The sequence below is a fragment of the Vanessa tameamea genome, chromosome 19 (assembly GCF_037043105.1).
Source record: "Vanessa tameamea isolate UH-Manoa-2023 chromosome 19, ilVanTame1 primary haplotype, whole genome shotgun sequence".
Taxonomy (NCBI): domain Eukaryota; kingdom Metazoa; phylum Arthropoda; class Insecta; order Lepidoptera; family Nymphalidae; genus Vanessa; species Vanessa tameamea.
The window spans coordinates 8,872,980-8,944,401 of record NC_087327.1 but is presented as its reverse complement, the minus strand read 5'-3'; the positions used below and the strand labels follow the sequence as shown (position 1 = coordinate 8,944,401).

The 71,422-nt window shown below is 32.5% G+C and overlaps 9 protein-coding genes across 9 annotated transcripts in view; all 9 read right to left on the bottom strand.

Annotated features, from left to right (window-relative positions):
- Positions 1–1,344, bottom strand: part of LOC113399287 (bilin-binding protein-like) — a 3,343-nt gene extending 1,999 nt beyond the window's left edge. The window contains exon 1 of the mRNA XM_026638381.2: positions 1,288–1,344. Within this exon, the coding sequence (XP_026494166.2) occupies positions 1,288–1,344 (57 nt within the window). The remainder of the gene's footprint in view (positions 1–1,287) is intronic.
- Positions 1,345–1,849: 505 nt separating this feature from the next.
- LOC113399288 (bilin-binding protein-like) lies at positions 1,850–4,111 on the bottom strand. The gene is made up of 4 exons (XM_064217914.1): positions 3,980–4,111; positions 2,560–2,779; positions 2,352–2,459; positions 1,850–2,044 (listed from the first exon to the last, which is right to left on the bottom strand). Exons 1-4 carry the CDS (start codon positions 4,082–4,084, stop codon positions 1,896–1,898), a joined length of 582 nt encoding a protein of 193 aa, XP_064073984.1. The 5' UTR covers positions 4,085–4,111; the 3' UTR covers positions 1,850–1,895.
- A 751-nt stretch (positions 4,112–4,862) lies between these two features.
- Positions 4,863–7,920, bottom strand: LOC113399461 (bilin-binding protein-like). The gene is made up of 4 exons (XM_026638605.2): positions 7,753–7,920; positions 6,425–6,641; positions 5,412–5,519; positions 4,863–5,124 (listed from the first exon to the last, which is right to left on the bottom strand). The coding sequence occupies exons 1-4, from the start codon at positions 7,858–7,860 to the stop codon at positions 4,976–4,978; spliced, it is 582 nt and encodes a 193-aa protein (XP_026494390.2). The 5' UTR covers positions 7,861–7,920; the 3' UTR covers positions 4,863–4,975.
- Positions 7,921–14,068: 6,148 nt separating this feature from the next.
- LOC135193822 (bilin-binding protein-like) lies at positions 14,069–18,213 on the bottom strand. Its single transcript, XM_064217889.1, has 4 exons — positions 18,066–18,213; positions 17,076–17,292; positions 16,160–16,267; positions 14,069–14,363 (listed from the first exon to the last, which is right to left on the bottom strand). The coding sequence occupies exons 1-4, from the start codon at positions 18,171–18,173 to the stop codon at positions 14,215–14,217; spliced, it is 582 nt and encodes a 193-aa protein (XP_064073959.1). The 5' UTR covers positions 18,174–18,213; the 3' UTR covers positions 14,069–14,214.
- A 5,007-nt stretch (positions 18,214–23,220) lies between these two features.
- On the bottom strand, positions 23,221–27,302 carry LOC135193823 (bilin-binding protein-like). The gene is made up of 4 exons (XM_064217890.1): positions 27,179–27,302; positions 26,194–26,410; positions 25,278–25,385; positions 23,221–23,484 (listed from the first exon to the last, which is right to left on the bottom strand). The coding sequence occupies exons 1-4, from the start codon at positions 27,284–27,286 to the stop codon at positions 23,336–23,338; spliced, it is 582 nt and encodes a 193-aa protein (XP_064073960.1). The 5' UTR covers positions 27,287–27,302; the 3' UTR covers positions 23,221–23,335.
- Positions 27,303–32,360: 5,058 nt separating this feature from the next.
- On the bottom strand, positions 32,361–36,489 carry LOC135193821 (bilin-binding protein-like). Its single transcript, XM_064217880.1, has 4 exons — positions 36,341–36,489; positions 35,352–35,568; positions 34,430–34,537; positions 32,361–32,624 (listed from the first exon to the last, which is right to left on the bottom strand). The coding sequence occupies exons 1-4, from the start codon at positions 36,446–36,448 to the stop codon at positions 32,476–32,478; spliced, it is 582 nt and encodes a 193-aa protein (XP_064073950.1). The 5' UTR covers positions 36,449–36,489; the 3' UTR covers positions 32,361–32,475.
- Positions 36,490–42,068: 5,579 nt separating this feature from the next.
- On the bottom strand, positions 42,069–46,164 carry LOC135193819 (bilin-binding protein-like). Its single transcript, XM_064217864.1, has 4 exons — positions 46,008–46,164; positions 45,030–45,246; positions 44,112–44,219; positions 42,069–42,340 (listed from the first exon to the last, which is right to left on the bottom strand). The coding sequence occupies exons 1-4, from the start codon at positions 46,113–46,115 to the stop codon at positions 42,192–42,194; spliced, it is 582 nt and encodes a 193-aa protein (XP_064073934.1). The 5' UTR covers positions 46,116–46,164; the 3' UTR covers positions 42,069–42,191.
- Positions 46,165–51,278: 5,114 nt separating this feature from the next.
- On the bottom strand, positions 51,279–55,149 carry LOC135193818 (bilin-binding protein-like). The gene is made up of 4 exons (XM_064217863.1): positions 54,989–55,149; positions 54,010–54,226; positions 53,092–53,199; positions 51,279–51,573 (listed from the first exon to the last, which is right to left on the bottom strand). The coding sequence occupies exons 1-4, from the start codon at positions 55,094–55,096 to the stop codon at positions 51,425–51,427; spliced, it is 582 nt and encodes a 193-aa protein (XP_064073933.1). The 5' UTR covers positions 55,097–55,149; the 3' UTR covers positions 51,279–51,424.
- A 5,095-nt stretch (positions 55,150–60,244) lies between these two features.
- Positions 60,245–64,074, bottom strand: LOC113404540 (bilin-binding protein-like). The gene is made up of 4 exons (XM_026645462.2): positions 63,920–64,074; positions 62,942–63,158; positions 62,024–62,131; positions 60,245–60,508 (listed from the first exon to the last, which is right to left on the bottom strand). The coding sequence occupies exons 1-4, from the start codon at positions 64,025–64,027 to the stop codon at positions 60,360–60,362; spliced, it is 582 nt and encodes a 193-aa protein (XP_026501247.2). The 5' UTR covers positions 64,028–64,074; the 3' UTR covers positions 60,245–60,359.
- Positions 64,075–71,422: the final 7,348 nt, after the last annotated feature.

Below are 71,422 nucleotides of genomic sequence, written 5' to 3'. Positions count from 1 at the left end.
AAAAGTATGGTCGAGTTGAACACGGAACATTTAAAATTTACAAAATTTAAAATGTTCCGTATCTTCAAGTGAAAGTTAATATTTTTTGCTAAGTTTCTGTCTATACACTGCATTTTGCGCAATTGTAACATCAAATTAAATTAAATCAAAATTATCTTTATTGTACACTAAAAAACATATATATAAGTCACATGACGTTATGTTTAAAGGTCATAACCCGAGAATCTAAACCGAAGATTGCGATTTTTATTTTGCGGCAAGCATCGCTGAACCTCATCAATATTCTTAGATTAGAATACTAAACGGTTTAACGGTCGTGAAGCTCACCTCGATTTTTTATTAATAACAATGTCAAAATATATATAGATTCTAAATGATTTCAGCATTGTGTGCAGCCATTAAATGCTAATACATAAACAGATAAACATTACAGGAATTTTATTGTATTACTTTGAGATAAGTCTCTTCACTTCATAAGTATTTTACTACCATTGTGAGGTTTAATTGAATTATAATCGGCATCTTATGATCAGATAAAGCAAGGTAGTGTAACTGTGATTTTGCGTCTTTAATGTTGTTTACACCTTTAAAGACGTATCACTTTGTATGTTACCCAAGTCAGATATTAATTTTAAGTGCTTAGTGATAAGTTGATTGTGTAACTTTTCCAATAAATAAATAAAAAAATTAATATTGCTATTAGATGAATACTGGATAGTTTTCTAGTAAGTTTATTTGTAAGACAATTGTTCCGATACTTTATTTCTAGGAAGAGTTTTATTTTCAATAACGTTAATCTTGAATAGGAGCAATACCAGCTTATCAAAAAATACATATTTAATGAAGGAGTTAAATGTATAAATAAATGAATGAAAGTTAGAGAGTCAACTAATACCCCGCAATATTCAAAATGGTGTTCATTTGTTTCGCCTTTTTTATAAAGTGCTATAAGACGGGGGAAGGAGGGGAGAGTGAAGTCATGAAAATACTTTCAAAAATTAAAACAAATCAACCGAAACGTATCGCTCAAGAACGAAAAAAGGAGACACAGCTGTCAAGATTGAATTAATTGAAGGACCTCTGGAATCAAATCTAGGGTCAAGGACTGGATTCTATTTTGGTACCAATGCACAAGAAAGGCTCGATAAAGACATTCGAAAACTACCGAGCAGTGAAATTGCTGAACTGTTTGGAGAAGTCGAGGGTGCAAGTAAAATAATCCATACAGCTTACCGAAATAAGATCTAGGCTTCTAAATGTGGTAGTTGAGGAGAATATTGCGCATACCGTGTACAGCAAAAAGAACAAAAAACCATTCTCAACCAACTGTAATAACCAGGCCATATGGGTAAACTGGTCGTATTAGGAAAGATCGATTGCAAAACATCACCGATGCTACCACCTACCACGGTCCGACTAGATTCAACATGTAACGGAACTTAATATTCTGACTGCCCCAAGACGAGCAGAGGATAGAGCCAGAGGAAGCCAGTCAAACTCTCATTGAAGGCACTTCAGGACTTTAGTAATGAACTGCACGAAGAAGAAAAATAATACATAGTTTGAATGTGTTTGTTTGAACGCGTTAAACTCATGAGGTTTTTTGCGTCAGATAGCCTATTTATATAATTATTATGATTACGTCACACTACGGCCTGGGCTAGAAACACTTATGCTGGGAGAGTTTGAGAGTTTGGTATAAAAAAAAAAGAATAATAATATTCATCACTAAGAACGTGCGTTCCCATATCTATTCCAAAAACTATTGCTTACTATCACTAAAACAATATTTAATAAATAATATTTTATTAGAAATGTATTGTAATGAAAATTGCAAAGGTAATTGTGCAAGAATATGGAATTATTAATGAATAACAAAAACATTTTGTCATTATTTAAGCTTCGACCCAGCAGTCCTCATCGTTGGCTGGAAGCCACACAAATTTGCTATCATTCAGAAACTTGGAGTCCTTCACATATTTGTCGACGACAGCCTTGGCTTCTTCAGATAAGGTCTTAGATCTCGAGAGAACCCAAGCGGATTCTGTAAATCCAATAATCAAACTTATTATTGGTAAAGCAATTTCATTTAAATCAATTATCTCTAATAATAAAAATACGTAGTTAGTAAGAAACAGCAAATAATATATATCATACTACTGGGCCTTCTCATTTGGAGGCTTTGCCTCCTGTAAACGAGAAGGTTTGGAGTTTGATTGGGGATAGAACACAAGTGACAGAATTTTATACAACTCACGAATATAGAATAGTTTAGCTCGAGATTAATAATATTCATATGACTGAATGGAACAATAATATAATATGGAGTTCAGTGGTGCATCGGTTGTTACCTCGGTAGTTTTTCTGAGCCTCATCGAATTGACAATAATAGCAGATGAAGAAGTTGTCGTAGTCAATTGCCAGAATGTTCAGTTCACTGTCAATAACAGTGCCCTTAACTGAAAGTATATAATATTTAAATTTAATTGAAGGTATGATTTGTCAAACGAAAGACGTTTAATTAATAACACTTAAAATGGCAATGTATTAATAAATAACTATCTCCGTAAGGCAGGCTATGGATCAGTTTTCCGGTGGTTCCAGCGTCGTTTGCAAGCTTGGCATTACCTTCGATAGTCATAAGTTTTTTGTTGCTAACGAAAGTGTATTTAATTTTTTTTACATCACCATCCTGTTTGTATGTAAGGATACCACACTTGCCATCCTTCACAACAGCATCTGGATATCTCGCGACTTCGAACCAAACACCATCACCGTACTGTTAAAAAAAAAATTCGTTTTAAATTTAAGCATCATGAAAATACTGTGACGTCACCAATACTTAACTAATAAATTTAAATTTCCAAACAATTCTATCTAATAATACTTGAAGCAAGCCCTTTTTACGAAAATTATGAGAACGTAGCAGTGTGAAATTTGGCATATGTAAAAACATTATACACACTACCGTGCGTTCGCCACACACACATATTTACATTTTAAATAGGATGCATTCAAACTTTACTTTCATAGTTTCAAAGACAAAACATGCCTTGTCAAAATTAAAAATTAATATCGATAAAGAATAAATGTTTTTCTTAAGATCACTATAATCTTTGTCACTGTTTATATAAAAATATAATGATTTATATATATCAATATTTTATTACATTGTCGAAATGCGTTCAATTATGTCACCTTTAAAAACTAATGAATCATCGTCAGCAAATTACACGATATCATAAATATCTTTAACGTAGAAAGGTCATTAATATAAATCATAAATATAAAAAGGACCTAAAATGAGACCCTGTGAACCGCCCATTCTAAGCACTGAACCAGAAGATTTCTTTCCATTAAAGAAAACTTGTTTTTCTTTTGGTCAATTATGAAACAATAAGATCAAGTGATTTTTCCTAACACCGGAATGTTTAAGCTTATTTAAAAGCGCTTCATGTGCTACATATTCAAATACCCCAATAGTATTATAAATAGATTAGAACAGATCAGATTCCTGGCATCATACAGACATATGTCCAAGCACTGTGGTTCCGATGTCTGCCGTGGAGCGACCTTTAGTAAAACCATATTGTTCACTGTGAAAAATATCAATGTATATTGAGTTGTTTTAAAATCAACCAAAATGAGTATTGAAAAGTTAGAACAAAGAGACCGTTACAATGGATACTAGACCAAATTCCACAGCAGAGCGTGTAACGATGTGGTGAGGGTCTAGTATTAACTATTTCCATTAAATGGAATGACCCTTTTCTTCAAAAGACCTATTGACTCTCATTTCGCTTAGTACTCGTTTGGTTATTAATTGCTTTCTAATTTCGTCCATACCAACCATTCTAAAGGGAGACTAACGAACTGCGATGGATATATTATAATCTATGAGACCATTTACCATTGAAGGAAGTATGTGCTTTGTAACTGAATATTACATTTAAAAGTATATAAGTAATTTGATACTCACAGCGTCAAAATTGAAGTCTTCAACATTAGTGACCTTCGGGCACGAATCGCTGATGATGCGCGCGAAGACTGAAACCACGAGGGAAAGAAGAGCAATACGATACATTGTGGTAGTCTTTTGTATGATTACCTGCGGCTGAATTAGTCATTTCTGATAACTACACGCGTTTATACTCATCCCAATCTGAGGTTAATTAAATTAACACACGAGGTTATCGGTTAGACAAACAATAGTGCATAACTTTGTGATTTTTTTTTTATTTTGCTCTCTATCTTGAAGTGAAATGAGAATGTTTGTAATGGTAGTACTCCGGTGACTGAAAATCCTATAATTGTTATTGAAATTATGTCTAAATCACAGAATGTTTTCAATTTATAATAAACATTACATTATATTTGGTTTTTACTTAAAACCAACTACTAAAGTTTAAGTTTGACAAATCCTCTACAGTACACTATGTACTGTACCTCTATAGTATGGACAGTACCTCTATAGTATTTATATATAACTTGAGGAACTCGCTAAAAAATGTATAGTATCGTGTATGTGATCAACTGCACAATATTTTTCCGAAAGAAAAACGATTTTTTTTTTATAATTTCCAATTTATTATTTAGTTAAATTATATTTAGTTTTGACTATTTTTATTATTTTAAAAAAATAGAACTACAAATCGTTACAAGAAAGAATTTTTTTTTTTCTTTCCAATCGTCAAGAATCAAGAACATAATAACAATCATCATAAAATACTAAATTTATGTTATTTGATCATATTTATTGCTGTATTCCACAAAATAAAATGAATATCTCCTATATAAGACCTATATTATAATTTTTTGCTGTCTAATTAAATTTATAAGGTGTTAGAAATAATTAAAATAAAAATTTAAATAATTTATTTCACAAACATTGTCAGTTCTAATTGTAGAATGCCTATATAAAATAAATATTTAGTCAGAAATTCGTAAGAATTTGATATTTTTGTATAGTCTGCATTTAAGCGTCGACCTTGCAGTCCTCATCACTGAATGACGGCCACACGAATTTGCTGGCATTCAGAAGAGTAGAGTCCTTCATAACCTTCTCGATCTTTGCCTTAGTTTCGTCAGACAGAGTCTTAGACCTCGACAGAACCCAGGCAAACTCTGAAAATTGAAAATTACAATATATATATTTTTTAAGAATACAATATTACTCAACATATTTATAAATTTATATGTGTAGTTCAAAATATACACACATAAATATCGATGACGATAAAGATATCGATGAAGTACGACACCATAAGAAAAACGGAGAATATCATTTCGTTGTGTCTAAATTTCAACGATTTTCAATAAAAAATGTACGAGTTAAGAAAAATGGGGGGGGGGGGCGGTGTACAATAGTTTGAGTTTCGAAGTAAATATGTATCTTTATAATTCAGAATTACCTCTGCGGATCTTCTTGTCCTCGTCGAATTGACAGAAGTAAGCGATGCAGTAGTTGTCGTAGTCAATGGCCAGGATGTTCACAACACTATCAACCATAGCCCCTTTAGCTGAAAGAAGATAAGCGATATATGATTCTTATTTGATAAAATCTCATGCGTTTATAGCCCATTTATTGAGAAGTCTTACAAACTACACAGCACAATGAGGGCAGAATAGTAGCGTTTAAAGCAGACGAACACCGGATCTATTTAGAAATCAGGAGCAGCCGGTTTTATATAAAAAATAGATGTGTCGTTGGTTAGAACGAAGTTGCTTCTGCTATGTAGTTTTAAATAACAGACACGATGAATTAATTAGCAACGCTTGATAATAATTCAAAGACAAGAAATGAAATTTTTAATCAGAGATCCCGTGTGAATTAAACCATTAACTTGAAATAATTGAGAAAGAGAAAGAGAAGAAAAAATCGTCTAGAATCATAACGCTTTTACGTGACGATATCTGCCAATTGCCTCTACTGTAAGCTGCGTAAAAGAATTTTGCTTCATATAACTGGCATGACATGAATTATAATATTATAACATGACTAAACATAGAGATAACCGTAGAATGAATATACATTGCATTGACTTGGTGGTAGGTCTTTGTGCAAGCCCGTCTGGGTAGGTACCACCCACTCATCAGATATTCTACCGCCAAACAGCAGTACTCAGTATTGTTGTGTTCCGGTTTGAAGGGCGAGTGAGCCAGTGTAACTACAGGCACAAGGGACGTAACATCTTGGTTCCCAACGTTGGTGGCGCATTGGTGATGTAATGTATGGTTAATATTTCTTACAACGCCATTGTCTATGAGCGGTGGTGACAACATGAGGTGGCCCATTTGCTCGTCTGCCTTCCGATATCATAAAAAAAATATGACCACAAATTATTTGATGCAGGAACGTGATCATAATAATCAATCGAAGAACAATCTTAGGAGAAATAAACAATGATAATAATTCAATGTCTACCTCCATAAGGAAGGCTGTGGATCAGTTTGCCAGTAGTACCGGCGTCAGTGGCAAGTTTGGCGGAACCCTCGATGACCTTAAGCTTGTTGTTCCTTATGTAAGTGTTCTTCACTTTTATAACATCGCCTTCCAATTTGTATTCAGCGGAACCACATTTTGCCTTCTTATCGGTACCATGGGGGTACCTCGCGACTTCGTACCAAACGCCATTGCCGTACTGTTAAAATAATTCATAAATAAAAATTAATTCCAATTCTCAGTAACATGGAGCACGCGAGAAGTTAGGCTATCCTTATTTCTTATAACGCTTATATAAAGCAAACTCAATAAAACCTTCTTGGTGTAAGGTATTCGTTTAATATATTATTGGTATTAACTTTGTCGACTTGTAAACCTAAAATCATTTGTCAAAAAAAACCTTAATAAATAAGGCATATTATCAACACAAGATTATATAGATGATAAAAAATCGTGGAACTAATACTTGTTGACATTCAGGCAGATTATATTTAACTAACTTTGTATTTTAAATGTTGAAAAAGTGTTACTACTGAGCTTAATCTGAGAATCTATGTATGTTCCGAACCGGTCATAGCTTTGATGGTGATGGCGATTCAAAAGTGCTTGTAATTTTTTTCTTGTATTAAGTATAATTTTATTTAATACATTAATTTAGGAGCCTTACAAAATGGTCATATTTAATTATTACGGACCATTAGTAACAACTACACTGAAAAATAAAACTACATTGACATTATAAATATTACTAGCGACTAGACCCGGCTTCGCATGGGTGCAATTTCATAATTTAAAAAAAAAACATGATATTAATATAATTTATAATCTATAGCTTAGGAATAATGAAGGCTTTCCATAATTATCAATTTTTTTTAATGGATCTTTGGTTCCGAAGATTACCAACAAAAAAGAAAAAAAAAATGACCTCTTTAAAATATGAGTATAAATAGCTCTACTTTATATGATGGCCATAACATTCGCGTTCAGATATTAAAAGAAAGATTAATACCGTTAGATTTACATTGCATGCAATAGATATGGCATTTTACATCAGATGCATGAATATTAATATTCTATTTTTATATTATAAGGTCAAAAACAAAGATAAAGTAGTAGATTTCGTTGAATAGCCGTTTACACTTTAGAACTCATGTGTTTAAGGTCATTGACATAACTAAGTGGAACAATTATTAATGTAAAGCTGAAGCGTAATAGTTAGCTTATATTTATTGGTAAGACAATATTCAATTACTTTAACTTTAATTTTTCTCCGAAATATCGATACTGTATTAAATTTTATGGATACTTACAGAAGCGAAGCTGAAATCGTTGACGGGTTTGACCTCAGGGCATTGAGTGTCAAGGATGACATTCGCGGAGACCGAAGCCACGAGGGCGAGGAGTGCAAAACGATACATTCTGATTTACTTCTAAATCGCTGTTTCGTCTTATTGCAGGTCTTACTTTCGTGTATATAATCTAAACACACACCTTTTATACTCTTCGCAATCAACAGGTCAGGATATTCAACGTAAAAGGTTATCAAATCGAAATGATTGTCTCTCGTAAACAATACGAAACAATTTTAATATTTCGTATCTATAGACGAAAAACAATATTTATGATACGAATTGTGTGACTGGCCGTCTGTCTTCGTGTCTGAACGTATAAATAATTAATTATTGTCTATTCAAATTAAATATCAAAATAATAATGGATATTTATTACGAAATTATTTAAGCTAAAAACGGTTATTTCTGTTACACTTTTGTCTTTATTGACGGTTAGAGTATTATATATATTAAGTATTAAGTATAATATGTTCGTACATGCATATATCTTTTTGCATATCCTGAGAAGAATATGATAATATTGATATCAAAGCACTTTTATACGACACCCAAGATCGTGGTCGTTGTTATGTTATTATTATTGTTATTTATGTTCGACCCGACCCCATTGTCTTATTAATACAGGCTCTACTGTAAAATTTAATCCGTGATTTGAAAGAAAGGCATAAATGTCCAATCCTGTCAAGCATAAAACATAGGTCTTTGTGAGAGAATATTTATACTGCCAACTACCAATACAGTTTAAATATTGTAAAGGCTTTTCCGATGAGATGATCCAGTGGTTAGAACGCGTGCATCTTAACCGATGATTTCGGGTTCAAACCCAGGCAGGCACCACTGAATTTTCATGTGCTTAATTTGTGTTTATAATTCATCTCGTGCTCGGCGGTGAAGGAAAACATCGTGAGGAAACCTGCATGTGTCTAATTTCAACGAAATTCTGCCACATGTGTATTCCACCAACCCGCATTGGAGCAGCGTGGTGGAATATGCTCCATACCTTCTCCTCAACGGGAGAGGAGGCCTTAGCCCAGCAGTGGGAAATTTACAGGCTGATTATGTACGTTATGTTATGTATGTAAAGGCTTTCAGCTCTATATAGCTGTTATCCCAAGGTCCCGGGGGTTCGTTACCTTATAACCCACAAGACCAACGGTAGTAGTAGAATAATAAATGTATCACCAAGCAGTGATCATTGATTTGACACGTGACAGAAAATAAAGGGTAAAAGAAGTGTCATTAATAAAACATTATCTTTTGTAAACAAAATGCTTTGAATGTGTTCTAGAGAGATACGCTTAGACGTTATATTGTGCTGCAGATTCGTGCAATATTGAGTAAATTCGAAAAGAAAAAACACGAATCCATTTTTAAAAATCGATTTTTTTAAATCTTCAGATTTCACTTCTGTGTGTTTGTAAGCTTATGTGTGTGGGTGACGTAACGTAAGTCGAATAGAATCTTCGAGAATATAAATCTTCGGGTTTCTCTTCTGAGTGTGTGTGTGTGTGTTTTTTTTTATGACATCGTAGCGACGAGCAAATGGGCCACCTGATGGTAAGTGGTCACCACCGCTCATAGACAATGGCTTTGTAAGAAATATTAACCATTCCTTAAATCACCATTGCGCCACCAACCCTGGGAACTAAGATGCTACGTCCCTTGTGCCTGAATTACACTGGCTCACTCACCCTTCAAACCGGAACACAACAATACTGAATACTGCTGTTTGGTGGTAGAATATTTAGTTTTCTTGAATATTTGAACATTTATTTTGAAACTTCAAAAGGATATTTTTAATTCGGTTTTATTTTATATAAATCAATAGTTTTTTTAAAGTTCACTTTGACGCATTATCAAAAAATTATGACAGTGAATTTTTATGATGAGATATGAAAACTACGTGATGAAGTTACTCGATAATCCGCCAATTAAGTATCGACCCACTCGAAATAACTTTACAGCTTATCTTATTGTACATACTTTTCATTTAAATTACATGCTGTAAAGGGCCATATTGATCAATATAAAATGCACAATGTATTTAAGGTACTTCATTGGATAAAGATTAATATTGTATTGCTCAAAATCGCTTCGAAAATAAGCCATTATTTATCGTAAAAAGTAAAGGATAAAAAATGGCTTTTGTAGTTTATCATAATTGATGTAATCGCACCCTACCTTGTCACTATATTTAATAATTGTGTCCTTAGTGGCGTGTTTCCTGACCTCATGAAACATAGTAGAGTATTACCAATATTTAAGTCAGGTAGTACATCAGACCCCAACAACTATAGGCCCGTCTCTGTACTACCAACTCTTAGCAAGATCTTTGAAAAGTTATTACTAAATCAAATGCTAGTACATTTTAACAATAACAAGTTGCTACACAAGAAACAATTTGGTTTTACAAGGGGTCGCTTGATAACTGACGCTGGTATTGAGCTCGTTAAAAATATTTACAAGGCCTGGGAGGAGTCACAGGAAGCCTTAAGGATATTTTGTGATTTATCTAAGGCCTTTGATTGTGTGGAATAGGAAACTTTGGTCAGGAAGCTACGTCATTATGGAATTAGGGACACTGTACTCAGTCTTCTGATTTCGTATATGGGCAATCGGATTCAGAGGGTTGATGTAAATGGAAAGAGATCTCCCGGGTCTCCAGTTACTGTGGGGGTCCCTCAAGGATCAATTTTTGGACCATTTCTCTTTCTTGTTTCTATAAATGACCTGACAAATCTCCTAGGTGATAAACTCAAATTTTTAAAATAAAAAGACGTCTTTCAATATATGACGATGTGAACAATGCTCTCTCTGAAATAGTAAATTGGTTTAGTGTTAATAAATTGTTGTGCAATAGTAAAAAGACAAAATGTATTAAATTCACTACCTCCAATGTAAGATGTGTCAAAAGGAGTGTACTTTTAAACGGGGAAGCATTAGATGTTTTAGAATCTACAGAGTTCCTTGGTATGACAATAGTCTTTAAGCTCCAATGGGGCCCCCATATAAATAAATTGGCGAATAGACTCAGCCCTGCAGCCTATGCGGTAAAAAAAATAAACTTCTGACTGATATAGTCGTGGTAAAAAATAAGAAATTACATAATGATATTTATTATTATATTGTAATTATTTTTTTTAATGTACTTAAAACTTAGTTTAATTACGCCGAAGAAATAGAACTACACACGCGTGCGCACATACACGTCTCTTTTTTTCTGTATTTTTTATAAAATAATTATATAAGCTCAGCCCAGAGTCTGTTTTGCTCTGTAGTTGGAAATATGTAAACTCCTGTGATTGGAAACCAAGTAAAGCCTGCGCCTGAACTGTGTGCGGTCGTGTTGCTTTTGTCGTTCCTTTGGTTTATGAGAGTAATGGAATAGACAGTGCACCTTTCGGCACACAATTGTACAGTATTATGTGTCCTGCGTAGTTGGCTGATCTTGAGATTATCGGCCGAAATCGATCAGAATGACGTCATATTGCACACACATATATATAAAAGTAGTTCATTTGATACATTCGCTCACACATTCCTCACAGTAATTAACGATCTATAAATTCGTCAATGATTAATAACTGTGATAAAAAAAAGATAAAACTTTTGACGTATTAACAAAAAGACACGTCATTTTGTTCTACTGGGAATTTGAATTCGATTTTAATTCTGTATTCGCTTTTATTGCTTCACTATAATGTTCAACGCGTTCCATCTGCCTTGTAACCTATAATTTCTCTGTTTAGAGGGTGATCTGGTGACATTTTTTAAACAGGCTAACTTACGCTATATCCCAAATTTTGTAAATCTGTTTTCAGCGATAAGCTTGAGCACTTTTAATGTATGTGTTCAAAGTCTATTTAACCTATATAAAAAACCGTGGCCTTAGTATTTATTGATTTCTAGGCAGGATACATAAAATATAATTTTATATTACTGACACAATCTGTAAATAAAATTGTTGGAAAGGAGTAGCTACCGCGTTTCTTGCCGGTTCTTATCGATAGAATCTACTTTCCCAACCGGTGGGTTTACATTTAATTCAACTACTTGAATAACAAAATATAATTTTGATAATTATTTTGATTAAAAAAAATAGAAATCACTGATGTTTTCTATAAATATATTTGTTCTTTTCGTAAGTAAGTACAGAATTTGTAAAAATTAAATCAAATCAAATCAAGTTTATTCAAATAAACTTCACAACGAAGCGTTTTTGAATCGTCAATATTAAAATACTAACACCGTTTCGGAAAGCAGCCTCCAGCGAGAAGAAACGGCAAAAAACTCGCATAGTTGCTCTTTTCAAATAAACAGATTTACAATGCTGTTTTTTTTACAATAATTAGTGTCCTGTGATGGAACCCGAGCCTAAATAGGCGTTTTTTTTTCTAAAAAGTACTATTTTAATGAATAATAAGACTTATTTATTAATTTAGTCTTAATAAACTTTTTAAATTTCGTAAATGGTAAATTGGTTACATTTCCCGGTATCTTATTATATATGCGTATATCATTGCCCAAAAACGTTCTCTTTACCGTATGCAAACAGAAAGTAGGGGTTACAAGTTTATTCTTATTTCTTGTATTAATAGTATGTATATCAGCTTTTATGGAAAACTTTTGTATATTCTTCTGTATAAACATTATATTATCATAAATATATTGTGAAGCAGCCGTTAATACACCTATTTCTTTAAATTTTTCGCGTAATGATGTCCTAGAGCTAATATTGTAAATAGTTCGGATAGCTCTTTTCAATATCTGCTGCATTACCCCATAACAACATTCCATATGACTAAGACTGTGAAAATTACTAAAATAAACTAGTCTAGCAGTACTTATGTCCGTGAGTTTTCTTATTGTTTTTATTGTATAAATGGCACTACTTAGTTTCCCTGCTAGGGCATACAAATGAGTGCCCCACTGAAGTTTGGAGTCAAGGGTTATCCCTAGAAAGGCCGTCGACTCAACAAACTCAAGCCTTTCATTATTCAAAATGACGGCAGAAGAATTTGATTTGACATTTGGCAGATAAAACAAAATACGCACTAAATATATTTACTAACGTTAAACACTATACTTTAAATTAATATTATTTATAAAGAGGCTACCAGGTGGTAAGTGGTCACCACCGCCCATAGAAATTAGGACTGTAAGAAATATTAACCATCCCTTGCATCGCCAATGCGCCACCAACCTCTGAAACTAAGATGTTATGTCCCTTGTGTCTGAAGTCACACTGGCTTACTCACCCTTCAACCGGAACGCAACAATACTGATTACTACTGTTTGGCGGTAGAATTTCTGATGAGTGGGTGGTACCTACCCAGACCCTACTATCAAGTAATTAATTACTACTTCCAGCTTCCTCACGAATCACTCCATTGATAAAGATCGTATGAAAATCCATTCAAGAGAAAAGGTGCGGTGGGGGATTTACTTTTATAATTTTAACTTATAAATGTGATTAGTAACCTTAGGTGTGATTAATAAACATATAAAAGAAAAAGTAAAAATGTTTTGCTTGTATGTAAGGGATAATCTCTAGAACACTGCTATTTATATATGAGAAAGTATATAAAGTATATATGTATTATAAATGAGAAAGTGGCTTTCACTGAATCGAATTTGATAAAATTTGGTATGAAACAATCTGGAGGTAGTATGATACCTCTGGAAAGACAATATGAGAAATAAATATTTATTATAATTGTGTTCTTGTACGGTTCTATATTTAAAGAAAATAACTCATTGTATTTTAAAGCCAAATAGCCAACAAATTCTAAATAATCTAATATTGATAACTGAAACTATCCGAAGCAATCGGATAAACTGAAATAATTTTACATCCGTAACCGTATTTGTAACCGGAAAAATATTCATAGATATGTAACCATAACATCCCTGGACATCATATAGCCTGTTACAACAACAGAAGTAAATATAAATAAACTACTTTATCATTATAAATCTCGAAATAATCTTTGTTATTTATTACAGATTAGAAAAAAAAATGGCGATTGACTGTCGGCCAAGCTATCATCGGAACTTTGTAATGTATAATTTATGTGGATATAAATAGTTTAGTAGAATCAATTTATATTAATCAATTACTATTTTAGCACATAATATAGCTGATTAATAAACAACATATAATCTTATTTATATGAATCGTTTGATTTTCTTTACGACTTCCTCGATTGGAATAGGGTACAGATGTATAATGCGAGTATGTCTATGGAAAGGAAATAAAATAACCTATTTTGTGGGTATGTATATTTAATAATATTTATTTAATGGGTTAACAATTCACTTCTTATGACGAAAATAATTAAATCCTTGTACACGTATATTTTGGTCACTCGTATTGTAAATCTCGATACTGTTCTTGTTAAAATCTAATTAAATTGATGTTTAGGCATCGACCCTGCAGGCTTCATCAGAGAAGTCTGGCCAGGTGAACTTGCTGAGGTCGAGTATCGCCGATTCCTTAAGGAAGTTCTCGACGGTAGTCTTCACGGTGTCGTCGAGAGTCTTTGTTCTGGATAGAACCCAGGCGAAGTCTGCAAGGACAATAATTTAATTTGACAGTGTGTCTACGAATAAATATCTTTAATGATAAATTTATTAAATCATAGTTTGCTTATTATATATAGTATTATTTATTAAATATAATCGTAAAACACAACACAAACAGCTGATATGAATGCTATGTTCTAGACATAGCCTTATATCTACGTCATTTTCTAGACGTATTAAATTCCACACCTGCCATTAATCTAAGTGGCGTTAGGGTATTAAATGTTATTTTAAATATTTTATCAAAATTTATAAATCCGATCGTAAATAATTTTGAATAATTGATAAAATCACGTTCAAACCAACGTGCTATATTATCATGTGATAAACACTTATAATTGTTTTACAAAACAATTTTAGGTAACAACAAGACTTTGAATTGAATTGACGATGTTTCACAATGAATTCGCCAAAATTACAATAAACAAACATTGCTTATAATCCTAGTACGAATTTACACGAATTAGATGATATCAGTCAAACATAAACCGAAGAGTGTCCAATTGTAACGCACAACTCACACAAAGCAACGCGCGAATGGACCAATCACAGAACGGCATTCAATGCAGTGCGTTCGCACGACGAAGAATAATTCCAATTTTGTTCGTGTAGACACACACATATGAATCATCATTACACAGGCGAGGGTATCGATCGTTATGGATAAGAAATTTAAAAGTAAATTAAGAACTAAAAATATCTAGAAAATTCCTCCAACAGAACCCATCTCTTTGAACATTTCTATGTAAGTACTTTAAAAATAATCTCTTATCTTTGACATTAATTAGATACGTTTTAAAACAATGAATTATTCATAATATTATCAATGCAATAGAACAAGTTTTTTATCTTTTTTTCTTACACATTATTATCAAAACTCATTCAAACGAAGGTGATAAATATTTATACAGTTATATTTATTATTTATATTATTATATTATTTATTTATTTATAGAGTTGTCAATTTACTAAAATCAATTTTGCATAGTCCATAAAGTATCATATTAAATCAGCGAATTGATTCCAAAATTTACGTCAAATAAAATTTCCAAAGAACTTATTTTCTATCAATACGAGCCGACAAGCAGAATGAAATAGTTTGAGTAACCAATCATAATCCTGGACAGTGCACTTTTATTATCATGTGAAGAAAAACTATTGGATAAAATTCATAACTTATAAACAAGCATACACAGTACCGCTGGTACGGAAAGAAATACTTCTTACCTGTGCAGTATTCATTATTGTGTAATACTTGATGATTATCAGCAACGGAATGCTCTTGTATGGCTCCGACATTTAATCTTTTCATTATCGTTTTTTTTTTTTATATGAGTCAATAGTGCTCACCATTTTAATTTGGAATAATGTTCGATTGTACTATCAGTGAACGCCGAAGTACTGGATCAGATTTGGATAATTCCCCTCTATATTACTTGGATTATTTGATTATATCTTTTAAGAATTTTTTATCATATAAATTTACAATTTTTATTTAACTTTGACTAAACGCCGACTTTATATTTTTTATATAGACCTTTATATTTTTTATATAGAATATTCCAGCAGTTTCGACTGCCTCGTTAGTCTAGTCGCCTCAATTAGGGCAAATAAAAAGTTATTAAGTTTTTCGGTTAAGAAACTCTTGCAGCTGAGCTCTTTCTAATCGTATTGTGATTCAATTCAGTCGTTCTCAGATTAATTTTTAGAATGATATAGCCTAGAATATATTAATAGTTCCCTTATTAACTGAATTTAAACCAATTAATAATATTATTACCTTGACGGGTCTTCTTATCTTCGTCGAATTTGCAATGGTAGGCGACGGCGTAGTTTTTGTAGTCAGTGGCAAGAACATTTAAGACATTCTTAGTTTCAGCGCCGGATGCTGAAAGGTGAAATTATTTTCTGTACATAAATAGTAAATAAAAGTACATGCTTGGTGGTACGCATTTACTCGGTGGTACACTCATCAGATATTCTACCGCCAAACAGCAGTACTCAGTATTGTTGTCTTCCAGTTTGAAGGGTCAGTGAGCCAGTGTAACTACAGCCACAAGGGACGTAACACCTTAGTTCCCAAGGTTGGTGGCGCATTGATGATGTAAGGAATGGTTAATATTTCTTACAGCGCCATTGTCTATGGGCGGTGGTGACCACTTACCATCAGGTGGCCTATGCTCGTCCTACCGATATTATTAAAAATAAAAACAAACAAAAAAACATGCTTCATGTACATAATAATGCAGATAATTTCGGTACATCAGTCACGAAACATACCACTGAAACCAATTAATGTCTACTCATGTTGACCGCACCTGTTTAGATAACTCTTTATCGTTCTAGTAATTTAACAATAGAAGTACATTTAAAAAATTAGGCGAGTGCACATTATTTGTTTCATTAATTGTATTTCATTTCGACAAGGGTTTACAACAAAATTTATTTAAGAATGATGCTTAATCTTGATGCGGATATAGAACTTTTTTAATTGAAGGTATGGACTTTCTCGGAGCACATCCTATATGGACCACTCATCTCGTATTCTACCCCAAAATAGGGACTTGGTTTGAAATGACATGACATCTTAGATACAAAGTATGGTGGTGCGTTGATTACGAAAGGGTCGGTTAATATTTTTCTTACAGTACTAATGTTCATAAAAATGTTAAATAACGAATATTATTTAGTCTTACGTCCATAGGGCAGGGTGAAGAGAAGTTTGCCAGTGTTTTCAGCGTCGTCAGCGAGCTTCGCGGTACCTTCGATAATAGCGAGCTTATTGTTGGCAACATGTAGGTGCTTTACTTTGAAGAAATCGCCCTCTAATTCGTACTCAGCACTACTGCACTTGCCCGACTTCTCAGCGTTATTTTGGTACCTGCCCAATTCGTACCATGTTCCCTGGCCATACTGTATAAAATAATAAAAATATATATATATATGTTAATATATTATGTTAACATTCTTGAAATATATTTCGGTGTCTACATTAGACAGGTAACTAAATATTGGGATTACATTTGTACCTAGATTATAGAAAAATCTTCGGTACGTGTGTATGTTACAGATTCCCTCTTAACAAAAGTAAGTATTTTAGGTAAAAGTACGAAATATATGTATAAAATTGCCTATAAGAATAAAAAATACGGGGTTTTTTTTCTTCACAAAATAGTTTCGAAATTACTCATAAATTATATGTAATATAAGAAGCGGTCACCTGGAACTCATTCACTCTACTAGAAGACGCTTGAAAGAACTTTATTCCAAAAAAAAATTAATATACACTAATAAAAAATTACATTAGAAGAATAAGTTATAGTTCGAAAAAAAAAAAAATCCGCGAACAAGAATGGGACCTATCGCTACATCAGTTGATATATTTGCTTAACGAAAAACTTTTAAAGCAAAAAGTATTGTAACGTGACGTCATAGTCTACGACCTACGCCGCGTACAAATTAGTCATAACTCTAAACGTTGTACAATTTTAGTAATTTATTTTATTTTATTACTCCTAATCAATTTTATAGTATTATACAGCACGAAATAAATTATACACACAAATTAAGCAAATAACAAACAAGCGGATTTGAACCCGTAATCTTCAGATCACGTGCTCTAACCACAGAGTCATACATTTAATAATACTATAGTAATTATTAGAAAAAAAGAAAAAAAATCTTACACAGGCAAAATTGAAGTTCTCAACCGGCTTAAGGTCTGGGCACTGAGAGTCGACGTAGACGTTGGCTGTGACCGAAGCCACCAAGGCGAGGATAATGACTGGGAACATCTTGTATCAAAAGCTCGTTACTGCTGCGAATGCTGACACTAATTGACAGTGAAACGAGCAATGCATCCCCTTATATACTGGCAATCTAACTTCCTCGTCAGAGGTCATGATAAAATTCGGGATTCTATTTTTAATTTAAATTTTTTCGTCTCTACGTCACAATATCAATTATAAAGTTTTCCTTATCCCTGATCGTGTAGCATTTTCCGCCGCACTATAGAAATTAATTAATTTCGACTGAACTTGTTTTATCATATTAAATTTAGAACAAAGTTTTATATAGAAAGCATTCATATATTACCGTGAAGGTAGAGCTTCTAAGAAATGCATTCGATCGACCGTTTTTTCTAGTCTCGAAACCCTTTTATTTTGATGGGATAATATATAACCTATACCATTGTAAATATTAGTAATCGATATTTTGGAACCGGATGAGTATTATTAACAGACTTAAAAAAGGAACATGTTTTACAACGTGTCTTACAACGTTCACAGTTTTTCAGTCATTAGACAATACAAACCGCTACATCCTTGCGTTTTAAAACTGTAATATCTTCAAAACTTTTCATTTAAATTACATGCTGTAAAGGGCCATATTGATCTATATTAAATGCACAATGTATTTAAGGTACTTCATTGGATAAAGATTAATACTGTATTGCTCAAAATCGCTTCGAAAATAAGCCATTATTTATCGTAAAAAGTAAAGGATAAAAATGGCTTTTGTAGGTTATCCCCAAGAGATACACATATGCCATCCCAGACTTTTTTGAAGACCTTTTTAACGTGTACAATGCTGTAGTACATTATTTTTATCTATATCGTAGGGTTCAGCCAGCGTTTGCAACGTAAGCGCAAAAAATGTGTTTATTTACGACATCACATTAGAAACCTTTAAAATTATCAGTGATCCCCATCTATACCGTGTATGTATACATATAAATCATTCTCTTGAATCACCATATCTATTAAAAAAACGCATCAAAATCCGCTCTTTTTCATTTATCAGTTATGTTAGTGCCTACTCTAAAATATTCAAACCTGTATGTCATACAGCTAAATCATTGCATATAAAAAAATATATATTGACGCACTTGATAAAATTAAAATAACATGGAAAATTATTAATTGCGAAACTGGAAGAGCCAAAAATAACATCTCCGACTTTAGCTTATCTATTGATAACAATTTATTTTCCTCAGATCGGAATGTTGCTTGCAACTGTTTTATAAAAATTTTTTGCTGACATTCCATTTTCGACTACTAACTCATTAAATTCCTCTCCTACCGTTGCTGAATCATTATTAAAAAACAATGTGGAAGAACGTAAGATTAGTTTTAAATTTAATACAGTAAGTGTAAATGATGTAATAAGTTCCTTCCGGTCACTAGATATTAAGAAAACGGCCGATCTGCGGGGGATCTCCGTTAAGGGAGTCAATTCAATAATTGATGTAATCGCACCCTACCTTGTCACTATATTTAATAATTGTGTCCTTAGTGGCGTGTTTCCTGACCTCATGAATATTTTATTGTAATTATTTTTTTAATGTACTTAAAACTTAGTTTAATTACGCCGAAGAAATAGAACTACACACGCGCGCGCACATACATGTCCCTTTTTTTCTGTATTTTTTATAAAATAATTATATAAGCTCAGCCCAGAGTCTGTTTTGCTCTGTAGTTGGAAATATGTAAACTCCTGTGATTGGAAACCAAGTAAAGCCTGCGCCTGAACTGTGTGCGGTCGTGTTGCTTTTGTCGTTCCTCTGGTTTATGAGAGTAATGGAATAGACGGTGCACCTTTCGGCACACAATTGTACAGTATTATGTGTCCTGCGTAGTTGGCTGATCTTGAGATTATCGGCCGAAATCGATCAGAATGACGTCATATTGCACACACATATATATAAAAGTAGTTCATTTGATACATTCGCTCACACATTCCTTACAGTAATTAACGATCTATAAATTCGTCAATGATTAATAACTGTGATAAAAAAAAAAGATAAAGCTTTTGACGTATTAACAAAAAGACACGTCATTTTGTTCTACTGGGAATTTGAATTCGATTTTAATTTTGTATTCGCTTTTATTGCTTCACTATAATGTTCAACGCGTTCCATCTGCCTTGTAACCTATAATTTCACTGTTTAGAGGGTGATCTGGTGACATTTATTAAACAGGCTAACTTACGCTATATCCCAAATTTTGTAAATCTGTTTTCAGCGATAAGCTTGAGCACTTTTAATGTATGTGTTCAAAGTCTATTTAACCTATATAAAAAACCGTGGCCTTAGTATTTATTGATTTCTAGGCAGGATACATAAATAAAATTGTTGGAAAGGAGTAGCTACCGCGTTTCTTGCCGGTTCTTATCGATAGAATCTACTTTCCCAACCGGTGGGTTTACATTTAATTCAACTACTTGAATAACAAAATATAATTTTGATAATTATTTTGATTAAAAAAAATAGAAATCACTGATGTTTTCTATAAATATATTTGTTCTTTTCGTAAGTAAGTACAGAATTTGTAAAAATTAAATCAAATCAAATCAAGTTTATTCAAATAAACTTCACAACGAAGCGTTTTTGAATCGTCAATATTAAAATACTAACACCGTTTCGGAAAGCAGCCTCCAGCGAGAATAAACGGCAAAAAACTCGCATAGTTGCTCTTTTCAAATAAACAGATTTACAATGCTGTTTTTTTTAAAATATTTAGTGTTTTTTTTTTTCTAAAAAGTACTATTTTAATGAATAATAAGACTTATTTATTAATTTAGTCTTAATAAACTTTTTAAATTTCGTAAATGGTAAATTGGTTACATTTCCCGGTATCTTATTATATATGCGTATACCATTGCCCAAAAACGTTCTCTTTACCGTATGCAAATGGAAAGTAGGGGTTACAAGTTTATTCTTATTTCTTGTATTAATAGTATGTATATCAGCTTTTATGGAAAACTTTTGTATATTCTTCTGTATAAACATTATATTATCATAAATATATTGTGAAGCAGCCGTTAATACACCTATTTCTTTAAATTTTTCGCGTAATGATGTCCTAGAGCTAATATTGTAAATAGTTCGGATAGCTCTTTTCAATATCTGCTGCATTACCCCATAACAACATTCCATATGACTAAGACTGTGAAAATTACTAAAATAAACTAGTCTAGCAGTACTTATGTCCGTGAGTTTTCTTATTGTTTTTATTGTATAAATGGCACTACTTAGTTTCCCTGCTAGGGCATACAAATGAGTGCCCCACTGAAGTTTGGAGTCAAGGGTTATCCCTAGAAAGGCCGTCGACTCAACAAACTCAAGCCTTTCATTATTCAAAATGACGGCAGAAGAATTTGATTTGACATTTGGCAGATAAAACAAAATACATTTAGTCTTTTTTGCATTTAGTACCAAATTATTTATGTCAAACCAACCAAGAACCCGCGACAGAGCACTGCTTACAACGTCATAGTTGTTTATTTTTCTGTCGAGTTTAAAAACAAGGGATGTATCATCTGCAGACAGTACAATGTCGCAAGTCTTATTTACAAAATAAGGTAAATCATTTATATATATTAAGAACAGGAGAGGTCCTAAAATTGAACCCTGTGGAACACCCATTTGCGCCAGAGCGCCGTTTGATTTTACACCGTTAACAACAACCTTTAAAACTCTTTCATTAAGGTAGGAGGAAATGAATTTCAATGCAGGGCCCTTGATTCCATAATATTTAAGTTTTTCTAGAAGAATATCATGCCTAACGCAACTAAATATATTTACTAACGTTAAACACTATACTTTAAATTAATATTATTTATAAAGAGGCTACCAAGTGGTAAGTGGTCACCACCGCCCATAGAAATTAGGACTGTAAGAAATATTAACCATCCCTTGCATCGCCAATGCGCCACCAACCTCTGAAACTAAGATGTTATGTCCCTTGTGTCTGAAGTCACACTGGCTTACTCACCCTTCAAACCGGAACGCAACAATACTGATTACTACTGTTTGGCGGTAGAATTTCTGATGAGTGGGTGGTACCTACCCAGACCCTACTATCAAGTAATTAATTACTACTTCCAGCTTCCTCACGAATCACTCCATTGATAAAGATCGTATGAAAATCCGTTCAAGAGAAAAGATGCGGTGGTGGATTTACTTTTATAATTTTAACTTATAAATGTGATTAGTAACCTTAGGTGTGATTAATAAACATATAAAAGAAAAAGTAAAAATGTTTTGCTTGTATGTAAGGGGTAATCTCTAGAACACTGCTATTTATATATGAGAAAGTATATAAAGTATATATGTATTATAAATGAGAAAGTGGCTTTCACTGAATCGAATTTGATAAAATCTGGTATGAAACAATCTGGAGGTAGTATGATACCTCTGGAAAGACAGAGGCTACCGATAATAAAAATAAATAAATAAATATTTATTATAATTGTGTTCTTGTACGGTTCTATATTTAAAGAAAATAACTCATTGTATTTTAAAGCCAAATAGCCAACAAATTCTAAATAATCTAATATTGATAACTGAAACTATCCGAAGCAATCGGATAAACTGAAATAATTTTACATCCGTAACCGTATTTGTAACCGGAAAAATATTCATAGATATGTAACCAGAACATCCCTGGACATCATATAGTCTGTTACAACAACAGAAGTAAATATAAATAAACTACTTTATCATTATAAATCTCGAAATAATCTTTGCTATTTATTACAGATTAGAAAAAAAAATGGCGATTGACTGTCGGCCAAGCTATCATCGGATCTTTGTAAAGTATAATTTAAGTGGATATAAGTAGTTTAGTAGAATCAATTTATATTAATCAATTACTATTTTAGCACATAATATAGCTGATTAATAAACAACATATAATCTTATTTATATGAATCGTTTGATTTTCTTTACGACTTCCTTGATTGGAATAGGGTACAGATGTATAATGCGAGTATGTCTATGGAAAGGAAAAAAAATAACCTATTTTGTGGGTATGTATATTTAATAATATTTATTTAATGGGTTAACAATTCACTTCTTATGACGAAAATAATTAAATCCTTGTACACGTATATTTTGGTCACTCGTATTGTAAATCTCGATACTGTTCTTGTTAAAATCTAATTAAATTGATGTTTAGGCATCGACCCTGCAGGCTTCTTCAGATAAGTCTGGCCAGGTGAACTTGCTGAGGTCGAGTATCGCCGATTCCTTAACGAAGTTCTCGACGGTAGTCTTCACGGTGTCGTCGAGAGTCTTTGTTCTGGATAGAACCCAGGCGAAGTCTGCAAGGACAATAATTTAATTTGACAGTGTGTCTACGAATAAATATCTTTAATGATAAATTTATTAAATCATAGTTTGCTTATTATATATAGTATTATTTATTAAATATAATCGTAAAACACAATACAAACAGCTGATATGAATGCTATGTTCTAGACATAGCCTTATATCTACGTCATTTTCTAGACGTATTAAATTCCACACCTGCCATTAATCTAAGTGGCGTTAGGGTATTAAATGTTATTTTAAATATTTTATCAAATATATAAATCCGATCGTAAATAATATTGAATAATTGATAAAATCACGTTCAAACCAACGTGCTATATTATCATGTGATAAACACTTATAATTGTTTTACAAAACAATTTTAGGTAACAACAAGACTTTGAATTGAATTGACGATGTTTCACAATGAATTCGCCAAAATTACAATAAACAAACATTGCTTATAATCCTAGTACGAATTTACACGAATTAGGTGATATCAGTCAAACATAAACCGAAGAGTGTCCAATTGTAACGCACAACTCACACAAAGCAACGCGCGAATGGACCAATCACAGAACGGCATTCAATGCAGTGCGTTCGCACGACGAAGAATAATTCCAATTTTGTTCGTGTAGACACACACATATGAATCATCATTACACAGGCGAGGCTATCGATCGTTATGGATAAGAAATTTAAAAGTAAATTAAGAACTAAAAATATCTAGAAAATTCCTCCAACAGAACCCATCTCTTTGAACATTTCTATGTAAGTACTTTAAAAATAATCTCTTATCTTTGACATTAATTAGATACGTTTTAAAACAATGAATTATTCATAATATTATCAATGCAATAGAACAAGTTTTTTATCTTTATTTCTTACACATTATTATCAAAACTCATTCAAACGAAGGTGATAAATATTTATACAGTTATATTTATTATTTATATTATTATATTATTTATTTATTTATAGAGTTGTTAATTTACTAAAATCAATTTTGCATAGTCCATAAAGAATCATATTAAATCAGCGAATTGATTCCAAAATTTACGTCAAATAAAATTTCCAAAGAACTTATTTTCTATCAATACGAGCCGACAAGCAGAATGAAATAGTTTGAGTAACCAATCATAATCCTGGACAGTGCACTTTTATTATCATGTGAAGAAAAACTATTGGATAAAATTCATAACTTATAAACAAGCATACACAGTACCGCTGGTACGGAAAGAAATACTTCTTACCTGTGCAGTATTCATTATTGTGTAATACTTGATGATTATCAGCAACGGAATGCTCTTGTATGGCTCCGACATTTAATCTTTTCATTATCGTTTTTTTTTTATATGAGTCAATAGTGCTCACCATTTTAATTTGGAATAATGTTCGATTGTACTATCAGTGAACGCCGAAGTACTGGATCAGATTTGGATAATTCCCCTCTATATTACTTGGATTATTTGATTATATCTTTTAAGAATTTTTTATCATATAAATTTACAATTTTTATTTAACTTTGACTAAACGCCGACTTTATATTTTTTATATAGACCTTTATATTTTTTATATAGAATATTCCAGCAGTTTCGACTGCCTCGTTAGTCTAGTCGCCTCAATTAGGGCAAATAAAAAGTTATTAAGTTTTTCGGTTAAGAAACTCTTGCAGCTGAGCTCTTTCTAATCGTATTGTGATTCAATTCAGTCGTTCTCAGATTAATTTTTAGAATGATATAGCCTAGAATATATTAATAGTTCCCTTATTAACTGAATTTAAACCAATTAATAATATTATTACCTTGTCGGGTCTTCTTATCTTCGTCGAATTTGCAATGGTAGGCGACGGCGTAGTTTTTGTAGTCAGTGGCAAGAACATTTAAGACATTCTTAGTTTCAGCGCCGGATGCTGAAAGGTGAAATTATTTTCTGTACATAAATAGTAAATAAAAGTACATGCTTGGTGGTACGCATTTACTCGGTGGTACACTCATCAGATATTCTACCGCCAAACAGCAGTACTCAGTATTGTTGTCTTCCGGTTTGAAGGGTCAGTGAGCCAGTGTAACTACAGCCACAAGGGACGTAACACCTTAGTTCCCAAGGTTGGTGGCGCATTGATGATGTAAGGAATGGTTAATATTTCTTACAGCGCCATTGTCTATGGGCGGTGGTGACCACTTACCATCAGGTGGCCTATGCTCGTCCTACCGATATTATAAAAAATAAAAACAAACAAAAAAACATGCTTCATGTACATAATAATGCAGATAATTTCGGTACATCAGTCACGAAACATACCACTGAAACCAATTAATGTCTACTCATGTTGACCGCACCTATTTAGATAACTCTTTATCGTTCTAGTAATTTAACAATAGAAGTACATTTAAAAAATTAGGCGAGTGCACATTATTTGTTTCATTAATTGTATTTCATTTCGACAAGGGTTTACAACAAAATTTATTTAAGAATGATGCTTAATCTTGATGCGGATATAGAACTTTTTTAATTGAAGGTATGGACTTTCTCGGAGCACATCCTATATGGACCACTCATCTCGTATTCTACCCCAAAATAGGGACTTGGTTTGAAATGACATGACATCTTAGATACAAAGTATGGTGGTGCGTTGATTACGAAAGGGTCGGTTAATATTTTTCTTACAGTACTAATGTTCATAAAAATGTTAAATAACGAATATTATTTAGTCTTACGTCCATAGGGCAGGGTGAAGAGAAGTTTGCCAGTGTTTTCAGCGTCGTCAGCGAGCTTCGCGGTACCTTCGATAATAGCGAGCTTATTGTTGGCAACATGTAGGTGCTTTACTTTGAAGAAATCGCCCTCTAATTCGTACTCAGCACTACTGCACTTGCCAGACTTCTCAGCGTTATTTTGGTACCTGCCCAATTCGTACCATGTTCCCTGGCCATACTGTATAAAATAATAAAAATATATATATATGTTAATATATTATGTTAACATTCTTGAAATATATTTCGGTGTCTACATTAGACAGGTAACTAAATATTGGGATTACATTTGTACCTAGATTATAGAAAAATCTTCGGTACGTGTGTATGTTACAGATTCCCTCTTAACAAAAGTAAGTATTTTAGGTAAAAGTACGAAATATATGTATAAAATTGCATATAAGAATAAAAAATACGGGGTTTTTTTTCTTCACAAAATAGTTTCGAAATTACTCATAAATTATATGTAATATAAGAAGCGGTCACCTGGAACTCATTCACTCTACTAGAAGACGCTTGAAAGAACTTTATTCCAAAAAAAATTTAATATAAACTAATAAAAAATTACATTAGAAGAATAAGTTATAGTTCGAAAAAAAAAATCCGCGAACAAGAATGGGACCTATCGCTACATCAGTTGATATATTTGCTTAACGAAAAACTTTTAAAGCAAAAAGTATTGTAACGTGACGTCATAGTCTACGACCTACGCCGCGTACAAATTAGTCATAACTCTAAACGTTGTACAATTTTAGTAATTTATTTTATTTTATTACTCCTAATCAATTTTATAGTATTATACAGCACGAAATAAATTATACACACAAATTAAGCAAATAACAAACAAGCGGATTTGAACCCGTAATCTTCAGATCACGTGCTCTAACCACAGAGTCATACATTTAATAATACTATAGTAATTATTAGAAAAAAAGAAAAAAAATCTTACACATGCAAAATTGAAGTTCTCAACCGGCTTAAGGTCTGGGCACTGAGAGTCGACGTAGACGTTGGCTGTGACCGAAGCCACCAAGGCGAGGATAATGACTGGGAACATCTTGTATCAAAAGCTCGTTACTGTTGCGAATGCTGACACTAATTGACAGTGAAACGAGCAATGCATCCCCTTATATACTGGCAATCTAACTTCCTCGTCAGAGGTCATGATAAAATTCGGGATTCTATTTTTAATTTAAATTTTTTCGTCTCTACGTCACAATATCAATTATAAAGTTTTCCTTATCCCTGATCGTGTAGCATTTTCCGCCGCACTATAGAAATTAATTAATTTCGACTGAACTTGTTTTATCATATTAAATTTAGAACAAAGTTTTATATAGAAAGCATTCATATATTACCGTTAAGGTAGAGCTTCTAAGAAATGCATTCGATCGACCGTTTTTTCTAGTCTCGAAACCCTTTTATTTTGATGGGATAATATATAACCTATACCATTGTAAATATTAGTAATCGATATTTTGGAATCGGATGAGTATTATTAACAGACTTAAAAAAGGAACATGTTTTACAACGTGTCTTACAACGTTCACAGTTTTTCAGTCATTAGACAATACAAACCGCTACATCCTTGCGTTTTAAAACTGTAATATCTTCAAAACTTTTCATTTAAATTACATGCTGTAAAGGGACATATTGATCTATATTAAATGCACAATGTATTTAAGGTACTTCATTGGATAAAGATTAATACTGTATTGCTCAAAATCGCTTCGAAAATAAGCCATTATTTATCGTAAAAAGTAAAGGATAAAAATGGCTTTTGTAGGTTATCCCCAAGAGATACACATATGCCATCCCAGACTTTTTTGAAGACCTTTTTAACGTGTACAATGCTGTAGTACATTATTTTTATCTATATCGTAGGGTTGAGCCAGCGTTTGCAACGTAAGCGCAAAAAATGTGTTTATTTACGACATCACATTAGAAACCTTTAAAATTATCAGTGATCCCCATCTATACCGTGTATGTATACATATAAATCATTCTCTTGAATCACCATATCTATTAAAAAAACGCATCAAAATCCGCTCTTTTTCATTTATCAGTTATGTTAGTGCCTACTCTAAAATATTCAAACCTGTATGTCATACAGCTAAATCATTGCATATAAAAAAATATATATTGACGCACTTGATAAAATTAAAATAACATGGAAAATTATTAATTGCGAAACTGGAAGAGCCAAAAATAACATCTCCGACTTTAGCTTATCTATTGATAACAATTTATTTTCCTCAGATCGGAACGTTGCTTGCAACTGTTTTATAAAAATTTTTTGCTGACATTCCATTTTCGACTACTAACTCATTAAATTCCTCTCCTACCGTTGCTGAATCATTATTAAAAAACAATGTGGAAGAACGTAATATTAGTTTTAAATTTAATACAGTAAGTGTAAATGACGTAATAAGTTCCTTCCGGTCACTAGATATTAAGAAAACGGCCGATCTGCGGGGGATCTCCGTTAAGGGAGTCAATTCAATAATTGATGTAATCGCACCCTACCTTGTCACTATATTTAATAATTGTGTCCTTAGTGGCGTGTTTCCTGACCTCATGAATATTTTATTGTAATTATTTTTTTAATGTACTTAAAACTTAGTTTAATTACGCCGAAGAAATAGAACTACACACGCGCGCGCACATACATGTCCCTTTTTTTCTGTATTTTTTATAAAATAATTATATAAGCTCAGCCCAGAGTCTGTTTTGCTCTGTAGTTGGAAATATGTAAACTCCTGTGATTGGAAACCAAGTAAAGCCTGCGCCTGAACTGTGTGCGGTCGTGTTGCTTTTGTCGTTCCTCTGGTTTATGAGAGTAATGGAATAGACGGTGCACCTTTGGGCACACAATTGTACAGTATTATGTGTCCTGCGTAGTTGGCTGATCTTGAGATTATCGGCCTAAATCGATCAGAATAACATCATATTGCACACACATATATATAAAAGTAGTTCATTTGATACATTCGCTCACACATTCCTCACAGTAATTAACGATCTATAAATTCGTCAATGATTAATAACTGTTATAAAAAAAAAGATAAAGCTTTTGACGTATTAACAAAAAGACACGTCATTTTGTTCTACTGGGAATTTGAATTCGATTTTAATGTTGTATTCGCTTTTATTGCTTCATTATAATGTTCAACGCGTTCCATCTGCCTTGTAACCTATAATTTCTCTGTTTAGAGGGTGATCTGGTGACATTTTTTAAACAGGCTAACTTACGCTATATCCCAAATTTTGTAAATCTGTTTTCAGCGATAAGCTTGAGCACTTTTAATGTATGTGTTCAAAGTCTATTTAACCTATATAAAAAACCGTGGCCTTAGTATTTATTGATTTCTAGGCAAGATACATAAAATATAATTTTATATTACTGACACAATCTGTAAATAAAATTGTTGGAAAGGAGTAGCTACCGCGTTTCTTGCCGGTTCTTATCGATAGAATCTACTTTCCCAACCGGTGGGTTTACATTTAATTCAACTACTTGAATAACAAAATATAATTTTGATAATTATTTTGATTAAAAAAAATAGAAATCACTGATGTTTTCTATAAATATATTTGTTCTTTTCGTAAGTAAGTACAGAATTTGTAAAAATTAAATCAAATCAAGTTTATTCAAATAAACTTCACAACGAAGCGTTTTTGAATCGTCAATATTAAAATACTAACACCGTTTCGGAAAGCAGCCTCCAGCGAGAATAAACGGCAAAAAACTCGCATAGTTGCTCTTTTCAAATAAACAGATTTACAATGCTGTTTTTTTTAAAATATTTAGTGTTTTTTTTTTTCTAAAAAGTACTATTTTAATGAATAATAAGACTTATTTATTAATTTAGTCTTAATAAACTTTTTAAATTTCGTAAATGGTAAATTGGTTACATTTCCCGGTATCTTATTATATATGCGTATACCATTGCCCAAAAACGTTCTCTTTACCGTATGCAAATGGAAAGTAGGGGTTACAAGTTTATTCTTATTTCTTGTATTAATAGTATGTATATCAGCTTTTATGGAAAACTTTTGTATATTCTTCTGTATAAACATTATATTATCATAAATAGATTGTGAAGCAGCCGTTAATACACCTATTTCTTTAAATTTTTCGCGTAATGATGTCCTAGAGCTAATATTGTAAATAGTTCGGATAGCTCTTTTCAATATCTGCTGCATTACCCCATAACAACATTCCATATGACTAAGACTGTGAAAATTACTAAAATAAACTAGTCTAGCAGTACTTATGTCCGTGAGTTTTCTTATTGTTTTTATTGTATAAATGGCACTACTTAGTTTCCCTGCTAGGGCATACAAATGAGTGCCCCACTGAAGTTTGGAGTCAAGGGTTATCCCTAGAAAGGCCGTCGACTCAACAAACTCAAGCCTTTCATTATTCAAAATGACGGCAGAAGAATTTGATTTGACATTTGGCAGATAAAACAAAATACATTTAGTCTTTTTTGCATTTAGTACCAAATTATTTATGTCAAACCAACCAAGAACCCGCGACAGAGCACTGCTTACAACGTCATAGTTGTTTAGTTTTCTGTCGAGTTTAAAAACAAGGGATGTATCATCTGCAGACAGTACAATGTCGCAAGTCTTATTTACAAAATAAGGTAAATCATTTATATATATTAAGAACAGGAGAGGTCCTAAAATTGAACCCTGTGGAACACCCATTTGCGCCAGAGCGCCGTTTGATTTTACACCGTTAACAGCAACCTTTAAAACTCTTTCATTAAGGTAGGAGGAAATGAATTTCAATGCAGGGCCCTTGATTCCATAATATTTAAGTTTTTCTAGAAGAATATCATGCCTAACGCAACTAAATATATTTACTAACGTTAAACACTATACTTTAAATTAATATTATTTATAAAGAGGCTACCAAGTGGTAAGTGGTCACCACCGCCCATAGAAATTAGGACTGTAAGAAATATTAACCATCCCTTGCATCGCCAATGCGCCACCAACCTCGGAAACTAAGATGTTATGTCCCTTGTGTCTGAAGTCACACTGGCTTACTCACCCTTCAAACCGGAACGCAACAATACTGATTACTACTGTTTGGCGGTAGAATTTCTGATGAGTGGGTGGTACCTACCCAGACCCTACTATCAAGTAATTAATTACTACTTCCAGCTTCCTCACGAATCACTCCATTGATAAAGATCGTATGAAAATCCATTCAAGAGAAAAGGTGCGGTGGGGGATTTACTTTTATAATTTTAACTTATAAATGTGATTAGTAACCTTAGGTGTGATTAATAAACATATAAAAGAAAAAGTAAAAATGTTTTGCTTGTATGTAAGGGATAATCTCTAGAACACTGCTATTTATATATGAGAAAGTATATAAAGTATATATGTATTATAAATGAGAAAGTGGCTTTCACTGAATCGAATTTGATAAAATTTGGTATGAAACAATCTGGAGGTAGTATGATACCTCTGGAAAGACATAGACTACCGATAATAAAAATAAATAAATAAATATTTATTATAATTGTGTTCTTGTACGGTTCTATATTTAAAGAAAATAACTCATTGTATTTTAAAGCCAAATAGCCAACAAATTCTAAATAATCTAATATTGATAACTGAAACTATCCGAAGCAATCGGATAAACTGAAATAATTTTACATCCGTAACCGTATTTGTAACCGGAAAAATATTCATAGATATGTAACCATAACATCCCTGGACATCATATAGCCTGTTACAACAACAGAAGTAAATATAAATAAACTACTTTATCATTATAAATCTCGAAATAATCTTTGCTATTTATTACAGATTAGAAAAACAAATGGCGATTGACTGTCGGACAAGCTATCAACGGAAATTTGTAAAGTATAATTTATGTGGATATAAATAGTTTAGTAGAATCAATTTATATTAAACAATTACTATTTTAGCACATAATATAGCTGATTAATAAACAACATATAATCTTATTTATATGAATCGTTTGATTTTCTTTACGACTTCCTCGATTGGAATAGGGTACAGATGTATAATGCGAGTATGTCTATGGAAAGGAAAAAAAATAACCTATTTTGTGGGTATGTATATTTAATAATATTTATTTAATGGGTTAACAATTCACTTCTTATGACGAAAATAATTAAATCCTTGTACACGTATATTTTGGTCACTCGTATTGTAAATCTCGATACTGTTCTTGTTAAAATCTAATTAAATTGATGTTTAGGCATCGACCCTGCAGGCTTCTTCAGAGAAGTCTGGCCAGGTGAACTTGCTGAGGTCGAGTATCGCCGATTCCTTAACGAAGTTCTCGACGGTAGTCTTCACGGTGTCGTCGAGAGTCTTTGTTCTGGATAGAACCCAGGCGAAGTCTGCAAGGACAATAATTTAATTTGACAGTGTGTCTACGAATAATCTTAATAGTCGAATAGTACGAATAGTCTTTAATGATAAATTTATTAAATCATAGTTTGCTTATTATATATAGTATTATTTATTAAATATAATCGTAAAACACAACACAAACAGCTGATATGAATGCTATGTTCTAGACATAGCCTTATATCTACGTCATTTTCTAGACGTATTAAATTCCACACCTGCCATTAATCTAAGTGGCGTTAGGGTATTAAATGTTATTTTAAATATTTTATCAAAATTTATAAATCCGATCGTAAATAATATTGAATAATTGATAAAATCACGTTCAAACCAACGTGCTATATTATCATGTGATAAACACTTATAATTGTTTTACAAAACAATTTTAGGTAACAACAAGACTTTGAATTGAATTGACGATGTTTCACAATGAATTCGCCAAAATTACAATAAACAAACATTGCTTATAATCCTAGTACGAATTTACACGAATTAGGTGATATCAGTCAAACATAAACCGAAGAGTGTCCAATTGTAACGCACAACTCACACAAAGCAACACGCGAATGGACCAATCACAGAACGGCATTCAATGCAGTGCGTTCGCACGACGAAGAATAATTCCAATTTTGTTCGTGTAGACACACACATATGAATCATCATTACACAGGCGAGGCGATCGTTATGGATAAGAAATTTAAAAGTAAATTAAGAACTAAAAATATCTAGAAAATTCCTCCAACAGAACCCATCTCTTTGAACATTTCTATGTAAGTACTTTAAAAATAATCTCTTATCTTTGACATTAATTAGATACGTTTTAAAACAATGAATTATTCATAATATTATCAATGCACTAGAACAAGGTTTTTATCTTTATTTCTGTCACACTTTTAACAAAACTCATTCAAACGAAGGTGATAAATATTTATACAGTTATATTTATTATATATTATTTATTTATTTATAGAGTTGTCAATTTACTAAAATCAATTTTGCATAGTCCATAAAGTATCATATTAAATCAGCGAATTGATTCCAAAATTTACGTCAAATAAAATTTCCAAAGAACTTATTTTCTATCAATACGAGCCGACAAGCAGAATGAAATAGTTTGAGTAACCAATCATAATCCTGGACAGTGCACTTTTATTATCATGTGAAGAAAAACTATTGGATAAAATTCATAACTTATAAACAAGCATACACAGTACCGCTGGTACGGAAAGAAATACTTCTTACCTGTGCAGTATTCATTATTGTGTAATACTTGATGATTATCAGCAACGGAATGCTCTTGTATGGCTCCGACATTTAATCTTTTCATTATCGTTTTTTTTTTTTATATGAGTCAATAGTGCTCACCATTTTAATTTGGAATAATGTTCGATTGTACTATCAGTGAACGCCGAAGTACTGGATCAGATTTGGATAATTCCCCTCTATATTACTTGGATTATTTGATTATATCTTTTAAGAAATTTTTATCATATAAATTTACAATTTTTATTTAACTTTGACTACACGCTGACTTTATATTTTTTATATAGACCTTTATATTTTTTATATAGAATATTCCAGCAGTTTCGACTGCCTCGTTAGTCTAGTGGCCTCGATTAGGGCAAATAAAAAGTTATTAAGTTTTTCGGTTAAGAAACTCTTGCAGCTGAGCTCTTTCTAATCGTGTTGTGATTCAATTCAGTCGTTCTCAGATTAATTTTTAGAATGATATAGCCTAGAATATATTAATAGTTCCCTTATTAACTGAATTTAAACCAATTAATAATATTATTACCTTGACGGGTCTTCTTATCTTCGTCGAATTTGCAATGGTAGGCGACGGCGTAGTTTTTGTAGTCAGTGGCAAGAACATTTAAGACATTCTTAGTTTCAGCGCCGGATGCTGAAAGGTGAAATTATTTTCTGTACAGAAATAGTAAATAAAAGTACATGCTTGGTGGTACGCATTTACTCGGTGGTACACTCATCAGATATTCTACCGCCAAACAGCAGTACTCAGTATTGTTGTCTTCCGGTTTGAAGGGTCAGTGAGCCAGTGTAACTACAGCCACAAGGGACGTAACACCTTAGTTCCCAAGGTTGGTTGCGCATTGATGATGTAAGGAATGGTTAATATTTCTTACAGCGCCATTGTCTATGGGCGGTGGTGAGCACTTACCATCAGGTGGCCCATATGCTCGTCCTACCGATATTATAAAAAGTAAAAACAAACAAAAAAACACGCTTCATGTACATAATAATGCAGATAATTTCGGTACATCAGTCACGAAACATACCACTGAAACCAATTAATGTCTACTCACTACACTCACTCACTACTGTTTAGATAACTCTTTATGGTTCTCGTAATTTAACAATAGAAGTACATTTAAAAAATTAGGCGAGTGCACATTATTTGTTTCATTAATTGTATTTCATTTCGACAAGGGTTTACAACAAAATTTATTTAAGAATGATGCTTAATCTTGATGCGGATATAGAACTTTTTTAATTGAAGGTATGGACTTTCTCCGAGCACATCCTATATGGACCACTCATCTCGTATTCTACCCCAAAATAGGGACTTGGTTTGAAATGACATGACATCTTAGATACAAAGTATGGTGGTGCGTTGATTACGAAAGGGTCGGTTAATATTTTTCTTACAGTACTAATGTTCATAAAAATGTTAAATAACGAATATTATTTAGTCTTACGTCCATAGGGCAGGGTGAAGAGAAGTTTGCCAGTGTTTTCAGCGTCGTCAGCGAGCTTCGCGGTACCTTCGATAATAGCGAGCTTATTGTTGGCAACATGTAGGTGCTTTACTTTGAAGAAATCGCCCTCTAATTCGTACTCAGCACTACTGCACTTGCCCGACTTCTCAGCGTTATTTTGGTACCTGCCCAATTCGTACCATGTTCCCTGGCCATACTGTATAAAATAATAAAAATATATATATATATGTTAATATATTATGTTAACATTCTTGAAATATATTTCGGTGTCTACATTAGACAGGTAACTAAATATTGGGATTACATTTGTACCTAGATTATAGAAAAATCTTCGGTACGTGTGTATGTTACAGATTCCCCCTTAACAAAAGTAAGTATTTTAGGTAAAAGTACGAAATATATGTATAAAATTGCCTATAAGAATAAAAAATACGGGGTTTTTTTTCTTCACAAAATAGTTTCGAAATTACTCATAAATTATATGTAATATAAGAAGCGGTCACCTGGAACTCATTCACTCTACTAGAAGACGCTTGAAAGAACTTTATTCCAAAAAAATTTAATATAAACTAATAAAAAATTACATTAGAAGAATAAGTTATAGTTCGAAAAAAAAAAAAATCCGCGAACAAGAATGGGACCTATCGCTACATCAGTTGATATATTTGCTTAACGAAAAACTTTTAAAGCAAAAAGTATTGTAACGTGACGTCATAGTCTACGACCTACGCCGCGTACAAATTAGTCATAACTCTAAACGTTGTACAATTTTAGTAATTTATTTTATTTTATTACTCCTAATCAATTTTATAGTATTATACAGCACGAAATAAATTATACACACAAATTAAGCAAATAACAAACAAGCGGATTTGAACCCGTAATCTTCAGATCACGTGCTCTAACCACAGAGTCATACATTTAATAATACTATAGTAATTATTAGAAAAAAAGAAAAAAAATCTTACACAGGCAAAATTGAAGTTCTCAACCGGCTTAAGGTCTGGGCACTGAGAGTCGACGTAGACGTTGGCTGTGACCGAAGCCACCAAGGCGAGGATAATGACTGGGAACATCTTGTATCAAAAGCTCGTTACTGCTGCGAATGCTGACACTAATTGACAGTGAAACGAGCAATGCATCCCCTTATATACTGGCAATCTAACTTCCTCGTCAGAGGTCATGATAAAATTCGGGATTCTATTTTTAATTTAAATTTTTTCGTCTCTACGTCACAATATCAATTATAAAGTTTTCCTTATCCCTGATCGTGTAGCATTTTCCGCCGCACTATAGAAATTAATTAATTTCGACTGAACTTGTTTTATCATATTAAATTTAGAACAAAGTTTTATATAGAAAGCATTCATATATTACCGTGAAGGTAGAGCTTCTAAGAAATGCATTCGATCGACCGTTTTTTCTAGTCTCGAAACCCTTTTATTTTGATGGGATAATATATAACCTATACCATTGTAAATATTAGTAATCGATATTTTGGAATCGGATGAGTATTATTAACAGACTTAAAAAAGGAACATGTTTTACAACGTGTCTTACAACGTTCACAGTTTTTCAGTCATTAGACAATACAAACCGCTACATCCTTGCGTTTTAAAACTGTAATATCTTCAAAACTTTTCATTTAAATTACATGCTGTAAAGGGACATATTGATCTATATTAAATGCACAATGTATTTAAGGTACTTCATTGGATAAAGATTAATACTGTATTGCTCAAAATCGCTTCGAAAATAAGCCATTATTTATCGTAAAAAGTAAAGGATAAAAATGGCTTTTGTAGGTTATCCCCAAGAGATACACATATGCCATCCCAGACTTTTTTGAAGACCTTTTTAACGTGTACAATGCTGTAGTACATTATTTTTATCTATATCGTAGGGTTCAGCCAGCGTTTGCAACGTAAGCGCAAAAAATGTGTTTATTTACGACATCACATTAGAAACCTTTAAAATTATCAGTGATCCCCATCTATACCGTGTATGTATACATATAAATCATTCTCTTGAATCACCATATCTATTAAAAAAACGCATCAAAATCCGCTCTTTTTCATTTATCAGTTATGTTAGTGCCTACTCTAAAATATTCAAACCTGTATGTCATACAGCTAAATCATTGCATATAAAAAAATATATATTGACGCACTTGATAAAATTAAAATAACATGGAAAATTATTAATTGCGAAACTGGAAGAGCCAAAAATAACATCTCCGACTTTAGCTTATCTATTGATAACAATTTATTTTCCTCAGATCGGAATGTTGCTTGCAACTGTTTTATAAAAATTTTTTGCTGACATTCCATTTTCGACTACTAACTCATTAAATTCCTCTCCTACCGTTGCTGAATCATTATTAAAAAACAATGTGGAAGAATGTAATATTAGTTTTAAATTTAATACAGTAAGTGTAAATGATGTAATAAGTTCCTTCAGATCACTAGATATTAAGAAAACGGCCGATCTGTGGGGGATCTCCGTTAAGGTAGTCAATTCAATAATTGATGTAATCGCACCCTACCTTGTCACTATATTTAATAATTGTGTCCTTAGTGGCGTGTTTCCTGACCTCATGAAACATAGTAGAGTATTACCAATATTTAAGTCAGGTAGTACATCAGACCCCAACAACTATAGGCCCGTCTCTGTACTACCAACTCTTAGCAAGATCTTTGAAAAGTTATTACTAAATCAAATGCTAGTACATTTTAACAATAACAAGTTGCTACACAAGAAACTATTTGGATTTACAAGGAGTCGCTCGACAACTGACGCTGGTGTTGAGCTCGTTAACAATATTTACAAGGACTGTGAGGAGTCACAGGAAGCCTTAAGGATATTTTGTGATTTATCTAAGGCCTTTGATTGTGTGCAACGAGAAACTTTGGTTAGGAAGCTACGTCATTATGGAATTAGAGACACTGCACTCAGTCTTCTGATTTCGTATCTGAGCAATCGGATTCAGAGGGTTGATGTAAATGGAAAGAGATCTCCCGGGTCTCCAGTTACTGTGGAGGTCCCTCAAGGATCAATTCTTGGACCATTTCTCTTCCTTGTTTATATAAATGACCTGACATATCTCCTAGGTGATAAACTCGAGATAGTATTGTTTGCTGATGTTACTTCTTTAATTTTTAAAATAAAAAGACGTCTTTCAATATATGACGATGTGAACAATGTTCTCTCTGAAATAGTAAATTGGTTTAGTGTTAATAAATTGTTGTACAATAGTAAAAAGACAAAATGTATTAAATTCACTACCTCCAATGTAAGATGTGTCAAAAGGAGTGTACTTTTAAACGGGGAAGCATTAGATGTTTTAGAATCTACAGAGTTCCTTGGTATGACAATAGTCTTTAAGCTCCAATGGGGCCCCCATATAAATAAATTGGCGAATAGACTCAGCCCTGCAGCCTATGCGGTAAAAAAAATAAACTTCTGACTGATATAGTCGTGGTAAAAAATAAGAAATTACATAATGATATTTATTATTATATTGTAATTATTTTTTTTAATGTACTTAAAACTTAGTTTAATTACGCCGAAGAAATAGAACTACACACGCGTGCGCACATACACGTCTCTTTTTTTCTGTATTTTTTATAAAATAATTATATAAGCTCAGCCCAGAGTCTGTTTTGCTCTGTAGTTGGAAATATGTAAACTCCTGTGATTGGAAACCAAGTAAAGCCTGCGCCTGAACTGTGTGCGGTCGTGTTGCTTTTGTCGTTCCTTTGGTTTATGAGAGTAATGGAATAGACAGTGCACCTTTCGGCACACAATTGTACAGTATTATGTGTCCTGCGTAGTTGGCTGATCTTGAGATTATCGGCCGAAATCGATCAGAATGACGTCATATTGCACACACATATATATAAAAGTAGTTCATTTGATACATTCGCTCACACATTCCTCACAGTAATTAACGATCTATAAATTCGTCAATGATTAATAACTGTGATAAAAAAAAAGATAAAACTTTTGACGTATTAACAAAAAGACACGTCATTTTGTTCTACTGGGAATTTGAATTCGATTTTAATTCTGTATTCGCTTTTATTGCTTCACTATAATGTTCAACGCGTTCCATCTGCCTTGTAACCTATAATTTCTCTGTTTAGAGGGTGATCTGGTGACATTTTTTAAACAGGCTAACTTACGCTATATCCCAAATTTTGTAAATCTGTTTTCAGCGATAAGCTTGAGCACTTTTAATGTATGTGTTCAAAGTCTATTTAACCTATATAAAAAACCGTGGCCTTAGTATTTATTGATTTCTAGGCAGGATACATAAAATATAATTTTATATTACTGACACAATCTGTAAATAAAATTGTTGGAAAGGAGTAGCTACCGCGTTTCTTGCCGGTTCTTATCGATAGAATCTACTTTCCCAACCGGTGGGTTTACATTTAATTCAACTACTTGAATAACAAAATATAATTTTGATAATTATTTTGATTAAAAAAAATAGAAATCACTGATGTTTTCTATAAATATATTTGTTCTTTTCGTAAGTAAGTACAGAATTTGTAAAAATTAAATCAAATCAAATCAAGTTTATTCAAATAAACTTCACAACGAAGCGTTTTTGAATCGTCAATATTAAAATACTAACACCGTTTCGGAAAGCAGCCTCCAGCGAGAAGAATTGGGCAAAAAACTCGCATAGTTGCTCTTTTCAAATAAACAGATTTACAATGCTGTTTTTTTTACAATAATTAGTGTCCTGTGATGGAACCCGAGCCTAAATAGGCGTTTTTTTTTTCTAAAAAGTACTATTTTAATGAATAATAAGACTTATTTATTAATTTAGTCTTAATAAACTTTTTAAATTTCGTAAATGGTAAATTGGTTACATTTCCCGGTATCTTATTATATATGCGTATACCATTGCCCAAAAACGTTCTCTTTACCGTATGCAAACAGAAAGTAGGGGTTACAAGTTTATTCTTATTTCTTGTATTAATAGTATGTATATCAGCTTTTATGGAAAACTTTTGTATATTCTTCTGTATAAACATTATATTATCATAAATATATTGTGAAGCAGCCGTTAATACACCTATTTCTTTAAATTTTTCGCGTAATGATGTCCTAGAGCTAATATTGTAAATAGTTCGGATAGCTCTTTTCAATATCTGCTGCATTACCCCATAACAACATTCCATATGACTAAGACTGTGAAAATTACTAAAATAAACTAGTCTAGCAGTACTTATGTCCGTGAGTTTTCTTATTGTTTTTATTGTATAAATGGCACTACTTAGTTTCCCTGCTAGGGCATACAAATGAGTGCCCCACTGAAGTTTGGAGTCAAGGGTTATCCCTAGAAAGGCCGTCGACTCAACAAACTCAAGCCTTTCATTATTCAAAATGACGGCAGAAGAATTTGATTTGACATATGGCAGATAAAACAAAATACGCACTAAATATATTTACTAACGTTAAACACTATACTTTAAATTAATATTATTTATAAAGAGGCTACCAGGTGGTAAGTGGTCACCACCGCCCATAGAAATTAGGACTGTAAGAAATATTAACCATCCCTTGCATCGCCAATGCGCCACCAACCTCTGAAACTAAGATGTTATGTCCCTTGTGTCTGAAGTCACACTGGCTTACTCACCCTTCAAACCGGAACGCAACAATACTGATTACTACTGTTTGGCGGTAAAATTTCTGATGAGTGGGTGGTACCTACCCAGACCCTACTATCAAGTAATTAATTACTACTTCCAGCTTCCTCACGAATCACTCCATTGATAAAGATCGTATGAAAATCCATTCAAGAGAAAAGGTGCGGTGGGGGATTTACTTTTATAATTTTAACTTATAAATGTGATTAGTAACCTTAGGTGTGATTAATAAACATATAAAAGAAAAAGTAAAAATGTTTTGCTTGTATGTAAGGGATAATCTCTAGAACACTGCTATTTATATATGAGAAAGTATATAAAGTATATATGTATTATAAATGAGAAAGTGGCTTTCACTGAATCGAATTTGATAAAATTTGGTATGAAACAATCTGGAGGTAGTATGATACCTCTGGAAAGACAATATGAGAAATAAATATTTATTATAATTGTGTTCTTGTACGGTTCTATATTTAAAGAAAATAACTCATTGTATTTTAAAGCCAAATAGCCAACAAATTCTAAATAATCTAATATTGATAACTGAAACTATCCGAAGCAATCGGATAAACTGAAATAATTTTACATCCGTAACCGTATTTGTAACCGGAAAAATATTCATAGATATGTAACCATAACATCCCTGGACATCATATAGCCTGTTACAACAACAGAAGTAAATATAAATAAACTACTTTATCATTATAAATCTCGAAATAATCTTTGTTATTTATTACAGATTAGAAAAAAAAATGGCGATTGACTGTCGGCCAAGCTATCATCGGAACTTTGTAAAGTATAATTTATGTGGATATAAATAGTTTAGTAGAATCAATTTATATTAATCAATTACTATTTTAGCACATAATATAGCTGATTAATAAACAACATATAATCTTATTTATATGAATCGTTTGATTTTCTTTACGACTTCCTCGATTGGAATAGGGTACAGATGTATAATGCGAGTATGTCTATGGAAAGGAAAAAAAATAACCTATTTTGTGAGTATGTATATTTAATAATATTTATTTAATGGGCTAACAATTCACTTCTTATGACGAAAATAATTAAATCCTTGTACACGTATATTTTGGTCACTCGTATTGTAAATCTCGATACTGTTCTTGTTAAAATCTAATTAAATTGATGTTTAGGCATCGACCCTGCAGGCTTCTTCAGAGAAGTCTGGCCAGGTGAACTTGCTGAGGTCGAGTATCGCCGATTCCTTAACGAAGTTCTCGACGGTAGTCTTCACGGTGTCTTCGAGAGTCTTTGTTCTGGATAGAACCCAGGCGAAGTCTGCAAGGACAATAATTTAATTTGACAGTGTGTCTACGAATAAATATCTTTAATGATAAATTTATTAAATCATAGTTTGCTTATTATATATAGTATTATTTATTAAATATAATCGTAAAACACAACACAAACAGCTGATATGAATGCTATGTTCTAGACATAGCCTTATATCTACGTCATTTTCTAGACGTATTAAATTCCACACCTGCCATTAATCTAAGTGGCGTTAGGGTATTAAATGTTATTTTAAATATTTTATCAAATTTATAAATCCGATCGTAAATAATATTGAATAATTGATAAAATCACGTTCAAACCAACGTGCTATATTATCATGTGATAAACACTTATAATTGTTTTACAAAACAATTTTAGGTAACAACAAGACTTTGAATTGAATTGACGATGTTTCACAATGAATTCGCCAAAATTACAATAAACAAACATTGCTTATAATCCTAGTACGAATTTACACGAATTAGGTGATATCAGTCAAACATAAACCGAAGAGTGTCCAATTGTAACGCACAACTCACACAAAGCAACGCGCGAATGGACCAATCACAGAACGGCATTCAATGCAGTGCGTTCGCACGACGAAGAATAATTCCAATTTTGTTCGTGTAGACACACACATATGAATCATCATTACACAGGCGAGGGTATCGATCGTTATGGATAAGAAATTTAAAAGTAAATTAAGAACTAAAAATATCTAGAAAATTCCTCCAACAGAACCCATCTCTTTGAACATTTCTATGTAAGTACTTTAAAAATAATCTCTTATCTTTGACATTAATTAGATACGTTTTAAAACAATGAATTATTCATAATATTATCAATGCAATAGAACAAGTTTTTTATCTTTATTTCTTACACATTATTATCAAAACTCATTCAAACGAAGGTGATAAATATTTATACAGTTATATTTATTGTTTATATTATTATATTATTTATTTATTTATAGAGTTGTTAATTTACTAAAATCAATTTTGCATAGTCCATAAAGAATCATATTAAATCAGCGAATTGATTCCAAAATTTACGTCAAATAAAATTTCCAAAGAACTTATTTTCTATCAATACGAGCCGACAAGCAGAATGAAATAGTTTGAGTAACCAATCATAATCCTGGACAGTGCACTTTTATTATCATGTGAAGAAAAACTATTGGATAAAATTCATAACTTATAAACAAGCATACACAGTACCGCTGGTACGGAAAGAAATACTTCGGACCTGTGCAGTATTCATTATTGTGTAATATTTGATGATTATCAGCAACGGAATGCTCTTGTATGGCTCCGACATTTAATCTTTTCATTATCGTTTTTTTTTATATGAGTCAATAGTGCTCACCATTTTAATTTGGAATAATGTTCGATTGTACTATCAGTGAACGCCGAAGTACTGGATCAGATTTGGATAATTCCCCTCTATATTACTTGGATTATTTGATTATATCTTTTAAGAAATTTTTATCATATAAATTTACAATTTTTATTTAACTTTGACTAAACGCCGACTTTATATTTTTTATATAGAATATTCCAGCAGTTTCGACTGCCTCGTTAGTCTAGTGGCCTCAATTAGGGCAAATAAAAAGTTATTAAGTTTTTCGGTTAAGAAACTCTTGCAGCTGAGCTCTTTCTAATCGTATTGTGATTCAATTCAGTCGTTCTCAGATTAATTTTTAGAATGATATAGCCTAGAATATATTAATAGTTCCCTTATTAACTGAATTTAAACCAATTAATAATATTATTACCTTGACGGGTCTTCTTATCTTCGTCGAATTTGCAATGGTAGGCGACGGCGTAGTTTTTGTAGTCAGTGGCAAGAACATTTAAGACATTCTTAGTTTCAGCGCCGGATGCTGAAAGGTGAAATTATTTTCTGTACATAAATAGTAAATAAAAGTACATGCTTGGTGGGACGCATTTACTCGGTGGTACACTCATCAGATATTCTACCGCCAAACAGCAGTACTCAGTATTCTTGTCTTCCGGTTTGAAGGGTCAGTGAGCCAGTGTAACTACAGCCACAAGGGACGTAACACCTTAGTTCCCAAGGTTGGTGGCGCATTGATGATGTGAGGAATGGTTAATATTTCTTACAGCGCCATTGTCTATGGGCGGTGGTGACCACTTACCATCAGGTGGCCCATATGCTCGTCCTACCGATATTATAAAAAATAAAAACAAACAAAAAAACATGCTTCATGTAAATAATAATGCAGATAATTTCGGTACATCAGTCACGAAACATACCACTGAAATCAATTAATGTCTACTCGTGTTGACCGCACCTGTTTAGATAACTCTTTATGGTTCTCGTAATTTAACAATAGAAGTACATTTAAAAAATTAGGCGAGTGCACATTATTTGTTTCATTAATTGTATTTCATTTCGACAAGGGTTTACAACAAAATTTATTTAAGAATGATGCTTAATCTTGATGCGGATATAGAACTTTTTTAATTGAAGGTATGGACTTTCTCCGAGCACATCCTATATGGACCACTCATCTCGTATTCTACCCCAAAATAGGGACTTGGTTTGAAATGACATGACATCTTAGATACAAAGTATGGTGGTGCGTTGATTACGAAAGGGTCGGTTAATATTTTTCTTACAGTACTAATGTTCATAAAAATGTTAAATAACGAATATTATTTAGTCTTACGTCCATAGGGCAGGGTGAAGAGAAGTTTGCCAGTGTTTTCAGCGTCGTCAGCGAGCTTCGCGGTACCTTCGACAATAGCGAGCTTATTGTTGGCAACATGTAGGTGCTTTACTTTGAAGAAATCGCCCTCTAATTCGTACTCAGCACTACTGCACTTGCCAGACTTCTCAGCGTTATTTTGGTACCTGCCCAATTCGTACCATGTTCCCTGGCCATACTGTATAAAATAATAAAAATATATATATATGTTAATATATTATGTTAACATTCTTGAAATATATTTCGGTGTCTACATTAGACAGGTAACTAAATATTGGGATTACATTTGTACCTAGATTATAGAAAAATCTTCGGTACGTGTGTATGTTACAGATTCCCTCTTAACAAAAGTAAGTATTTTAGGTAAAAGTACGAAATATATGTATAAGATTGCCTATAAGAATAAAAAATACGGGGTTTTTTTTCTTCACAAAATAGTTTCGAAATTACTCATAAATTATATGTAATATAAGAAGCGGTCACCTGGAACTCATTCACTCTACTAGAAGACGCTTGAAAGAACTTTATTCCAAAAAAAATTTAATATGAACTAATAAAAAATTACATTAGAAGAATAAGTTATAGTTCGAAAAAAAAAAATCCACGAACAAGAATGGGACCTATCGCTACATCAGTTGATATACTTGCTTAACGAAAAACTTTTAAAGCAAAAAGTATTGTAACGTGACGTCATAGTCTACGACCTACGCCGCGTACAAATTAGTCATAACTCTAAACGTTGTACAATTTTAGTAATTTATTTTATTTTATTACTCCTAATCAATTTTATAGTATTATACAGCACGAAATAAATTATACACACAAATTAAGCAAATAACAAACAAGCGGATTTGAACCCGTAATCTTCAGATCACGTGCTCTAACCACAGAGTCATACATTTAATAATACTATAGTAATTATTAGAAAAAAAATCTTACAGAGGCAAAATTGAAGTTCTCAACCGGCTTAAGGTCTGGGCACTGAGAGTCGACGAAGACGTTGGCTGTGACCGAAGCCACCAAGGCGAGGATAATGACTGGGAACATCTTGTATCAAAAGCTCGTTACTGCTGCGAATGCTGACACTAATTGACAGTGAAACGAGCAAAGCATCCCCTTATATACTGGCAATCTATCTCCCGGTCAGAGGTCATGATAAAATTCGGGATTCTATGTTTAATTAACTTAATTTTTTCCGCCTCTACGTCACAATATCAATTATAAAGTTTTCCTTATCCTTGATCGTGTAGCATTTTCCGCCACACTATGGAAATTAATTAATTTCGACTGAACTTGTTTTATCATATTAAATTTAGAACAAAGTTTTATATAGAAAGCATTCATATATTACCGTTAAGGTAGAGCCTTTATTTTGATGGGATAATATATAACCTATACCATTGTAAATATTAGTAATCGATATTTTGGAATCGGATGAGTATTATTAACAGACTTAAAAAAGGAACATGTTTTACAACGTGTCTTACAACGTTCACAGTTTTTCAGTCATTAGACAATACAAACCGCTACATCCTTGCGTTTTAAAACTGTAATATCTTCAAAACTTTTCATTTAAATTACATGCTGTAAAGGGCCATATTGATCTATATTAAATGCACAATGTATTTAAGGTACTTCATTGGATAAAGATTAATACTGTATTGCTCAAAATCGCTTCGAAAATAAGCCATTATTTATCGTAAAAAGTAAAGGATAAAAAATGGCTTTTGTAGGTTATCATAATTGATGTAATCGCACCCTACCTTGTCACTATATTTAATAATTGTGTCCTTAGTGGCGTGTTTCCTGACCTCATGAAACATAGTAGAGTATTACCAATATTTAAGTCAGGTAGTACATCAGACCCCAACAACTATAGGCCCGTCTCTGTACTACCAACTCTTAGCAAGATCTTTGAAAAGTTATTACTAAATCAAATGCTAGTACATTTTAACAATAACAAGTTGCTACACAAGAAACAATTTGGTTTTACAAGGGGTCGCTTGATAACTGACGCTGGTATTGAGCTCGTTAAAAATATTTACAAGGCCTGGGAGGAGTCACAGGAAGCCTTAAGGATATTTTGTGATTTATCTAAGGCCTTTGATTGTGTGGAATACGAAACTTTGGTCAGGAAGCTACGTCATTATGGAATTAGGGACACTGCACTCAGTTTTCTGATTTCGTATATGAGCAATCGGATTCAGAGGGTTGTTGTAAATGGAAAGAGATCTCCCGGGTCTCCAGTTACTGTGGGGGTCCCTCAAGGATCAATTTTTGGACCATTTCTCTTTCTTGTTTCTATAAATGACCTGACATATCTCCTAGGTGATAAACTCAAATTTTTAAAATAAAAAGACGTCTTTCAATATATGACGATGTGAACAATGCTCTCTCTGAAATAGTAAATTGGTTTAGTGTTAATAAATTGATGTGCAATAGTAAAAAGACAAAATGTATTAAATTCACTACTCCCAAAGTAAGATGTGTCAAAAGGAGTGTACTTTTAAACGGGGAAGCATTAGATGTTTTAGAATCAACAGAGTTCCTTGGTATGACAATAGTCTTTAAGCCCCAATGGGGCCCCCATATAAATAAATTGGCGAATAGACTCAGCCCTGCAGCCTATGCGGTAAAAAAAATAAACTTTTGACTGATATAGTCGTGGTAAAAAATAAGAAATTACATAATGATATTTATTATTATATTGTAATTATTTTTTTTAATGTACCAAAAACTTAGTTTAATTACGCTGAAGAAATAGAACTACACACGCGCGCGCACATACATGTCCCTTTTTTTCTGTATTTTTTATAAAATAATTATATAAGCTCAGCCCAGAGTCTGTTTTGCTCTGTAGTTGGAAATATGTAAACTCCTGTGATTGGAAACCAAGTAAAGCCTGCGCCTGAACTGTGTGCGGTCGTGTTGCTTTTGTCGTTCCTCTGGTTTATGAGAGTAATGGAATAGACGGTGCACCTTTGGGCACACAATTGTACAGTATTATGTGTCCTGCGTAGTTGGCTGATCTTGAGATTATCGGCCGAAATCGATCAGAATGACGTCATATTGCACACACATATATATAAAAGTAGTTCATTTGATACATTCGCTCACACATTCCTTACAGTAATTAACGACCTATAAATTCGTCAATGATTAATAACTGTGATAAAAAAAAAGATAAAACTTTTGACGTATTAACAAAAAGACACGTCATTTTGTTCTACTGGGAATTTGAATTCGATTTTAATTTTGTATTCGCTTTTATTGCTTCACTATAATGTTCAACGCGTTCCATCTGCCTTGTAACCTATAATTTCTCTGTTTAGAGGGTGATCTGGTGACATTTTTTAAACAGGCTAACTTACGCTATATCCCAAATTTTGTAAATCTGTTTTCAGCGATAAGCTTGAGCACTTTTAATGTATGTGTTCAAAGTCTATTTAACCTATATAAAAAACCGTGGCCTTAGTATTTATTGATTTCTAGGCAGGATACATAAAATATAATTTTATATTACTGACACAATCTGTAAATAAAATTGTTGGAAAGGAGTAGCTACCGCGTTTCTTGCCGGTTCTTATCGATAGAATCTACTTTCCCAACCGGTGGGTTTACATTTAATTCAACTACTTGAATAACAAAATATAATTTTGATAATTATTTTGATTAAAAAAAATAGAAATCACTGATGTTTTCTATAAATATATTTGTTCTTTTCGTAAGTAAGTACAGAATTTGTAAAAATTAAATCAAATCAAATCAAGTTTATTCAAATAAACTTCACAACGAAGCGTTTTTGAATCGTCAATATTAAAATACTAACACCGTTTCGGAAAGCAGCCTCCAGCGAGAAGAAACGGCAAAAAACTCGCATAGTTGCTCTTTTCAAATAAACAGATTTACAATGCTGTTTTTTTTACAATAATTAGTGTCCTGTGATGGAACCCGAGCCTAAATAGGCGTTTTTTTTTTCTAAAAAGTACTATTTTAATGAATAATAAGACTTATTTATTAATTTAGTCTTAATAAACTTTTTAAATTTCGTAAATGGTAAATTGGTTACATTTCCCGGTATCTTATTATATATGCGTATACCATTGCCCAAAAACGTTCTCTTTACCGTATGCAAACAGAAAGTAGGGGTTACAAGTTTATTCTTATTTCTTGTATTAATAGTATGTATATCAGCTTTTATGGAAAACTTTTGTATATTCTTCTGTATAAACATTATATTATCATAAATATATTGTGAAGCAGCCGTTAATACACCTATTTCTTTAAATTTTTCGCGTAATGATGTCCTAGAGCTAATATTGTAAATAGTTCGGATAGCTCTTTTCAATATCTGCTGCATTACCCCATAACAACATTCCATATGACTAAGACTGTGAAAATTACTAAAATAAACTAGTCTAGCAGTACTTATGTCCGTGAGTTTTCTTATTGTTTTTATTGTATAAATGGCACTACTTAGTTTCCCTGCTAGGGCATACAAATGAGTGCCCCACTGAAGTTTGGAGTCAAGGGTTATCCCTAGAAAGGCCGTCGACTCAACAAACTCAAGCCTTTCATTATTCAAAATGACGGCAGAAGAATTTGATTTGACATTTGGCAGAGAAAACAAAATACATTTAGTCTTTTTTGCATTTAGTACCAAATTATTTATGTCAAACCAACCAAGAACCCGCGACAGAGCACTGCTTACAACGTCATAGTTGTTTATTTTTCTGTCGAGTTTAAAAACAAGGGATGTATCATCTGCAGACAGTACAATGTCGCAAGTCTTATTTACAAAATAAGGTAAATCATTTATATATATTAAGAACAGGAGAGGTCCTAAAATTGAACCCTGTGGAACACCCATTTGCGCCAGAGCGCCGTTTGATTTTACACCGTTAACAGCAACCTTTAAAACTCTTTCATTAAGGTAGGAGGAAATGAATTTCAATGCAGGGCCCTTGATTCCATAATATTTAAGTTTTTCTAGAAGAATATCATGCCTAACGCAACTAAATATATTTACTAACGTTAAACACTATACTTTAAATTAATATTATTTATAAAGAGGCTACCAAGTGGTAAGTGGTCACCACCGCCCATAGAAATTAGGACTGTAAGAAATATTAACCATCCCTTGCATCGCCAATGCGCCACCAACCTCTGAAACTAAGATGTTATGTCCCTTGTGTCTGAAGTCACACTGGCTTACTCACCCTTCAAACCGGAACGCAACAATACTGATTACTACTGTTTGGCGGTAGAATTTCTGATGAGTGGGTGGTACCTACCCAGACCCTACTATCAAGTAATTAATTACTACTTCCAGCTTCCTCACGAATCACTCCATTGATAAAGATCGTATGAAAATCCGTTCAAGAGAAAAGATGCGGTGGTGGATTTACTTTTATAATTTTAACTTATAAATGTGATTAGTAACCTTAGGTGTGATTAATAAACATATAAAAGAAAAAGTAAAAATGTTTTGCTTGTATGTAAGGGGTAATCTCTAGAACACTGCTATTTATATATGAGAAAGTATATAAAGTATATATGTACTATAAATGAGAAAGTGGCTTTCACTGAATCGAATTTGATAAAACTTGGTATGAAACAATCTGGAGGTAGTATGATACCTCTGGAAAGACAATATGAGAAATAAATATTTATTATAATTGTGTTCTTGTACGGTTCTATATTTAAAGAAAATAACTCATTGTATTTTAAAGCCAAATAGCCAACAAATTCTAAATAATCTAATATTGATAACTGAAACTATCCGAAGCAATCGGATAAACTGAAATAATTTTACATCCGTAACCGTATTTGTAACCGGAAAAATATTCATAGATATGTAACCATAACATCCCTGGACATCATATAGCCTGTTACAACAACAGAAGTAAATATAAATAAACTACTTTATCATTATAAATCTCGAAATAATCTTTGTTATTTATTACAGATTAGAAAAAAAAATGGCGATTGACTGTCGGCCAAGCTATCATCGGAACTTTGTAATGTATAATTTATGTGGATATAAATAGTTTAGTAGAATCAATTTATAATATAGCTGATTAATAAACAACATATAATCTTATTTATATGAATCGTTTGATTTTCTTTACGACTTCCTCGATTGGAATAGGGTACAGATGTATAATGCGAGTATGTCTATGGAAAGGAAAAAAAATAACCTATTTTGTGGGTATGTATATTTAATAATATTTATTTAATGGGTTAACAATTCACTTCTTATGACGAAAATAATTAAATCCTTGTACACGTATATTTTGGTCACTCGTATTGTAAATCTCGATACTGTTCTTGTTAAAATCTAATTAAATTGATGTTTAGGCATCGACCCTGCAGGCTTCATCAGAGAAGTCTGGCCAGGTGAACTTGCTGAGGTCGAGTATCGCCGATTCCTTAACGAAGTTCTCGACGGTAGTCTTCACGGTGTCTTCGAGAGTCTTTGTTCTGGATAGAACCCAGGCGAAGTCTGCAAGGACAATAATTTAATTTGACAGTGTGTCTACGAATAAATATTGAATAATTGATAAAATAACGTTCAAACCAACGTGCTATATTATCATGTGATAAACACTTATAATTGTTTAATAAAACAATTTTAGGTAACAACAAGACTTTGAATTGAATTGACGATGTTTCACAATGAATTCGCCAAAATTACAATAAACAAACATTGCTTATAATCCTAGTACGAATTTACACGAATTAGGTGATATCAGTCAAACATAAACCGAAGAGTGTCCAATTGTAACGCACAACTCACACAAAGCAACGCGCGAATGGACCAATCACAGAACGGCATTCAATGCAGTGCGTTCGCATGACGAAGAATAATTCCAATTTTGTTCGTGTAGACACACACATATGAATCATCATTACACAGGCGAGGGTATCGATCGTTATGGATAAGAAATTTAAAAGTAAATTAAGAACTAAAAATATCTAGAAAATTCCTCCAACAGAACCCATCTCTTTGAACATTTCTATGTAAGTACTTTAAAAATAATCTCTTATCTTTGACATTAATTAGATACGTTTTAAAACAATGAATTATTCATAATATTATCAATGCACTAGAACAAGGTTTTTATCTTTATTTCTGTCACACTTTTAACAAAACTCATTCAAACGAAGGTGATAAATATTTATACAGTTATATTTATTATATATTATTTATTTATTTATAGAGTTGTCAATTTACTAAAATCAATTTTGCATAGTCCATAAACTATCATATTAAATCAGCGAATTGATTCCAAAATTTACGTCAAATAAAATTTCCAAAGAACTTATTTTCTATCAATACGAGCCGACAAGCAGAATGAAATAGTTTGAGTAACCAATCATAATCCTGGACAGTGCACTTTTATTATCATGTGAAGAAAAACTATTGGATAAAATTCATAACTTATAAACAAGCATACACAGTACCGCTGGTACGGAAAGAAATACTTCGGACCTGTGAAGTATTAATTATTGTGTAATACTTGATGATTATCAGCAACGGAATGCTCTTGTATGGCTCCGACATTTAATCTTTTCATTATCGTTTTTTTTATATGAGTCAATAGTGCTAACCATTTTAATTTGGAATAATGTTCGATTGTACTATCAGTGAACGCCGAAGTACTGGATCAGATTTGGATAATTCCCCTCTATATTACTTGGATTATTTGATTATATCTTTTAAGAAATTTTTATCATATAAATTTACAATTTTTATTTAACTTTGACTAAACGCCGACTTTATATTTTTTATATAGAATATTCCAGCAGTTTCGACTGCCTCGTTAGTCTAGTGGCCTCAATTAGGGCAAATAAAAAGTTATTAAGTTTTTCGGTTAAGAAACTCTTGCAGCTGAGCTCTTTCTAATCGTATTGTGATTCAATTCAGTCGTTCTCAGATTAATTTTTAGAATGATATAGCCTAGAATATATTAATAGTTCCCTTATTAACTGAATTTAAACCAATTAATAATATTATTACCTTGACGGGTCTTCTTATCTTCGTCGAATTTGCAATGGTAGGCGACGGCGTAGTTTTTGTAGTCAGTGGCAAGAACATTTAAGACATTCTTAGTTTCAGCGCCGGATGCTGAAAGGTGAAATTATTTTCTGTACATAAATAGTAAATAAAAGTACATGCTTGGTGGTACGCATTTACTCGGTGGTACACTCATCAGATATTCTACCGCCAAACAGCAGTACTCAGTATTCTTGTCTTCCGGTTTGAAGGGTCAGTGAGCCAGTGTAACTACAGCCACAAGGGACGTAACACCTTAGTTCCCAAGGTTGGTTGCGTATTGATGATGTGAGGAATGGTTAATATTTCTTACAGCGCCATTGTCTATGGGCGGTGGTGACCACTTACCATCAGGTGGCCCATATGCTCGTCCTACCGATATTATAAAAAATAAAAACAAACAAAAAAACATGCTTCATGTAAATAATAATGCAGATAATTTCGGTACATCAGTCACGAAACATACCACTGAAATCAATTAATGTCTACTCATGTTGACCGCACCTATTTAGATAACTCTTTATGGTTCTCGTAATTTAACAATAGAAGTACATTTAAAAAATTAGGCGAGTGCACATTATTTGTTTCATTAATTGTATTTCATTTCGACAAGGGTTTACAACAAAATTTATTTAAGAATGATGCTTAATCTTGATGCGGATATAGAACTTTTTTAATTGAAGGTATGGACTTTCTCCGAGCACATCCTATATGGACCACTCATCTCGTATTCTACCCCAAAATAGGGACTTGGTTTGAAATGACATGACATCTTAGATACAAAGTATGGTGGTGCGTTGATTACGAAAGGGTCGGTTAATATTTTTCTTACAGTACTAATGTTCATAAAAATGTTAAATAACGAATATTATTTAGTCTTACGTCCATAGGGCAGGGTGAAGAGAAGTTTGCCAGTGTTTTCAGCGTCGTCAGCGAGCTTCGCGGTACCTTCGATAATAGCGAGCTTATTGTTGGCAACATGTAGGTGCTTTACTTTGAAGAAATCGCCCTCTAATTCGTACTCAGCACTACTGCACTTGCCCGACTTCTCAGCGTTATTTTGGTACCTGCCCAATTCGTACCATGTTCCCTGGCCATACTGTATAAAATAATAAAAAAATATATATATGTTAATATATTATGTTAACATTCTTGAAATATATTTCGGTGTCTACATTAGACAGGTAACTAAATATTGGGATTACATTTGTACCTAGATTATAGAAAAATCTTCGGTACGTGTGTATGTTACAGATTCCCTCTTAACAAAAGTAAGTATTTTAGGTAAAAGTACGAAATATATGTATAAAATTGCCTATAAGAATAAAAAATACGGGGTTTTTTTTCTTCACAAAATAGTTTCGAAATTACTCATAAATTATATGTAATATAAGAAGCGGTCACCTGGAACTCATTCACTCTACTAGAAGACGCTTGAAAGAACTTTATTCCAAAAAAAAATTAATATAAACTAATAAAAAATTACATTAGAAGAATAAGTTATAGTTCGAAAAAAAAAAAATCCGCGAACAAGAATGGGACCTATCGCTACATCAGTTGATATATTTGCTTAACGAAAAACTTTTAAAGCAAAAAGTATTGTAACGTGACGTCATAGTCTACGACCTACGCCGCGTACAAATTAGTCATAACTCTAAACATTGTACAATTTTAGTAATTTATTTTATTTTATTACTCCTAATCAATTTTATAGTATTATACAGCATGAAATAAATTATACACACAAATTAAGCAAATAACAAACAAGCGGATTTGAACCCGTAATCTTCAGATCACGTGCTCTAACCACAGAGTCATACATTTAATAATACTATAGTAATTATTAGAAAAAAAATCTTACAGAGGCAAAATTGAAGTTCTCAACCGGCTTAAGGTCTGGGCACTGAGAGTCGACGAAGACGTTGGCTGTGACCGAAGCCACCAAGGCGAGGATAATGACTGGGAACATCTTGTATCAAAAGCTCGTTACTGCTGCGAATGCTGACACTAATTGACAGTGAAACGAGCAAAGCATCCCCTTATATACTGGCAATCTATCTCCCGGTCAGAGGTCATGATAAAATTCGGGATTCTATGTTTAATTAACTTAATTTTTTCCGCCTCTACGTCACAATATCAATTATAAAGTTTTCCTTATCCTTGATCGTGTAGCATTTTCCGCCGCACTATGGAAATTAATTAATTTCGACTGAACTTGTTTTATCATATTAAATTTAGAACAAAGTTTTATATAGAAAGCATTCATATATTACCGTTAAGGTAGAGCCTTTATTTTGATGGGATAATATATAACCTATACCATTGTAAATATTAGTAATCGATATTTTGGAATCGGATGAGTATTATTAACAGACTTAAAAAAGGAACATGTTTTACAACGTGTCTTACAACGTTCACAGTTTTTCAGTCATTAGACAATACAAACCGCTACATCCTTGCGTTTTAAAACTGTAATATCTTCAAAACTTTTCATTTAAATTACATGCTGTAAAGGGCCATATAAAGATTAATACTGTATTGCTCAAAATCGCTTCGAAAATAAGCCATTATTTATCGTAAAAAGTAAAGGATAAAAAATGGCTTTTGTAGGTTATCATAATTGATGTAATCGCACCCTACCTTGTCACTATATTTAATAATTGTGTCCTTAGTGGCGTGTTTCCTGACCTCATGAAACATAGTAGAGTATTACCAATATTTAAGTCAGGTAGTACATCAGACCCCAACAACTATAGGCCCGTCTCTGTACTACCAACTCTTAGCAAGATCTTTGAAAAGTTATTACTAAATCAAATGCTAGTACATTTTAACAATAACAAGTTGCTACACAAGAAACAATTTGGTTTTACAAGGGGTCGCTTGATAACTGACGCTGGTATTGAGCTCGTTAAAAATATTTACAAGGCCTGGGAGGAGTCACAGGAAGCCTTAAGGATATTTTGTGATTTATCTAAGGCCTTTGATTGTGTGGAATACGAAACTTTGGTCAGGAAGCTACGTCATTATGGAATTAGGGACACTGCACTCAGTTTTCTGATTTCGTATATGAGCAATCGGATTCAGAGGGTTGTTGTAAATGGAAAGAGATCTCCCGGGTCTCCAGTTACTGTGGGGGTCCCTCAAGGATCAATTTTTGGACCATTTCTCTTTCTTGTTTCTATAAATGACCTGACATATCTCCTAGGTGATAAACTCAAATTTTTAAAATAAAAAGACGTCTTTCAATATATGACGATGTGAACAATGCTCTCTCTGAAATAGTAAATTGGTTTAGTGTTAATAAATTGATGTGCAATAGTAAAAAGACAAAATGTATTAAATTCACTACTCCCAAAGTAAGATGTGTCAAAAGGAGTGTACTTTTAAACGGGGAAGCATTAGATGTTTTAGAATCAACAGAGTTCCTTGGTATGACAATAGTCTTTAAGCCCCAATGGGGCCCCCATATAAATAAATTGGCGAATAGACTCAGCCCTGCAGCCTATGCGGTAAAAAAAATAAACTTTTGACTGATATAGTCGTGGTAAAAAATAAGAAATTACATAATGATATTTATTATTATATTGTAATTATTTTTTTTAATGTACTTAAAACTTAGTTTAATTACGCTGAAGAAATAGAACTACACACGCGCGCGCACATACATGTCCCTTTTTTCTGTATTTTTTATAAAATAATTATATAAGCTCAGCCCAGAGTCTGTTTTGCTCTGTAGTTGGAAATATGTAAACTCCTGTGATTGGAAACCAAGTGAAGCCTGCGCCTGAACTGTGTGCGGTCGTGTTGCTTTTGTCGTTCCTCTGGTTTATGAGAGTAATGGAATAGACGGTGCACCTTTGGGCACACAATTGTACAGTATTATGTGTCCTGCGTAGTTGGCTGATCTTGAGATTATCGGCCGAAATCGATCAGAATGACGTCATATTGCACACACATATATATAAAAGTAGTTCATTTGATACATTCGCTCACACATTCCTTACAGTAATTAACGATCTATAAATTCGTCAATGATTAATAACTGTGATAAAAAAAAAGATAAAACTTTTGACGTATTAACAAAAAGACACGTCATTTTGTTCTACTGGGAATTTGAATTCGATTTTAATTCTGTATTCGCTTTTATTGCTTCACTATAATGTTCAACGCGTTCCATCTGCCTTGTAACCTATAATTTCTCTGTTTAGAGGGTGATCTGGTGACATTTTTTAAACAGGCTAACTTACGCTATATCCCAAATTTTGTAAATCTGTTTTCAGCGATAAGCTTGAGCACTTTTAATGTATGTGTTCAAAGTCTATTTAACCTATATAAAAAACCGTGGCCTTAGTATTTATTGATTTCTAGGCAGGATACATAAAATATAATTTTATATTACTGACACAATCTGTAAATAAAATTGTTGGAAAGGAGTAGCTACCGCGTTTCTTGCCGGTTCTTATCGATAGAATCTACTTTCCCAACCGGTGGGTTTACATTTAATTCAACTACTTGAATAACAAAATATAATTTTGATAATTATTTTGATTAAAAAAAATAGAAATCACTGATGTTTTCTATAAATATATTTGTTCTTTTCGTAAGTAAGTACAGAATTTGTAAAAATTAAATCAAATCAAATCAAGTTTATTCAAATAAACTTCACAACGAAGCGTTTTTGAATCGTCAATATTAAAATACTAACACCGTTTCGGAAAGCAGCCTCCAGCGAGAAGAAACGGCAAAAAACTCGCATAGTTGCTCTTTTCAAATAAACAGATTTACAATGCTGTTTTTTTTACAATAATTAGTGTCCTGTGATGGAACCCGAGCCTAAATAGGCGTTTTTTTTTTCTAAAAAGTACTATTTTAATGAATAATAAGACTTATTTATTAATTTAGTCTTAATAAACTTTTTAAATTTCGTAAATGGTAAATTGGTTACATTTCCCGGTATCTTATTATATATGCGTATACCATTGCCCAAAAACGTTCTCTTTACCGTATGCAAACAGAAAGTAGGGGTTACAAGTTTATTCTTATTTCTTGTATTAATAGTATGTATATCAGCTTTTATGGAAAACTTTTGTATATTCTTCTGTATAAACATTATATTATCATAAATATATTGTGAAGCAGCCGTTAATACACCTATTTCTTTAAATTTTTCGCGTAATGATGTCCTAGAGCTAATATTGTAAATAGTTCGGATAGCTCTTTTCAATATCTGCTGCATTACCCCATAACAACATTCCATATGACTAAGACTGTGAAAATTACTAAAATAAACTAGTCTAGCAGTACTTATGTCCGTGAGTTTTCTTATTGTTTTTATTGTATAAATGGCACTACTTAGTTTCCCTGCTAGGGCATACAAATGAGTGCCCCACTGAAGTTTGGAGTCAAGGGTTATCCCTAGAAAGGCCGTCGACTCAACAAACTCAAGCCTTTCATTATTCAAAATGACGGCAGAAGAATTTGATTTGACATTTGGCAGAGAAAACAAAATACATTTAGTCTTTTTTGCATTTAGTACCAAATTATTTATGTCAAACCAACCAAGAACCCGCGACAGAGCACTGCTTACAACGTCATAGTTGTTTAGTTTTCTGTCGAGTTTAAAAACAAGGGATGTATCATCTGCAGACAGTACAATGTCGCAAGTCTTATTTACAAAATAAGGTAAATCATTTATATATATTAAGGACAGGAGAGGTCCTAAAATTGAACCCTGTGGAACACCCATTTGCGCCAGAGCGCCGTTTGATTTTACACCGTTAACAGCAACCTTTAAAACTCTTTCATTAAGGTAGGAGGAAATGAATTTCAATGCAGGGCCCTTGATTCCATAATATTTAAGTTTTTCTAGAAGAATATCATGCCTAACGCAACTAAATATATTTACTAACGTTAAACACTATACTTTAAATTAATATTATTTATAAAGAGGCTACCAGGTGGTAAGTGGTCACCACCGCCCATAGAAATTAGGACTGTAAGAAATATTAACCATCCCTTGCATCGCCAATGCGCCACCAACCTCGGAAACTAAGATGTTATGTCCCTTGTGTCTGAAGTCACACTGGCTTACTCACCCTTCAAACCGGAACGCAACAATACTGATTACTACTGTTTGGCGGTAGAATTTCTGATGAGTGGGTGGTACCTACCCAGACCCTACTATCAAGTAATTAATTACTACTTCCAGCTTCCTCACGAATCACTCCATTGATAAAGATCGTATGAAAATCCGTTCAAGAGAAAAGATGCGGTGGTGGATTTACTTTTATAATTTTAACTTATAAATGTGATTAGTAACCTTAGGTGTGATTAATAAACATATAAAAGAAAAAGTAAAAATGTTTTGCTTGTATGTAAGGGGTAATCTCTAGAACACTGCTATTTATATATGAGAAAGTATATAAAGTATATATGTATTATAAATGAGAAAGTGGCTTTCACTGAATCGAATTTGATAAAACTTGGTATGAAACAATCTGGAGGTAGTATGATACCTCTGGAAAGACAATATGAGAAATAAATATTTATTATAATTGTGTTCTTGTACGGTTCTATATTTAAAGAAAATAACTCATTGTATTTTAAAGCCAAATAGCCAACAAATTCTAAATAATCTAATATTGATAACTGAAACTATCCGAAGCAATCGGATAAACTGAAATAATTTTACATCCGTAACCGTATTTGTAACCGGAAAAATATTCATAGATATGTAACTATAACATCCCTGGACATCATATAGCCTGTTACAACAACAGAAGTAAATATAAATAAACTACTTTATCATTATAAATCTCGAAATAATCTTTGTTATTTATTACAGATTAGAAAAAAAAATGGCGATTGACTGTCGGCCAAGCTATCATCGGAACTTTGTAATGTATAATTTATGTGGATATAAATAGTTTAGTAGAATCAATTTATAATATAGCTGATTAATAAACAACATATAATCTTATTTATATGAATCGTTTGATTTTCTTTACGACTTCCTCGATTGGAATAGGGTACAGATGTATAATGCGAGTATGTCTATGGAAAGGAAAAAAAATAACCTATTTTGTGGGTATGTATATTTAATAATATTTATTTAATGGGTTAACAATTCACTTCTTATGACGAAAATAATTAAATCCTTGTACACGTATATTTTGGTCACTCGTATTGTAAATCTCGATACTGTTCTTGTTAAAATCTAATTAAATTGATGTTTAGGCATCGACCCTGCAGGCTTCATCAGAGAAGTCTGGCCAGGTGAACTTGCTGAGGTCGAGTATCGCCGATTCCTTAAGGAAGTTCTCGACGGTAGTCTTCACGGTGTCTTCGAGAGTCTTTGTTCTGGATAGAACCCAGGCGAAGTCTGCAAGGACAATAATTTAATTTGACAGTGTGTCTACGAATAAATATTGAATAATTGATAAAATAACGTTCAAACCAACGTGCTATATTATCATGTGATAAACACTTATAATTGTTTAATAAAACAATTTTAGGTAACAACAAGACTTTGAATTGAATTGACGATGTTTCACAATGAATTCGCCAAAATTACAATAAACAAACATTGCTTATAATCCTAGTACGAATTTACACGAATTAGGTGATATCAGTCAAACATAAACCGAAGAGTGTCCAATTGTAACGCACAACTCACACAAAGCAACGCGCGAATGGACCAATCACAGAACGGCATTCAATGCAGTGCGTTCGCACGACGAAGAATAATTCCAATTTTGTTCGTGTAGACACACACATATGAATCATCATTACACAGGCGAGGCGATCGTTATGGATAAGAAATTTAAAAGTAAATTAAGAACTAAAAATATCTAGAAAATTCCTCCAACAGAACCCATCTCTTTGAACATTTCTATGTAAGTACTTTAAAAATAATCTCTTATCTTTGACATTAATTAGATACGTTTTAAAACAATGAATTATTCATAATATTATCAATGCACTAGAACAAGGTTTTTATCTTTATTTCTGTCACACTTTTAACAAAACTCATTCAAACGAAGGTGATAAATATTTATACAGTTATATTTATTATATATTATTTATTTATTTATAGAGTTGTCAATTTACTAAAATCAATTTTGCATAGTCCATAAAGTATCATATTAAATCAGCGAATTGATTCCAAAATTTACGTCAAATAAAATTTCCAAAGAACTTATTTTCTATCAATACGAGCCGACAAGCAGAATGAAATAGTTTGAGTAACCAATCATAATCCTGGACAGTGCACTTTTATTATCATGTGAAGAAAAACTATTGGATAAAATTCATAACTTATAAACAAGCATACACAGTACCGCTGGTACGGAAAGAAATACTTCGGACCTGTGCAGTATTCATTATTGTGTAATACTTGATGATTATCAGCAACGGAATGCTCTTGTATGGCTCCGACATTTAATCTTTTCATTATCGTTTTTTTTTATATGAGTCAATAGTACTAACCATTTTAATTTGGAATAATGTTCGATTGTACTATCAGTGAACGCCGAAGTACTGGATCAGATTTGGATAATTCCCCTCTATATTACTTGGATTATTTGATTATATCTTTTAAGAAATTTTTATCATATAAATTTACAATTTTTATTTAACTTTGACTAAACGCCGACTTTATATTTTTTATATAGAATATTCCAGCAGTTTCGACTGCCTCGTTAGTCTAGTGGCCTCAATTAGGGCAAATAAAAAGTTATTAAGTTTTTCGGTTAAGAAACTCTTGCAGCTGAGCTCTTTCTAATCGTATTGTGATTCAATTCAGTCGTTCTCAGATTAATTTTTAGAATGATATAGCCTAGAATATATTAATAGTTCCCTTATTAACTGAATTTAAACCAATTAATAATATTATTACCTTGACGGGTCTTCTTATCTTCGTCGAATTTGCAATGGTAGGCGACGGCGTAGTTTTTGTAGTCAGTGGCAAGAACATTTAAGACATTCTTAGTTTCAGCGCCGGATGCTGAAAGGTGAAATTATTTTCTGTACATAAATAGTAAATAAAAGTACATGCTTGGTGGTACGCATTTACTCGGTGGTACACTCATCAGATATTCTACCGCCAAACAGCAGTACTCAGTATTCTTGTCTTCCGGTTTGAAGGGTCAGTGAGCCAGTGTAACTACAGCCACAAGGGACGTAACACCTTAGTTCCCAAGGTTGGTTGCGCATTGATGATGTGAGGAATGGTTAATATTTCTTACAGCGCCATTGTCTATGGGCGGTGGTGACCACTTACCATCAGGTGGCCCATATGCTCGTCCTACCGATATTATAAAAAATAAAAACAAACAAAAAAACATGCTTCATGTAAATAATAATGCAGATAATTTCGGTACATCAGTCACGAAACATACCACTGAAATCAATTAATGTCTACTCATGTTGACCGCACCTATTTAGATAACTCTTTATGGTTCTCGTAATTTAACAATAGAAGTACATTTAAAAAATTAGGCGAGTGCACATTATTTGTTTCATTAATTGTATTTCATTTCGACAAGGGTTTACAACAAAATTTATTTAAGAATGATGCTTAATCTTGATGCGGATATAGAACTTTTTTAATTGAAGGTATGGACTTTCTCCGAGCACATCCTATATGGACCACTCATCTCGTATTCTACCCCAAAATAGGGACTTGGTTTGAAATGACATGACATCTTAGATACAAAGTATGGTGGTGCGTTGATTACGAAAGGGTCGGTTAATATTTTTCTTACAGTACTAATGTTCATAAAAATGTTAAATAACGAATATTATTTAGTCTTACGTCCATAGGGCAGGGTGAAGAGAAGTTTGCCAGTGTTTTCAGCGTCGTCAGCGAGCTTCGCGGTACCTTCGACAATAGCGAGCTTATTGTTGGCAACATGTAGGTGCTTTACTTTGAAGAAATCGCCCTCTAATTCGTACTCAGCACTACTGCACTTGCCAGACTTCTCAGCGTTATTTTGGTACCTGCCCAATTCGTACCATGTTCCCTGGCCATACTGTATAAAATAATAAAAATATATATATATGTTAATATATTATGTTAACATTCTTGAAATATATTTCGGTGTCTACATTAGACAGGTAACTAAATATTGGGATTACATTTGTACCTAGATTATAGAAAAATCTTCGGTACGTGTGTATGTTACAGATTCCCTCTTAACAAAAGTAAGTATTTTAGGTAAAAGTACGAAATATATGTATAAGATTGCCTATAAGAATAAAAAATACGGGGTTTTTTTTCTTCACAAAATAGTTTCGAAATTACTCATAAATTATATGTAATATAAGAAGCGGTCACCTGGAACTCATTCACTCTACTAGAAGACGCTTGAAAGAACTTTATTCCAAAAAAAATTTAATATGAACTAATAAAAAATTACATTAGAAGAATAAGTTATAGTTCGAAAAAAAAAAATCCACGAACAAGAATGGGACCTATCGCTACATCAGTTGATATATTTGCTTAACGAAAAACTTTTAAAGCAAAAAGTATTGTAACGTGACGTCATAGTCTACGACCTACGCCGCGTACAAATTAGTCATAACTCTAAACGTTGTACAATTTTAGTAATTTATTTTATTTTATTACTCCTAATCAATTTTATAGTATTATACAGCACGAAATAAATTATACACACAAATTAAGCAAATAACAAACAAGCGGATTTGAACCCGTAATCTTCAGATCACGTGCTCTAACCACAGAGTCATACATTTAATAATACTATAGTAATTATTAGAAAAAAAATCTTACAGAGGCAAAATTGAAGTTCTCAACCGGCTTAAGGTCTGGGCACTGAGAGTCGACGTAGACGTTGGCTGTGACCGAAGCCACCAAGGCGAGGATAATGACTGGGAACATCTTGTAGCAAAAGGTAGTTACTGTTGCGAATGCTGACACTAATTGACAGTGAAACGAGCAATGCATCCCCTTATATACTGGCAATCTAACTTCCTGGTCAGAGGTCATGATAAAATTCGGGATTCTATTTTTAATTTAAATTTTTTCGTCTCTACGTCACAATATCAATTATAAAGTTTTCCTTATCCCTGATCGTGTAGCATTTTCCGCCGCACTATAGAAATTAATTAATTTCGACTGAACTTGTTTTATCATATTAAATTTAGAACAAAGTTTTATATAGAAAGCATTCATATATTACCGTTAAGGTAGAGCTCCTAAGAAATGCATTCGATCGACCGTTTTTTCTAGTCTCGAAACCCTTTTATTTTGATGGGATAATATATAACCTATACCATTGTAAATATTAGTAATCGATATTTTGGAATCGGATGAGTATTATTAACAGACTTAAAAAAGGAACATGTTCTTAATTTGAATGTTTATAAATATTTTTTGTGTATATTCGGGCATAACTCCGTAATTTACAAACGAGTTTGCCAAATTCTTTTTTTTTTCACAAAAAGTTTAAAAAAAAAAGAGGACATATTTAAATTTCGTCAAGATCTGATGATGAGCTTTGGACACAGACAACGGGGTTCTTCAATGCCATCAAATATTGCTATATTGGTTGTCTTGGGTACGCTACTCTGAGGTCCCGGGTTCGATTCCCGGCCGAGTCGATGTAGAAAAATTTCATTAATTTTCTATGTTGCCTTGGGTCTGGGTGTTTGTGGTACCGTCGTTACTTCTGATTTTCCATAACTCAAGGGCTTTAGCTACTTACATTGGGATCAGAGTAATGTATGTGATGTTGTCCAATATTTATTTATTTATTTATTATTTATTGTTGCTTCATGGTATTCAATTTATTTTAATTTTTAAAAACCGTTTATAGGAAATCTCTTATAACTCAAATTTTACTACCATGTACAATATGTATTATCGTTTCAAAAAAAAATTGAAGATACGCTGCTTGTACCTAAAGCTTATAATTCGATTTTCGTATTATTACTGAAGTACGTGCGTGTATTCATTAATTTAAAAAAAAAACTGGCTAAAGTCTCGCATACGAAGGGTTCCGTATATAAAAATGGAACAGTGGATTTTTTTGCCATTTATATATATATATACAGAGTTATTGATAATTCGACGTATTCCCGTTAGGAGGTGATAGGGGTGATTATTTGCGATAATTTTAACCCCTATATGCATGATGCAAAATTGAACCATTTTTGAGTTATCACGTTTTTTTGAATTTTTTAAAATAAGTCAAAAATGCAACTTCAAAAATTTATTTAAAAAAAGTATCAATTAAAGTCTATATACAAATTATTGTCGAAAGACTCCTAACGGGAATAAGTCGGATTACCAATAACCCTGTATATGTGCCATCTAAAAAAATGGCAAAAAAAAATCATGACTTTCGTATGAGCCATTAAATATTTATTTTACTCTGTTTTTTAATATTTATTGCTATAGCGGAAAAAACATACGTCTCTGTGTACATGCGATACAGCCTAGTGACAGACGTACAGACAGCGGAGTCTTAATAATGGGGTTTGCTTTTAACCCTTTGGGTACGGATCACTAAAAATGCTAAAATAAGTTATCGGTCCTGATAATTGAAGGCTATCTCTTTAATTAGGCTGTCTAAGTTATCTTACATGCATATGTTTACACATTTGAGTTATCTTTACACTCAAAAATATATATTAATTACAAACAACGGCCTGTTAAATTAATTTGACAATATTTGAGCAATAACAAAGAAAAATAACGTCACCTTATTGTACTGTTACAATTGGTTTAAATATATTTTTTTTTATGTAGGACAACCCACAGTAAATACAATATCACATCAAGATAAAAGAATTTCATTTCAAAATTATCTAGGCAAATGTTCTACTATTTACAGGGAGTCTCACCATGGACAATATGTATTAAAAATATAAATTAAACATAATCAACGATTAGAAATAAGAAATATAATACATTTTTTAACCAATAAGATACCATAAAATTAGAAAATAGATGTGCTATTTTATATAGATGTCTATCTATCTATGTCAATCAAACGGGTTTTGACCGCGATCGTAAATTTTGATTTATAATTCAAGCGGTTTTACCTTAGAATTACACTTGTAACACTAATTATAAACAATTATATTCCTTACCGAGTATAATTCATATATATAAAGCAGAGTTAGCCCAGTGGTTAGAACGCGTACATCTTAATCGATGATTGCGGGTACAAACCCAGGCAAGCACCACTGAATTTTCATGTGCTTAGTTTGTGTTTATAATTCGAAGGTGAATTGGTGAAGAAAAAGATCGTGAGGAAACCTGCACATGTCTAATATCAACGAAATTCTGCCACATGTGAATCCACCGTAACCTTCTCCTTAAAGGGAGACATGCTGTTCATGTTGTATGTTTGTATACATTGCAGAATTATAAAGTGTATACCTATTCTAAGCTTCACACAATAAATCAAATCAAAGTATACTTTATTCAAGGAGGCTTTTACAAGCACCTTTGAATCGTCATTTAACAAACTATTTTAAGTAAAGCTACCACCGGTTCGGAATGTAGATTCTACCGAGAAGAACCGGCAAGAAACTCAGTAGTTACTCTTTATATATATAACATCATAAAAAAACATTTGTTTTTATAATTAATCTCGTGCTCGGCGGTGAAAAAAAAGATCATTAGAACTGCATACGGCTAAATTCAATGAAATTCTGCCACCAACTATAACTTCCAGATCATCTCCTCAAAGTTTCTTATTCAATAATTAACTTTATTGTGATTAAAGATCATAATCTGCTCGCAAAATGATAACGATAACATCAATACGGTCAATCTGACATGTATATTAATCAAATATTTATTTTAAACCACTGTTTTAGACGCATGTATTATAAGTCACGACACTAAACTTAGTTCGCGGCATCGCCATTTCCTGTTCCAGAGTTAATCTTGACAAATTACATATATTTAATATGTATACCATCTATTAATCTTATCGAGCTGGGTTTATTATCGAAGCCTCTTAGACTATTAACTCCTTTTGGGTTCAAATAAATTCGACCAAAGAAATTGAAATGAATTGTTAGATAGATTAATAGTTAGGTTAGATTTTCTTGATCATGTTTTTCTGAATATCATTAAATTTTTAATAAGATCAGAGGAACAGCTTGTAAATATTCCACTGCTGTACTAATGCCGCTTCTTCTTTTAAGGTGAAGATTTGAAACTATAACGCATCCGCGGCCTATCCCATGCTGTGCTCCGCTCGTGGCGCGGCGGGCCTCTCCTGAGGATATGTAAACGACCCTTCCTCTGAGCATTTATTTTTAAATACAGCTCCTTATGTCCTGTAGAGGGCGCCATATTTAGATTATTTTTTTTGTATAATTATAATTACTTTAGATACAGGAACAGATTAATATACCTGCTAAGTTATACTCCCTCTGTAGTCGGGCAAAAAATAAGAAAATTAACCGAATGACAATTATGATTTATTCGGTTACATTTAAAATTGATAGAATGTAAGTACTGGCTCAAGGGACACAACATCTTCGTTCCCAAAAAATTCAGGCTATTAAGCTCTGGAAAAATCTTACTTTAAATATTCGGGAGACCGAATCTTATATACATATATTTAAAAAACTCGTAATAGATCACTTTTTGTCTCAAATGCCTTTACACCAATAATTTATTTTATGTTTTTTTTTTGTATATATATATACTTTTTCTACTTCTCGTTATGTTTGAGGACATATCGTATATATTCGTACTTATTTTATTATGTGTATTGAGATTATATGCTTATATTTTATCTGTATTGATAATATAATTTATTTATTGATATGTATATAATTTGTGTATTCCATATTTGCATTTATTTATTAGTTTTAGTTATAGATTCATTATTTAATATTACAAAACCACCTCGTATTCTATGAGCTATCCTAATCTACACCGTTGGTTGACTGGAAGAGATCGCTCTGTAGCGATAAGTTCGACAAAATTGTACGCTTTTGTAATAAAGTAAGTATCTATTGCAGTAAAATGTCTGTGGGGAGTGGTTACGACAGATCACCACGGCCATGATTTTATTTTCTATAAATAAATTATCAGCCAAACACTTAAACATTTGATTGACTGTCAGGTCATAAACTGTTGTATTATCAATTGATTTTTATAAGCAAAACTTAATCTCTTGTAAAAAGTATTTTGTCTTTTACTATAAAAGAATTGCCTGCTACTGGCCACTAATACTTATTTCAAAGTATTTTCAATTTAAATATTTTCTTTAAACAGTCTCTTAAAATATTGATTCATTCGTTGAAATAAATTCAATTCGCAACGAGCTCTCTCTAGTATTTTTTTCCTAACCTCCAATTATAATAAAACAACTCACATTACCCTAACTTCCATTATATTAAAACCACTCGATAAATATATTACTTATAACTACAACAGCAAAGTCAGCAAATATCCGTCCTTCCTAGTTTGTCCTCCATCTTTTTCTCCAGTTAAAAATCCCGGGCTCCTCCGTGCCAGGCAGTACCAGCCCGCCTCACCACGCCACGAGACGGAAGAGACGGGAGTGCCACAACACGGTGTCGATAACCGAATCCGAAGTATGATTATTATCATACTTCATACATGTTATTTCAATTTAAAGAAAACGTATTTAAAAGTCAAAGCAAAGTACTAAATATTATTATTTCAATTAAAATTATATAAGTATTTTTAAAAAAATCATGACACAATATGTGTAAAAATATAGTCTAGTTACCAAGTTCGCTTAGAATATTATTTTTATGAAATGTTTGAGATAATTTTTATCGCCTGTTTTTACCGTGTTTATCGCTCATACGAACCGAGATTTCCGTATAATATTCTAAAGTAATACCTATAAAAATAATTTATACATGAGATTCAAATAGGAAATTCAATGACCTCGATATAAACGCGAACTGTTATCTGTCATTGGAAAAAGTACGTCTTGGAAGACAAAATTATTGTTTCATTTTTAAAATTTAAAAACTATATTTTATAATATATTTATAATAAAGTATTACCAAAACTATTTAAGTAATAATCGTTTAAAAAGTAACGTCAGGTCAAGATGGCGCTAGGTCAGTTATATTCTTAATTGAATCGTATTAAACTAATGTCATAAAAAAAAAATCGTCAAGTTATAAAACCTTTTTATTTAATACAAGCCTTAATTTAATCGATTTAATACCGAATAAAATATTTTAATTACTTATAATTTATTAGTAAGATATATAATCATAACACTTAGCTATAAGACTTAACGCGACTGATTATTAATAGATATAAAACATGATTGTAATATATCAAATATAAGTAATAAACAAATTTATTAAGAGTTAATTGACCAATAATTTGTGAACATACGATAAAAAAAAAGTTCATTTCCAACAATTGACTAATTGCTTAATTTTGATCATAATTTACATGTTTTGTTAATTAAGAGCCGAGATGGCCCAGTGGTTAGAACGCGTGCATCTTAACCGATGATTTCCGGCTCAAACCCAGGCAAGCACCACTGAATTTTCATGTGCTTAATTTGTGTTTATAATTCATTTCGTGCTCGGCGGTGAAGGAAAATATCATGAGGAAACCTGCATGTGTCTAATTTCAACAAAATCCTGCCACATGTGTATTCCACCAACCCTCATTGGAGCAGCGTGGTGGAATATGCTCCAAACCTTCTCCTCGAAGGGAGAGGAGTCCTTTAGCCCAGCAGTGGAAAATTTACAGGCTGCTAATGTAATGCTAATGTTAATTAAGGACTAGACCAAATTATTAGCAAAAATACGCTTCAACACCGGGAATTCATATTCGCTTTTGTTGCTACACTATGATGTTCTGCGAGCTCCACCTGACTTTTGTTTTTTGATCTGAATGTAATAACATCATGTTGTACCATAACATTACATATATATAACTAATAAACGATAATAAATTATATATGTACGTCCAATTTTAGTATTACAAGTATTTATTGATAGTCAAAAAAAAATAACTAGGCAAAATCAGCTACAGAAATTCAATGTGAGTATGTGATTGTTATCAATCTTTTGACAGTCTATAACCTCACGAGATAGATACGTATTTAGGTACTAAAAATATTTAATCATATTCTTCGTTCTGTTGATTTAAGTATGTGACATTTAAAATTTATTTATCCATTCGCGTACAAAAACTGGTTTCCGTGACAATTCAGAGATAACAAAGATTGAAACTTAAATAGATTTAATTAACATGACATTGTAGACCAAATATTTCATTGAAACTGAACCAATCCACAGAATATCAAGTTTATTCTGTTCATTTTTATTCTGTTACCTTTTAAACCGGAACACAACAATACTAAGCATTTTTGTTTAGCGGTCGAATATATGAGTGGGTGGAACCTACCTAGCTTGTACAAAACCACCTGTTGAAATTATTGATAACCGTGCGTCAGTCAAGAAACAACAAAGGCTTAGGTATCAAGTAATTCGGTAATTTGATAGATGATAGTGTTAAGACCAATTACTTCCAAACTTCGATGAAAATCCTCAACCCAGTTCTATACAAGGTTGGAGTTTGGACCGAACCGAGGTTTGGACCCAGTAATTTCCAGATCTGCGGCCTAGCTCCAAACCGAACATGGCAACATAACTACCGTTATTAACATTGTTTTCCATAGGCTTAAATTATACATAAATGATCCTCGCCCACTCCTCAACCATTCGCAGAATTGTCTAATTCTTGCGATTAACTAAATGCTAAAATTGGCTCTTGAAATTCAATACACCGTTTTCGGTCTGTTTAGCTAATTTGACATCACAACGTTTAAGGATTTAAATTAGTTTTTCCACTTCTAAAAAAAAACAAAAAGGTTATCATTCGATTGTAATTCTTTAATGTTTACTAGCTCATTAGATAGAAGGTAGAACTCTGCCATTTATGAAGCGATTTTGTAAATTATTTTTGTTGGAAGAAAAAATTTGAGGCCGGTTTATTTTGGTTAAAATTTTATATTATTTTAATTAAAGTTTAGATAGAAATGGTGCTAAACACAAGAGCTTTAGCTACTTACATTGGGACCAGAGTAATGTATGTGATGTTGTCCAATGTTTATATTTATTTATTTATTATATTTATAAGAACAATTCTGTCTCAATACATTATGTAAAGATTAGAATCAGATCTAGATTGTACAATCGTTAGAACGCGTGAATTTAAATCGATGTCCACACTTAGCACTAAATAGTAATTATAATTTATCATAGGCTTTATAGCAAACAGCGTATTTCTAAAATG

Coding starts and splice junctions, on each gene's coding strand:
- LOC135193821 (XM_064217880.1), bottom strand. CDS start 36,448: ATGTTCCCAGTCATTATCCTCGCCTTGGTGGCTTCGGTCACAGCCAAC. Junction 35,569..36,340: donor AGAACTTCAATTTTGCCTGT/GTAAGATTTTTT, acceptor TATTTTATACAG/TATGGCCAGGGAACATGGTA. Junction 34,538..35,351: donor CTTCACCCTGCCCTATGGAC/GTAAGACTAAAT, acceptor TTCACCTTTCAG/CATCCGGCGCTGAAACTAAG.
- LOC113404540 (XM_026645462.2), bottom strand. CDS start 64,027: ATGTTCCCAGTCATTATCCTCGCCTTGGTGGCTTCGGTCACAGCCAAC. Junction 63,159..63,919: donor AGAACTTCAATTTTGCCTCT/GTAAGATTTTTT, acceptor TATTTTATACAG/TATGGCCAGGGAACATGGTA. Junction 60,509..62,023: donor AGATAAGAAGACCCGTCAAG/GTAATAATATTA, acceptor TTGTCCTTGCAG/ACTTCGCCTGGGTTCTATCC.
- LOC135193823 (XM_064217890.1), bottom strand. CDS start 27,286: ATGTTCCCAGTCATTATCCTCGCCTTGGTGGCTTCGGTCACAGCCAAC. Junction 26,411..27,178: donor AGAACTTCAATTTTGCATGT/GTAAGATTTTTT, acceptor TATTTTATACAG/TATGGCCAGGGAACATGGTA. Junction 25,386..26,193: donor CTTCACCCTGCCCTATGGAC/GTAAGACTAAAT, acceptor TTCACCTTTCAG/CATCCGGCGCTGAAACTAAG.
- LOC113399288 (XM_064217914.1), bottom strand. CDS start 4,084: ATGTATCGTATTGCTCTTCTTTCCCTCGTGGTTTCAGTCTTCGCGCGC. Junction 2,780..3,979: donor AAGACTTCAATTTTGACGCT/GTGAGTATCAAA, acceptor TTTTTTTAACAG/TACGGTGATGGTGTTTGGTT. Junction 2,460..2,559: donor TAGCCTGCCTTACGGAGATA/GTTATTTATTAA, acceptor ATATACTTTCAG/TTAAGGGCACTGTTATTGAC.
- LOC113399461 (XM_026638605.2), bottom strand. CDS start 7,860: ATGTATCGTTTTGCACTCCTCGCCCTCGTGGCTTCGGTCTCCGCGAAT. Junction 5,520..6,424: donor CCACAGCCTTCCTTATGGAG/GTAGACATTGAA, acceptor ATCTTCTTTCAG/CTAAAGGGGCTATGGTTGAT. Junction 5,125..5,411: donor GGACAAGAAGATCCGCAGAG/GTAATTCTGAAT, acceptor TTCAATTTTCAG/AGTTTGCCTGGGTTCTGTCG.
- LOC135193818 (XM_064217863.1), bottom strand. CDS start 55,096: ATGTTCCCAGTCATTATCCTCGCCTTGGTGGCTTCGGTCACAGCCAAC. Junction 54,227..54,988: donor AGAACTTCAATTTTGCCTCT/GTAAGATTTTTT, acceptor TATTTTATACAG/TATGGCCAGGGAACATGGTA. Junction 53,200..54,009: donor CTTCACCCTGCCCTATGGAC/GTAAGACTAAAT, acceptor TTCACCTTTCAG/CATCCGGCGCTGAAACTAAG.
- LOC135193819 (XM_064217864.1), bottom strand. CDS start 46,115: ATGTTCCCAGTCATTATCCTCGCCTTGGTGGCTTCGGTCACAGCCAAC. Junction 45,247..46,007: donor AGAACTTCAATTTTGCCTCT/GTAAGATTTTTT, acceptor TATTTTATACAG/TATGGCCAGGGAACATGGTA. Junction 44,220..45,029: donor CTTCACCCTGCCCTATGGAC/GTAAGACTAAAT, acceptor TTCACCTTTCAG/CATCCGGCGCTGAAACTAAG.
- LOC135193822 (XM_064217889.1), bottom strand. CDS start 18,173: ATGTTCCCAGTCATTATCCTCGCCTTGGTGGCTTCGGTCACAGCCAAC. Junction 17,293..18,065: donor AGAACTTCAATTTTGCCTGT/GTAAGATTTTTT, acceptor TATTTTATACAG/TATGGCCAGGGAACATGGTA. Junction 14,364..16,159: donor AGATAAGAAGACCCGTCAAG/GTAATAATATTA, acceptor TTGTCCTTGCAG/ACTTCGCCTGGGTTCTATCC.